At 38.5% G+C, this 59,676-nt stretch overlaps 3 protein-coding genes and 2 long non-coding RNA genes across 6 annotated transcripts; 2 read left to right on the top strand and 3 right to left on the bottom strand.

Moving 5' to 3' along the window:
* The first annotated feature begins 3,916 nt into the window (after positions 1 to 3,916).
* LOC139979420 (acid-sensing ion channel 1C-like) lies at positions 3,917 to 42,075 on the top strand. 2 transcript variants are annotated; one of them, XM_071990190.1, is made up of 12 exons: positions 3,917 to 4,234; positions 27,345 to 27,426; positions 27,849 to 28,002; positions 30,593 to 30,797; positions 32,943 to 33,137; positions 33,734 to 33,871; positions 34,183 to 34,281; positions 35,585 to 35,735; positions 36,369 to 36,425; positions 37,642 to 37,792; positions 38,242 to 38,333; positions 41,362 to 42,075. In XM_071990190.1, exons 2-12 carry the CDS (start codon positions 27,417 to 27,419, stop codon positions 41,565 to 41,567), a joined length of 1,458 nt encoding a protein of 485 aa, XP_071846291.1. In that variant the 5' UTR covers positions 3,917 to 4,234; positions 27,345 to 27,416; the 3' UTR covers positions 41,568 to 42,075. The 2 variants fall into 2 exon arrangements, with proteins under 2 accessions (XP_071846291.1, XP_071846290.1); XM_071990189.1 differs by lacking the exon at positions 27,345 to 27,426.
* On the bottom strand, positions 11,117 to 16,125 carry LOC139979419 (uncharacterized). The gene is made up of 4 exons (XM_071990188.1): positions 15,974 to 16,125; positions 12,253 to 15,192; positions 11,664 to 11,762; positions 11,117 to 11,509 (listed from the first exon to the last, which is right to left on the bottom strand). The coding sequence occupies exons 2-4, from the start codon at positions 15,011 to 15,013 to the stop codon at positions 11,274 to 11,276; spliced, it is 3,096 nt and encodes a 1,031-aa protein (XP_071846289.1). The 5' UTR covers positions 15,014 to 15,192; positions 15,974 to 16,125; the 3' UTR covers positions 11,117 to 11,273.
* On the bottom strand, positions 16,779 to 19,372 carry LOC139979711 (uncharacterized). The gene is made up of 3 exons (XR_011797283.1): positions 17,900 to 19,372; positions 17,434 to 17,549; positions 16,779 to 16,975 (listed from the first exon to the last, which is right to left on the bottom strand). It is a non-coding gene; the product is annotated as an uncharacterized lncRNA (long non-coding RNA).
* Positions 36,435 to 42,213, bottom strand: LOC139979424 (uncharacterized). Its single transcript, XR_011797152.1, has 3 exons — positions 42,074 to 42,213; positions 41,297 to 41,550; positions 36,435 to 37,135 (listed from the first exon to the last, which is right to left on the bottom strand). It is a non-coding gene; the product is annotated as an uncharacterized lncRNA (long non-coding RNA).
* Positions 42,214 to 44,507: 2,294 nt separating this feature from the next.
* LOC139979422 (putative nuclease HARBI1) lies at positions 44,508 to 46,568 on the top strand. The gene is made up of 2 exons (XM_071990194.1): positions 44,508 to 45,389; positions 46,016 to 46,568. The coding sequence occupies exons 1-2, from the start codon at positions 45,195 to 45,197 to the stop codon at positions 46,124 to 46,126; spliced, it is 306 nt and encodes a 101-aa protein (XP_071846295.1). The 5' UTR covers positions 44,508 to 45,194; the 3' UTR covers positions 46,127 to 46,568.
* The last annotated feature ends 13,108 nt before the right edge of the window (positions 46,569 to 59,676 follow it).

The raw sequence follows: 59,676 nt of genomic DNA, 5'->3' as shown, positions 1-59,676 counted from the left end.
CACCGGTAAACGGGACCAGTGCCCTCCCCATCCCGTGCAGTCGATACTGACCCCACCCCCCACATTTTGTGTCAGTAGCAATTGTTAAAATCCTTACCAAGTTAAAGGACACGAGTATTGTATCCCTACTTAAACTTCTAGTGCCCCTACTTTAAGAATGCTTTTTACCTCTCTAAGGACAGTCAATGGGAGGTATTTGTGTTGAGCAGTAGCCCCAAATTTAAAAATTCATTATTTTTGACATGGAAATGCATAAGAGACACAAGAATGGCATCCTCAGAATGGTCAACTTTGTTTTGTAAACAATGGGTTTAATTATTATGCAAATGTTAAACCTTAAAAGTCATGTCCATAAGATTTTTATGTGTTTAGTACTATTATTGTTTCTCAAGCATATAGTTTCCCGGAGCTGCGAAACATAATTTATGGCTTCACTGAGTACATCAAAACAATACTATGGCTTTAGCAGCAATTGTATTTTACTGGGAGATGACCAACATTGAATAAATTCTGCGAGATTAATTCTACGGAAACAAGGTGTTCTGTAATAATTTATGAAGACCTATACCTCTAAATCACCCGCTAGTTAGGCGAACGAGACACAGTTGTTTTCTAAATATATCTCGCGAACGGAGTGTGAATAGATATCACGTTCGGAAGCCTTAAACACTGCGCTGTCCCATATATCGCCTCAAAAAATCTTACGCAAATGCCGCGATTATTCAATATTGATACAGAATAAAGTTAAAAGGAATAAAGGTTAAAATACTCTAAAATGCCTCATCATTTTAAAACATTAAAACGGTTTCATTAAACATTACCTTTTATCATAACATTAGCTGATTCTTCAACAATATTATGCAAAAAATATATTTAAAAAACGGAGTTAGTATACTAACTCCGTCTTTTTATATTATTTTAAACCGTTGTAATGTTTTAAAATGATGAGGCATTTAGAGCAGGGTTTCCCTAATTTTATCCCCCCACGAACCCCCTGTGGATGTCAGATTTGTCCACGAACCCACAACTTTTCGAGACACTATATGAGTCATTATTATACTATAATACGCATAACAGTGCTTCGCAAAAGATCAAGTATCACATGCATGGTACGGTACTACTATGACAACATATGCGTATGGAACGCGAAAAGAGTTTGTCTATAGGTACGACCTTTGCACATTATTAAATTATATGACTTATCAGATGTTAGCTCAACAAAAGTACTCTAGTTTTGACTTTCAGAAACGTCTAACGAACCCCCTAGGGTGAACTCAAATATTCACACACCATTCGCGAGATTGATTTATGTCATTGCATACGTCAGTTAAGATATACTTTCAACGCCTTGGAGCTGTACTGGTTTTTGTGTGTCACATGAGATATAACCTCATAGATTGTAAAGTGACTGGGGGTAAAAAAACATTATAGGTTTTGTTGATGACAATCAGAGGGAAGTCTAAGTCCTGCGTCACTGTATTAACTTATATTTACATAGATGATACAGTGGAATAGATGTGGAATAGAAGTGGAATAGATATTTACATAGATGATACATATGGAATGCTAAAACTTATCGGTGTTCGTGGAATTGGCATGGTGATATTACGCTGTTACGCTCGCTCTCTCAATACAGAAACAAAATGATCAAGTCTAAATCAAAGAAAGAAACAATAAAACCTTCATTATTGTCCCCTCAAAAAATTAATCCTCATTTTTAGTGGGGTGTCTTTGAGGCTTTTGCACTTGATTGAAGATGCTTAACGCCAATTGTTATCTTTTGCTATAAAACTGCCTCAAAGCTATGCATACACGTCCACGTCCTTGCAAGGATCAGAGAGAAGGGGAAGGTTGTAAGGATCAGAGACGAGGGGAAGGGTGTAAGGATCAGAGGGGAGTGGAAGGTTTTTAGGATCAGAGAGGAAGGGAAGGGTGTAAGGATCACAGAGGAGGGGAAGGTTGTTAGGATCAGAGAGAGGAGGGGAAGGGTGTGGGGATCAGAGAGGAGGGAAAGGTTGTTAGGATCAGAGAGGAGGGGAAGCGTGTACGGATCAGAAAGGAAGGCAAAGTTGTAAGGATAAAAAAAGATGGGAGGGTGTAAGGATCAGAGAGGAGGGGAAGGGGTGAGGATCAGAGAGGAGGGAAAGGTTGTAAGGATCAGAGAAGAGGAATAAATCCTGCGAGATTAATTCTATGGAAACAAGTTGTTCGGTAATAATTTATCAAGACCTACCTCTAAATTACCCGCTAATTAGGCAAACGAGACACAGTTGTTTTCTAAATAAATCTCGCGAACGGAGTGTGAATAGATATCACGTTCGGAAGCCTTAAATTCTGCGCTGTTCAATATATCGCCTCAAAAATTCAAATAACATCTTACGCAAATGCAGCGATGATTCAGTATTGATACAGAATACAGTAAAAATGAATGAAGGTTAAAATACTCTAAAATGCCTCATCATCTTTAAACATTACAACGGTTTCCTTAAATCATTTCCTTTACTTCGTAACATTATCTGATTCTTCACCAATATTACCCAAATAAAAAACCGAGTTAGTATATACGTCATTGCATACGTCAGCTATGCTTTGTGATATGCGTCAGTACAGTCATTCGGACATATTTTCAACGCCTTGGAGCTGTTTGTTGTGTGTCACATGAGATGTATAGATATGTAGATTGTAAAGTGACTAGCAGAATAAAATTATAGGCTTTGTTGATGACAATCAGAGGGAAAGTCTAAGTCCTGCGTCACTGTACTAACTTATATATACATAGATGATACAGTGGACATATGGAATGCTAAAACTTATCGGTGTTCGTGGAATTGGTATGTAAGGCTGTACATCGCACGCGGTTGTGTATTGGTCACCCTGGACCAAAGAACTATAAAACTAAAACTGAAGCGCATTGCAGCGCAGACGGATAGCTGGGCCCACTATTCTGTCGAAATTAAGCTTGGAACCTGCATTATCGTCATGAGCATCGCCTGAAAGTTACCTGTGAAATTGAATGTTGCTCTCACGGTTGTAACGATTGGTGCAGCCAAAAGCTGAGCAAGAAATAACCATTTTAGTGCATTGGAGGGTTTCTCAGTTGTTCACTTTCATTGGATTTATGTTACGCGCCGTTTCCGGACAAGACTTTTTGCCCAACAGCGCATGACGTCATCAAAACTGTATCGGCTTCACTGATCGTCCAATGACGTCATTCTCCCCTTCCCTACTTCTATGCCATGAACACAGCTTTTCTTTCTTTCACTAATTTGGCTGCCGTCCAACTTTCCTATTGCTTCGTTTTCATTTCAGCAAGTTTACAGTATAGGTTGAGAGCTAACATAAATAAACATATCGGATGGATATAAGAGAAAGCGTGAATCGGGTGACTCAGGATACGAGCGTGAGTCGGGATACGAGTGTCATTTTCCGGCAATCATCTAGGAGGTATTTACCTAACTAAAACTAGCCAAAACAATTCTTCGTATGATACTATACGCACCAACCCATGTAGTGACGCTTCGCTTAGATATAGTGTTGAGGAATTTTAACTTCCAAGACTTCGCAGGCCTAGTGCCTACGATACGCTTAATCCTGGTACCCCCCCCCCCCCCCCCATCCAACCTTTTAGTGTTTTCGGGAATTACGTATATCCGCCATATTCATGATTCTCGAGTCCCCAATTGACAAACCGTGACAAAGCAAACCTTTTAGTTCGGCTTCCAGCGGTTTACTTCTTTCTTCAAACTTTTTTTTCTATTGTGATCTGGTTTTATTGATATATATGAAACTTGTAGTCATGCGGGAATACGAAAGGTCACAGGAAGTATGTGTATAGACTTCGTGCTCTGCGTACATGACATGATATACGATACACTTTATAGCCTACATACAAATATATACAGGCCTATGTATATAGATATACATATAGACCGTACAAGGCTATAGTTTACTCAGAACGGCTAACACTGTACATCATAATTTGATATAAGCGAGGGCTAATAAACTAATCAATCATTTTGCACAGTTTAGGCAGAGTATTGCGATATTAAGAGTTAAAATCAAGAAGTTCACTCTTGCGGAATCAGTTTTAATGGAGCAGTCGGTCGATCGCTCATCTATGTATGAACCTCTGTGTTGATCACTGAATGGTGTTGGCGACAAATGACTTTGCTGCAGTACGTGGAGTTTCAGTATAGACCTACTTCGACCCAACAGTACGTTGGTTCAACCACCGGTAGGTACCCAACATTTTATATAACCGATACATGCAGGTTAACCTCCGGGTGTATAGATTGAATAACTATAGCTTACATGTGTGCAAGGGTGGGTACCTGTAAAGGCAGTCGCCACTCGCTAGTCTCTTAAGCTTGCCGCAAGACGGGTGACCATGAGCATACGGGGAGTCGAGCCGATGGGGGTGGGATTGGAGCCGATGGGGGGGGGGGGGCGAGACGGTTACTTGTTATTTGTGTGATTTAAAATGGATGATGCCACTGTCGTTAGCATTAAACATGTTACGTTATCTGTAAAACAATGTAAGGGGGGGGGGGGGTGGGGCTGGGGGTTACTGAATTGTAACCTGCGTAATTGAAATGCTACTGAATACTTTAGAAATGCATATAACTGACCCTCTGTGATATCTAATGTCATTCAAACTTTATTTTACGCTGGGAATGTATAGACATATTCTTCCAAATCAGTGGAATATTCATACGCTATTGGGTGGTATATAAACCCATCTGTGGTGCAAACCGTGCATGCCTCTTTCTAGGAGTTACTGACAGTTTAACCTAATAAAGAACAAAGAGACATGTCTAATATATAAACATCCGGAGTTACCTTCTTTGCTTGCTTCATTTATTTAGTTTTGCAAATGTGACGATGTAGTATAATTTCATCGTTCCTGTAGCCTATGGTACTGAAGTTTGATAGAATAAGGAATCGGGTCATGACGTCATGTATCATACATTAATCTTTACTGTAACTACTGATTACGTTAGTCTATGCATGGAGGTCTGTTTTTACCTCCATGGTCTATGCCACTAACAAATGCCAGTGCATGCTTGCAGCAATAAATACTCGTCACCCGGCCATTGCATTCCGGTATATACGTGATACTATATGATAGGCTATTGGACGGTTCCTCTTTTTTTTTTGTAGTACACGAACTGACCTAGCCTTAGTCTCACGTAGGCCTTCTAAATGTAGGCCTAATCATATATTTTACACTTAAAGATACGTTCCAGAAATTTAGTAAGTGCTGACTAAAGAACAATCTGCACAATTATGCAAACATCACTATCTCTAAATATCGACAATTCTTGAATTAGCAAGGTTAAATTCAGTCACTAAATTACCCGGCGCATGTTAAGTTTGTACTGTGCCGGGACTATAGATACATATAGTATAGGCAATATACAGACTTTATTTATGTTTCTTACACTAAAATGTCAAGCACGTGATTGTCAACGTATACCCAATAAAATGTTTGAAGTGGTCATTTCTTCTGTGTTTAATAATGGTATTTGATATATATATTGAAGCGGGTTCTGAGGTCTGCTTTATAGTAACAAAATGCATTCTAGATAGACCACATTCATGATGATAAGGAAATAAAATTTGTTCACAATGGCACGATGCTGCGTGGCTTAACGATAGACAGTAAAACTGTAGAAAGACATGTAGGTTAACAATACTCTTATACGCAAAATTCTATATTAGTCAGTTATTTAAAAAAAAAAAGTCTGAACTCAAAATCTAATCGACAGACTCAAAAAGATTTATCGAATTTTGTACAATCTGTGCAGGTTAAAGCCAAGTATGTTATGTGTATCTCCGTGCTATATATACCCACACGTCTGCGTGCAGCTCCGTAGCTACCCGGTACATAATGTAAGGTTAAGGTTAAGGTAGTAAAACTTGGTATAGCGCACATTACTGTAAAAAAACACTCAATGGCGCTGAACAAACAAAACAATTATAAAAACGATTTCTTAAATAAATGAGTCTTTAAAGCAGCTTTAAAAGTTCTGATGGTCTTCGAATTTCTTGTGTCGACGGGGAGAGCGTTCCAAAGTCTAGGGCCAGCGACGCTGAAAGAGCGGCCTGCGAAACAATTTCGGCGTGTGAAAGGAACCCTAAGAAGGATGCCCTTTGACGAGCGTGTTGAACGACCAGGTGTCTTAATTTCCAGCAACTCGGACAGATAAGCTGGTGCTGAATTATGTATACACTTATAAACGAGGAGGAGGATCTTGTACTCGGCACGGACATTGACGGGGAGGATGTGCAGCTCCTTCAATGCTGCGGAGGCACTATCATATTTTGATCTGCCGAGAATAATTTTAGCCGTGTAATTTTGGATCCTTTGTAGGGGATGAAGTGTGGAGGCCGGGAGGTTGATAAAAAGACCATTGCAATAGTCCATATGAGAGAATGTAAAATGGGTAGAGTTTATGCTGACGTTATATGAATGTCAACAGTTTATTAGGAGTGTGAGCTTAGTGGTTAACGGCGGTGCCTTTCAATCATAAGGTCCCGAGTTCGAGTCACTCCAAGATTAATATATGTCATCCAGTTAGAGAGTTGTTGACAATTGACAATTCATAATCATGGGCGTTAAATATGAATCTAAGAGACTGACTTTGGTCAGCTTGCGGCTTTTATAAGCCGATGATTGCTTCTTCGCGAGTTCCTGCTTGCATGAGGATCTATAATATACATACATACATACATACACGCACACACACATACATGTAAATGCCCTCAATCGGGGACCATATGTTGATACTATGCAAGAGTGGACGTCTTCATATCAAGTTATTGTTTACAGGTTACAAGCGTACTTCCTTGATTGTTAATAAAACATCATGTAAATACCTGATTTGTTTATTTTTGTCATCATTTACGATCAATTATCATTATGTGATTTTCCACATGCAACTGTGGACATAATGAAAATATATTATCCAATCGTGGACACACAATAATGTGTGTACTTTCCACATACCAACTGTGGATGCGAAGGTAATTCTATCCGATTGTGGACACATTAGCGTAGAGTTTTCCCAACTCTTACTGGGGACATGTGTGCATAGCATCTTTATATGCCAGGTACTTGCAACACATGACAGCTCAAACCACCACCCTATAATTTCCGAACACAAACATTAGGAATAGTCATTATTTATGATCAAATACCAATATGTGATATTCCACAATTCAACTGTGGACATCATAGAAAAACCGGACTATCCAATCGTGGACAGGGTATAGTGTGAGTTAACACATGGCAACTGTGGGCACAACGGGAAGGCAATCCAATGCTGGAAACACCGTAGTAGTTTTCCCAATTCTAACCAGGGACATGTTTGCATATCCTCCATATGCAAGATATTTTTAACACGTGACAGCTCAAACCACCACCCTACTGTTAATGGCATATTTTCTGTACATATAAATAACACAAGTGCCACGTTAACATCATAATTAGTCATCACTGGCGATCAACGTGATTTTCCATATCTGACTGAATACCGTACTATCCAACCGAGGACACGGTAGCTTATAGTACGTTGTTTCCCCATATCAACTGTGGATATGAATGAATACTATCCAACTGCGGACATGCTGTGTCTTTAGTGTGGAGTTTCCATATATTAACTGTGGATTTGAATGAATACTATCCAATTGTGGATGTGTACACTTAAGCAGAGGGTTTTCCAAAATCTAAGCGGGGCGTGTTTGCACAACCTCTGGATATCACAGCTATTTATAACATATGGCTGCCTAAAGCATCCTACAAACATGGAAGTATTACATTGCTGAAAGGTTTTATTTCTGTACATATATGTAACAGATAACCATTTGTTTGTCTAAACTATATTGAGCTATAAACTTTTGTGTAGTTTAGAAAGACATATAAAACAGCTAACCAGTGAAGCCTCAGAAATTAATCTGACATTCTCATGACACAATCAGTGGCGGGGTCCAAGTCTACAAAATGTTAAAGCTCAGTAGGAAATAAAACATCTCTTCAGAATTGGGTATGAGCTCCAATGTTGACCTTTACCGATGCAAAGAATAATGAAATGTACAGCATAGACAATAAGCAATGTACAAATAGACAATAAACAATGTACAAATAGACAATAAACAATGTATAAATAGACAATAAACAATGTATAAATTTTTGTTCCAGTTCACATGTATTGTCATGTAATGCAGCTCCTTTAGAGTATTTATCATATCTACAGAGTAGACTTGACACATGGTAACGTCACATCTCACTTGTTCTTTGCATGTACTATGCACTGTGAACAATGCAGAGGCTTCTTAAAGAGTAAACTACAATGAATCATACATGACAACACTATATTTGGGCCAATACAGCAGATCTACAAGTTGCAGAAAGTGACTTGTGGTGCTACATGCCTTCATCATTGTCGTATGACCTGTTGCTATTCTATGTGAATAATTCATTATAGACCACAACAAGTATAGGCCTACTAACAGCCATAAAGTAGTAAGAGACATTATATGATATGCCAACTATTCAAGCAAATACATGAACAAGCTCAGATACAATGTCCCTTTAATATCTAACAAAAGTGAATCCTTGCTCAGGTTGACAATCCATCAGCACAAGTCCTACTTCTATTTAATATTGAAGTAATGAGATAAACTACCACTTGTTGTCATGTTAAAGAGCAGGGTATGGTAACCACATACTAGGGCTATTCTTAAATGCCACTTAATGAAACAAAATTAAAGTTTTTAAACAGAAAAGTTTAAACTTTGATAACTACAAATCATCCACATGCTCTCACTGATTGGTAGTTCATTCAAACACTCTTCACTGGTAAAACTTAACAAGGAACTCACTTGGTGAACTTTATAACATTAAACTTCACTTTAAAGGAACAAATCTGCAACCCTGTCAACTTCAATTAGAGTAACGCACCCACCCCTCTCACTTTTCCACACCCCCCTCTAGAAAAGTGACTGGTAAAATAAGTAAATAAAACAACTTGCTAAACTTTAAAACACTTTATCTGAAACTTTTGAAACATGTTATCTTTAACTTTAAAACACTAAAACTTTAAAACTATATAAACAACTATATAATCTTTAATTACAGTTAAGCACCCACCTCTCTTACTTCTCCACCACACCCCCCCCCCCCTCACACACTCCTTGCTTCACCCACCATATTGAAGGGATGATGCTATCACTTACAGATGAAACCATATCATAGGATTATTTCACAAACTATTTGTTCTTGTATTGATAACAATTTCACTGTAAAATTAAAAGGATATCTAGAAAGGTGACTGGTAAAATGTGTAAATAAAACAACTTGCTAAACTTTAAAATACTTTATCTGAAACTTTAAAACATGTTATCTTTAACTTTAAAACACTTTAACTTTAAAAATATATAAACAACTATATAATCTTTAATTACAGTTAAGCACCGACCTCTCTTACTTCTCCACCACCCCCTCCCCCCTCACACCCTCCTTGGTTCACCCATCATACTGAAGGGATGAATCTATCACTTACATATGAAACCATATCGTATGATTATTTCACAAACTATTTGTTTTTGTATTGATAACAATGTGACTGTAAAATTAAAAGGATATCTAGAAAGGTGACTGGTAAAATGTGTAAATAAAACAGCTTGCTAAACTTTAAAACACTTTATCTTTAACGTAAAACATGTTATCTAAACACTTTAACTTTAAAACTATATAAACAACAACATTTACTTTAATTAGAGTTAAGCACCCACCTCTCTCACTTCTCCACCACCCCCCCCCCTCCTTCACACCCTTCTTGGTTCACCTACCATATTGAAGGGATGATGCTACCATCTACAAATGAAACCATATGATAGGATTATTTCACAAACTATTTGTTCTTGTATTGATAACAATGTCACTGTAAAATTAAAAGGATATCTAGAAAGGTGACTGGTAAAATGTGTAAATAAAACAACTTGCTAAACTTTAAACACTTCATCTTTAACGTAAAACATGTTATCTAAACACTTTAACTTTAAAACTATATAAACAACAACATTTACTTTAATTAGAGTTAAGCACCCACCTCTCTCACTTCTCCACCACCTCCTACCCCCCCCCCTCCTTCACACCCTTCTTGGTTCACCTACCATATTGAAGGGATGATGCTACCATCTACAAATGAAACCATATGATAGGATTATTTCACAAACTATTTGTTCTTGTATTGATAACAATGTCACTGTAAAATTAAAAGGATATCTAGAAAGGTGACTGGTAAAATGTGTAAATAAAACAACTTGCTAAACTTTAAACACTTTATCTTTAACGTAAAACATGTTATCTAAACACTTTTACTTTAAAACTATATAAACAATAACATTTACTTTAATTAGAGTTAAGCACCCACCTCTCTCACTTCTCCACCACCTCCTACCCCCCCCCCCCCTTCACACCTTTCTTGGTTCACCCACCATATTGAAGGGATGATGCTACCATCTACAGATAAAAACCATATGATAGGATTATTTCACAAACTATTTGTTTTCTTGTTGATAACAATGTCACTGTAAAATTAAAAGGATATCTAGAAAGGTGACTGTTAAAATGTGTAGATAACACACCTTGCTAAACTTTACACACTTCATCTTAAACGTTAAAACATGTTATCTAAACACTTTTACTTTAAAACTATATAAACAACAACATTTACTTTAATTAGAGTTAAGCACCCACCTCTCTTACTTCTCCACCACCCCCCTCCCCTTCACACCCTTCTTGGTTCACCCACCATATTGAAGGGAAGGGATGATGCTACCATCTACAGATGAAACCATATCATAGGATTATTTCACAAACTATTTGTTCTTGTATTGATTACAATGTCACTGTAAATTTAAAAGGATATCTAGGACAAGTTGACTGTTAAAATGTTACTGGTAAAATACTCCACCCATCATTTTACTTATACATAACTACCAATACTATAATTGGTAAACTAATCATAGTGTATTACAAAATCACCATTGTCACCAACGCAACTGAAACCTTTAATGCATAAAAAAAGGTACTCATCAATATAGACCTCAATGAATGCATCAAAGACTTGACTATTTGCATGTTAAGTTTTGGAAGGTCTTCCACAATCTTTTTCTCTAGGATTGAGCAGGAACAAGAAGGCTTTATTTGAAAGAAAGTGTAAGTGTAGTATATAGTAACAGTAATGCAAAGACCATGATCAAAGGTACTATAGTGTCACAAAACTCAATGGATCGCTTTTTCTATTTTGGTTTCGAATGAAGTCTTTGATGTTCCTCCACGTCCTAGATTGTAGTGTTGGCTCAGCATGTATAGCAGTCATGATCTTGTGTTTTCCAGGAAGATTGTTCTTTAAAAAGCAGCTCTTGAATATTCTTGCTACAACTTGCTTTTCTTCTTTGGTCCATGGCTTCTTCGTTGTGTTTTGTTTTGTCTTCTTTACACCTGATCAATTAAATAACATGTATATATAATGAGATTTATAAAAGATTGTGTGAAAGTTCTTTCATGATCTTGTTGCAAATTGAAGTTCTCACACATTACAAAAGACAACTTGTAATAACCTTTAAAATTCACAATTGATAGCATTTGCATATACCTTCACTTGCTTTGACCTTGGAGTCTGTGTAGTCAGATGCAGTGGATGACACCGCAATAGTACTGTAATCATCTTCAACGTCTTCATCACGTGGGACCTCTGGAAAGTGGATAATTGTTACCAATTAGCACATCATCATTAGTACTGTTTGGCAAAAAGTTTAGTTCAAATTATTTACAGTTACTTGCAATGCATGTGAGATCACATCATGAAAGAAATTTAATGAAGTACTTACTACCATGGCTGTTCGTTAGACAAAGGTGCAGCTTAAAGCTGAAGTGTTTCAATGTCATGTTTAAAGGTCATCATTGAAATGACTGAAGGCCGAGTTCTCATGTTCCAAGGCTAGACATTACAGTCACAAACTAACAGATACCTGATAAGCATTAATGCAGGTAGATGAATTTGTGTTCAGATCAATTACACCTCTCTAATGTACTGATGAATAATGTAATTAAGGGTGTAATGATGGATTCTTCTAACATACAGGACAAATCATCGCTCTTCCCATTACTACTTCGAGTACAGAATTTAATAAAATAAAACAGTCTGCTGCTTTTTCCAACTAAAAACAAGAAAGTATTATCACCTTCATCAGGCTGTATTTGGATTTCATCCAAGCTCTTTCCAACTACATTTTGGAGGTTGCCATTTTCTATGTTGAACAAGACTTTAGACACTTTTGCCACTTGCAACGTCTGATCAGGTAACCTGTAGTATTCTCTGTATGTCCTAATGTCGTGTCCCATGAAACGAGCAATGATGTCAAGTTCATTGTCTTTTATGTTCATTATTTGGCAAACTGTCGCAATGTGCTTGCGAAGGCTTGTCGATGTTACATACTCAGGATGGATCGCCCCACAATTCCTGGCATGTGTTCTAATCACATCAGGTCCTCTGATATGACCTTCACTGTGCAATGTTGCAAAAATGTACGGATTTGTCTCCAAAACACCAGCCTCTCTTCTTCTCTGGTAGAGTAGATCCAATGCTTCCTTCAACTCGTTTGTCATTAACACTGGAACAGTTCTAGTTTTCTTTCCGATTATCTCTACTCGCCACAGTACTTTGCATAGCTCCTGTTCCAATTTTGATAATCCTTCTACCGCAACTCCATTACCACCTTTTGTGCATTTGGTTAGGTCTGATGTCGTCATTTTTGCAACTTCACCTGATCGCTTTCGGTTGAACACTATCAAGGAGGCGAGGGTCACTTCAGCTAGGTCTTTCCAGGTATGTTTTGCGTCATTTGGTTTACTTGTTGACTCATTCTTCAGTACATTCACTCCACATGCAACTTTGTCTTTGAGGTACTTGGTTAGTTTGACAATATCACTTGTGACTGGGAGGTACTTTGGTTCATTTCTCTTGTTCTCATTTAGAGTTCTCAAAGCATGCGTTGAAACAAGCTCTTCCCACTTCATGTTATACAGCTTAATAAAGGCTTTGCTTCGCTTTTCAAGGTCAAAATCACCTCTCATTAGAGCATCACCTTTTAAGATTTCTGCAGACTTCTTCAGGCTGTGACCAATTTTTAGTGCTAGACTTGGTGTCTCATAAACGTGGCTATCAGCATCAAAGCCTGATGTCTGGCGTGTGGCATTTACAACAGCTACAAACTTCTTTGGATCGATCAAGTCGGTTAATGATGCATTACTTTCACCAGTCAATTGTCTGTATTCAACTACCATGCGGCCAACTTCTCTTAATTTTGTTCTAATATATGTATACTGGTCTTTATCATGACCAAGTTTCAAGGCAAGCTTTTCTGCCAGCTGTCTGGTTAACGTGTCTGCTTTAATGAAACGTGCAACGCCTTCCTCATCACATCTAAGACTCGAAAAGATTTCTGAAGTTATCTTGGTTAGGCCAAATTCAGGCAACATCATTTTCCCTTCTTTAATGTAATTCCTCCTCTTTGCTGGTTTTGCATTTTGTGCGCCTACATGCTTTCTAAATGGACAACGGTGTTTCCACAGATCACTTTTGGCATAATAGCCAAAGCAATCACTGCATGGTAAGTAATCATCTGGATCTGCCGTGAAATTTGGCCGGTAAACTGGAATCAAAACTCCTTGGTTTTCTTTCCTTACTTTTGCATTGTGTACCAAGTTTCCATAATTTCTCATTTTTGTAAGTCTTTTAGCCTTCAGCTCTGGGTCTTTAGTTGCCAGCCATTGAATAACTTCTGGCTCATCCTTATGTTCCTTAAATTCAGAGAGATGTCGAGGCAATCTTACTTGGCTTGTTTGGCAAAATGGGCAGTATGCACTCTTATCATATTTCCTTTTTCTACCATTATTTGTTTGCAACACCTGAATCCCACATGATCTGCTTGATGATGCTGAGTTACAACTGGTTTTTTCCTGAGGGCATTGGTTGATAATGTCTGATGAGCTGGATACGCAATCAGTTTCTTCTTCACAGTTCTGTTTTGTATTGTGAGATGAACATTTTCTGCTTGAAGAGCTAGATACACAACCACTCTTCTGTGTGAATCGAGGTAAGGGTATGACATAACTTTCTCCATCCTCAGAATAATCAGATTCAGGCACATAGTCATCACTATGAGAAGACTCAGATTCTGACTCACTGGTTGAGGCATCACTTTCAGAGACTTCATTGTCCATGACTAAGGAACATGTTTCAGGCCCTTTAGCAGGTATGTCCTGAGTCATGAGTTGAGAATCAATGGTTGAGGCATTGCATTCCAAGGAGTCCTCAGTGTCCATGATCAGGGAACATATTTCAGATCCTATGTCTGACATATACTTTTCCAAAGAAAGTGGACTCTTTTCATTGAGTAATTGAGATGCATCTTTTAAAACGTTTTCAGTTTCCAAGTTCAGGACCAAAGAGCTTACTTCAGTATGCTTCATTGGAGTCTCTTTCATCAAAATCTTTGGTGCAAACTTCATATCATCAGCAGTCATGGGTTGTGAATCAGATGTTAAAGCAGAGCTGTCTGAGGGGTCTTCAGGGTCCATGAGTAATGAACATATTTCAGGTCCTTCAACTGTTATGTCCTTGTCTGGAGATGATCCCTTTTTATTTCGTTCCGAAACAGTCATGGGTTGTGGGTCAGAGTTTAAGGCATTGCTGTTTGAGGGGTCCTCAGTGTGCATTACCGATGAACTTATTTTAGTGCCTATAGTTGATATGTCCTTTTCCTGAGATGATGATCTCTCTTCGTTTTGTTCATTAGCATTCATGGGTTGTGAGTCACTAGTTGAGACATCGCCATATGAGGGTTCTTTAGTGTCCATCACCAACGAAAATTGTTCAAGCCCTTCATCTGATATCTTTGTGGAAGATGATGATTCCTTCTCATTTTGTTCACTGTCAGTCATTGGTGTGGGGTCACTGGTTGATGCATTGCTCTCTGGTGAGTCTTCTGTGTCTATGACTGACGAAATTAACTCAGAATATTGATCTGAAACTCTCTTTCCAGCGATGACAAAATATCCTTTTTGAGAGATGCTGATATCCCCGTTGCCACAGATGATGTTGATCCATTTTCATTATGTGCCTGTAATATTCAGCAAAGTTAGTATACATCCTTAAGTCTGAGTAATGTGAATTCGTTCGGTGATGATCATAGTTTCAACATAGTTTCACCTGACTGAATTATTGTCTAAGTTGATAAATCAGTCAGAACTACTTAATGCTGATGAATAAAGTCAATAACTTAAGAAACAAAACTCAAGTAGGTTGTTTCTTTACTGTCTGTCTACATTACCTGAGCACATTTTATATTATATTGACACAATCAGCATACATACACAGCAAATATTATAGATTATTCTCAAAGTGATGCAACTAAATGAGATGTCTTTGAATATCCTAGAAATTCAATTAAAAGTGAAAGACGAGTTGCAACGTTGATTGGTTCCATATATTTGCTACACTAATTTGCTGTATGAATGTGCTAAACACAAAGCCAGATAGCATATATACTATGGCAAACTATAAAGTTACAAAGTTACCTATCTTACAGTTGAGCTGAGAATAGCTTCTTCATAATAATTAACATTATAATGAATACAATAAACAAACAAACTGACATGAAAGTAAACTTCATATGTTACTTCAAGCAACAACAAGAATATTAAAGAATAGCAAACGTTTTGAAACATTCACTTTCATGAAGTAGAAGACTACTGGGTTGCATTTTATTCATAGAAAAGCAAAGGATTTCCTTATAAAGGTATTCTAGATTTCAAGTTGCAATGTGAAGTGTTGAACACTTGTTTCATTCTCATGATTGCCAGTAACAGAAGTCTTCCTTATGGTAAAACCTCAATTTTTACCTTAGCTTGCTGCTTCCAGGGTAGATTAGACACACCGTAATCGTATAGCAGCTCCTCACCTTCTGCTATGTCAGTGAGGGCAAAAAGGCATATTACTGGTGTGCCTTCAAAATCAAGAATAGATGGCTTCACGTATACTTCATTTTTCTCTCCGTGGTTTACCAACCGTCCCAATATAGGCCCTGTCTCTCGTTCTTCTGTTGCATCAATAGTATTTAAGAAAATAAGGTCCATATTATGAAATATCATCAAGTCTACCCTTGATTAATCCTGTCACTTTAAGGATTAATAGTTTGATTAGAAGATGAGTGATTGTTGACATGTCACTTACTACAGACACAAATGTAAAACGTTAATGAAAACTCAACAATTTCAGGATTACAATTTACTTCAGAGATTGGAGTTTAGGTTTCATTGCTTTGACTACTGTATACATATGGAACAGCTAATATGTCTTCAGGCTTATGCATGTGAATTATTTACCCATATTTGAACTGTTTAAACCACAAATTACATATGTTTAGTGCTATTATTTCTGTATTTGACCATGTTGACTCGACTGCACCATGCATTTGAACTTAAGTACATCGTGTGTTATTGCATAATTGCAACTGCATCCCATATGCATTGCTACAATATTAAAAGATTTTTGTAATGTGCTTCGAAGTACTAGAAGTATGCAGCAAACAATTTTGCATGCAAACAGTGTTTCAAATATATAGCACGCTGTTCAAGATGAATTGGCGAACTCCTTTACATTTGCACTCAGGCATACAATTTAACAATTTGTTAAAGAGTAGAGTAGTACATGTTCTCACAAAAGAATCATTTGGTATTCAACTCACCAGAACTCCTTTCCTTTACATGAAATGAAAAATCTAAAGCCTGATGACCCTTCTTCCTCTTCAAGCTTATCTCCTTCATTAACTGACAGAAGTGACCCAGCATACTGCAGTAGAAACTCTCCTTTGGTAAATTTGACCTTCGCAAACACTCCTCTGCCTAGAACAGAGAAGAAAATCCAAGTTATTTTTTACAAAGTTCACTGCTCATTCTATCAAGATCACTAGCTGCACCTTCCCAACATTCAACAAAATGAACCCAAATTGGGAAAGACTTTCAAAACCACACAATTTCAAAACACAGCTGAAAATTTTAATAGCCACTCATTCTGTGCCTCAGTCGAAAGGGTGTGCAATAATATGCCTTCACACCACATCCATACTACTTGAACATCCAAGAAGAACATCTTTTTCTTAATTCTCCAATGATCCTTTCCCCTCCTCGCCCCATTCTTCACTTAGGTTCATTGTCACTCTCCTTTTGTTTTCACTCACTGTTTATGCCATTGCTAACTAGTCCTATGTTAAATGTGAATATGTCACTACACAAACTTGTGGGTACTTCTGTCAAGGTATTCTTACTTTATTACAGCACAAGTATAAAACTGAATTTGATACCTTTTTGTGGTATTTCTTTTACATAAAATCCATCTCTATCAGTTTTTCGTTTAACCATGGAAATGGCAACATCTTCTGGTTTCTCTCTTCTTTTCCTCCTCATTTTGTGTGTCAACCTGAAAAAAATATTTCATTTAATTGCAGCATTTTCAAATTTACTTTTCACAGAAGTCATAATGTATTTTAGATTAGATTGAGGTACAGTAGTTTAAAGGTAATCCATATTTCTTCTTTTCCTGTAGCAAATGGTAGCTCATTCAAACACTCACTGCAGAACATGATGATAGAATGATGACAGAAGTGGGGAAAGTTAACAATATACTTGGATATTACTGTTACTAAATAAAAAAAAACTAGAGAAATCAAACTTTCGGAGGTAGTTTCAGCATCATCCCTAAATAAATTTCCATCCAACTTATACAAACAAACACAAGTTTACACAAGTGATGGGATACTATTTGCTTACCAGGTTTGATGGCAACTTCAATGTATATTATCATCAAGTAGACTATGATGATTATCAGACTGATGAGTAAGGCGGCTAAACTGATGACCAATGTCGATGGATCCATTCACCAGCACATTTCATTCCTTGCATTGCAGAGAAAAAGAAGAAGAAATGGAAAACTCAAACAAAATCTAGTCAAACTGTACTACTATTAGGTCCAATTCATGTTAATACTAATATTATCTGAATAGAAACATCATTGCTAAATTAAGCTTGCCATGCAGTATTGTTCTATGCAAATACACATCCATTGAATTTTAGTCATTACAAATTTACCATTTGTCTATAAAGGGAACAAGCAATCTGAAGGGTAAAATCATTTTACATGTTAAACAACCCCAGCACTTTCCATTTTGGCTGTATATTAAGTGTCAATACTCAATGTGTGATAGTGTTCTCACTGTATAGGACTTTAATATGCTAACTACAGGTGCTTGTTACCATCCATCTGACCAAAGACCTACTGCTGGGTACAAATCTGTATTTCAGAAAATTAAAGGTATTTTTTACTCATTGCAAAGTGACATGTATAATGCTTAAAGGTGAATGAATAGGTTCTTGAATTGAATGTTTTAATGCAGGTAACTACGTAGTTTGCTTTACTATGACAATGTCAGTTATCTCGCTTATTATAATACTTTTTGTGATTACTTTATTCATCTGACATGATGGTGAAATGACCTAGAGCTGTATAAAATATAACTGACAATACATCTTTCTTCCTATGAGCCTCTTTATATGAACACTGTCAGTACAGTAGAAATGTATTCTTGAACCAGCGGTTGAGAGTGGTATTAACCAGCAAAATCAGTGAACTGTGTTAGTTTGAACACACACATACCAAAGGCACACATCACACAGAAAGTTCATGCAGCAGATGGGAAAACATTCCTAGTTTAGACCTATGTACTGTAGTGTAGCCATGCAATTATTTGATGATGAAAAGGTGAATATAGCTTAAACATTTAAAATACAATAGTTAAGTGTTCCAATTTCCAATGAAACATCAATACTGTCAAGATTGACTATCTAATAGGGGACATATATCTACAATAATGTACCATAGCAACACAACACACAGAGAGGTGAAGCAGCAAAAGGGAAAACTGTGCTAGTTTAGACCTACTGTACTGTATCCCAGGTAATTATTTGATATTGAAACAAATTAATTGACTAACCATTTAACATAAAATAGTTAAGCATTCCTGTAAACATTCCACAAAGTGAAAGATTGACTATCTAATAGGGGACATATATCTATAATAATGTACCATAGCAACACAACACACAGAGAGGTGAAGCAGCAAAAGGGAAAACTGTGCTAGTTTAGACCTACTGTACTGTATCCCAGGTAATTATTTGCTATTGAAACAGATTAATTGAGTAACCATTTAACATAAAATAGTTAAGCATTCCTGTAAACATTCCACAAAGTGAAAGATTGACTATCTAATAGGGGACATATATCTACAATAATGTACCATAGCAACACAACACACAGAGGTGAAGCAGCAAAAGGGAAAACTGTGCTAGTTTAGACCTATTGTGCTGTATCCCATGTTATTATTTGCTAATGAAACAGATGAATATAACTTACCATTTAGCGTAAATAAGTTACGCATTCCTATGAAACGTCAACACAGTAAAAGATTGACTATCTGATAGGGGACATATATCTACAATACAGCATCACAGGCACTGAACACACAGGAAGCAGTGCTAGTTTACATCTACTGTAGCAATGCAATTATTTGATAATTTAACAGATGAATATGAATTGCCATTTAGTGTAAAATATCATCACAGGCACACACAGAAGTGAACCAGCAGTTGGGAAAACTGTGCTAACCTTTTAAACCTACTGTATTAATGCCATGCAATTATTTAATAATGAGACAGTTGAATATAACTTAAACATTTAACATAAAATAGTTGGTCATTCCTATGAATATCAACATAGTAAAGATTGACTATCTAATAGGGGTTGTATCTTCCAAACATTATCGTAGGAAAACAGCAAACAGAGGTGAACCATCAGGAGGGAAAATTGTGCTTGTTTAGACCTACTGTACTATAGCCCATGTAATTATTTAATGAGGCAGGTGAAAATGACTTAACAATTACCATAAACTAGGACATATATCTCCAATACATTACTATAGCAACACAGTACACAGAGAGGTGAAACCAACAGAACGTTAATGGTCTACCCCACATTTAAAAGGTACGGTTCCGAACAAACAGTCAGTAAAAATAATTCTCTTTTTTTTCTTCTCACAAACCTAATTTCATGCTGATATTAATTTTGGACGTGTTTATATTGCTTTTGACATGTTGATACAATTTCGACATATTTAAGTAATGGCATTTCTATGTTCAAAAAATAGCGTGTGAAAGCGTTCAAAATATAGGCGCGCCTATATACGTTCAATATTATGATGGTTTAATTAGCCTACAATATCGACCACTGGTTTATCATTTATTGGTCTTCAGTATGTCGATATCATAGTATGACCACACTAACTCGTCATAATCATAACATATATACTATAAACATGCTAATACATGTATCGACATACATGCATATAAACGGATATATATATAGGCTGTTCTTGTTGTTAGAAGGTGCATTATATCAACAGAGGTTTCATGGTAACGCGGAATTTAGAAATTGATTATACAAACATTGATATAAAATATATAATAAACAGCGATGTCTTTTACTGTTATTTTATTTCAGTGTCTACTGCGATGCACTGATTTACGTTTATAAATTATGATCGTGGAAGAATTACTTCTAAACAGGTGCATCAATTCCAATTGAAAAGTGTTGGGTGGGGGGTGGGGGTGGGTGGTGGCAGTGGCGTCGCCAAGGGGGGGCCAGGGGGCACGTGCCCCCCCCCCCCCCCCCTGGAAAACCTAGTGCCCCCCGAGTGCCCCCCCATCTGAGATTTGGGTTGGTAAAAAAATATATATATATATTTTGTTATATTCAACTCCCATCATCTGAGTTGGTTTTTCATAAGGAAAAAGAAGCACAGTAATTCGTATTTTCTTCAAATGAGCTGCGAAAAAATGAAAAAGTTTATCCTTGAACGTCGGGTATCGAAGTCGTAACCCGCGCCATCACAACAGGTGTCGATATTTACATTGAATGTGTCAGTACTCACGCCATACCAGCGGATATACACGTCCGCTTCGCGAGCTACATGACTGTGAGAAGGGAGGGTACTGCAATATGTTGCCTTGGTCTGAGGTTGACAGGTTAGGAGCTGACGAAATGTGAGGGTCCGCAGGCACCATACTTGCCTATATTTGTGGACCCATATATTAACCCTGTTGTGTAGGGGGTGCAGAGGTCATTTGAGGTCAGATGCTTGTAGGAACAAATGGCGAATGTTCACACCTGCATACTGAGCCATACTCGATGTGTGATCAAACTTTGGATTGCATGGTGAGATCCCTGATAGGAGCCAATAACGATGCTGGAACCTGTTACATATTAATAGATAATGGGCGAAAACGAGGACAAGAAAGGAGTCGGGGTCATGCACACATTAATTCAACAAATGTAGGTTCTATTGATATAGGGTTAGGCATAACATCGACAGCATGTGGTTCATATCCTCTGCAAAATTCTGCGCCTTGTTAAAATCATTACCTCAAAAATAGCAATTTCTGGAGATATCTTCAGATCGAATTTAGCATCAAATGTGGCAGCATTTTGCATCTAGCCCTCCGTATGCGAAAATTTTCCAAAGGGTAGGGGGGCAGTGGCGGCGGAACCGGGGGCTTGGGGGGCTCAGCCCCCCCAATGAAAAAGTTGAGGGGGCAAATGCATGATAAGGCCCCCCCCCCCAATATTTACCAAGGCTCCGAAACGTGCATCTGCCCATTTTTCAATGCATACTTGTCGATCTGTCCGATGCACACGTATACTATATAGGTGTAATAATTTTAGTAAATGCTGGGGGGACCCTCGGCCCGTCCCCTGGCTATAGACCACATTGTCACCCCAACCGCGTCTTCAAGCCCCGTGAAAAGTGGAAGCAGTGAGTGTGAGTACCGGTAAGCGCAACACAACTTCGTCTTAGGCCAGGGTTGTCCAACCTACGGCCCGCGGGCCACAGTCCGGCCCCCCGCAGGGTTGCGTCCGGCCCGCCAGAGATGCTCTACGGTGTGACACTCTCTCAGCGGAGGGGGGAGGGGAACTTTATTCATCTGTTTTATCAGGAAGGAAATAAATCAGTGCGCTCCGCGCGCAGTGCTCACATTGTGTTGCCTTGGGCTTTGGGCAAAAAATCGAGCGTAGGGTTCATGCGGCCCCCTCCTTCATCATAATCATTCCATGTGGCCCTCCTCTGCAAAAGGTTGGACAACCCTGTCTTAGGCCAATGACTTGCTTCATTTCAGCCAGTTCTCCAACATCCCCTTACTACACTCAAAAACGTCTTTGCGAGTACACTACGAGTAATAGCTACTCTCTTAAAACACCATCGAATATACAAATTACAATGTTTTTACAGACTTTTACGTGCAATCTGAGAAATTGCAGGCTTGAGACCCATATTTTAGGGCTACGTATTCGCAGCATAAAACACTCGGGAAGTGCCGTTTCCGGCCATCTGGGGGTTTGAAAAACCCAAAATTTTCTTGTACGCTCCGCGCCAACCGATGGTGGCGCTCCGCTTAGTCTCTACACATTAGCCCCCCCCCCCACTAATTTTCCCATTCCGCCGCACCTGGAGGGGCACCCTCTCCCCTTAGACCCCTCCCCCAGGACGGCAATCCGTATCCACCTAAGTGCCCCCCATCAAATGTTGGTGCCCCCCTGTGCCCCCCCAGACTGAAAAGTCTGGTGACGCCACTGGGTGGTGGGGGTGGGGTGGGGATGGGTTGCATAAATGACTGAACATGGATAAACTGAAGGAGTGTCGCGACAAATCCTTTATTGGGTGGAGTGCGAAGCATCGAGAAATCTTCAAGTTTGCTTCTATTTGGTCCCTGAATTGATATGTCAGTAATAAACATATTTTAACAATAGTCACATCTGAAAAGTGATTAGACTTAACTTAAGGAAGACTTATCTATTTAACATCCGGGTTTGACGTAGGCCCTTTATCATGATTAATAAAATTGACACTTAAACCAAAAATGGAAATATTCTTAAACTTTGCACACACGAATAAAATCATCTTGTTTCACAGATGTTCACAACATGCACACATATGGTATTATATATGTACATTTAAAAAGCCACTGCTGCATTAACTGGACACATTCACTTTATCGGAAACATTACAACCTATAAAGTAAAGATACTTCAGGGCCGTAGGCTGTTTAGAATCTCTAGGGTTAGTTGAGGAACATTGAGAAACATATATCGTCCAAATGTTACATAGGGATGCTGTTGACGTGCGTATATACCAGGGCCTTCTTAAAGATATTTTTAGCAGAAGGGACCATCATGACACTATCTAAGCGGAGCGTCACCATCGGTTGGCGCGTAGCGTAGCAAGTATTTTTTTCCCTCCAAAAACGCCTCCTAGATTGCCGCAAATTGCATTTCCCAGGCCCTGTAAATTGCATCTAAACATTCTTATTTTGAGATATCACGTTTAATAAATTTGCACTAAAAAAAAAGGTTAATTAGAAAAGTTTTATTAATCGGTAAAATCACTTTGTAGAAATATAGGACGTCACGCTACTGGATAAGCTCTGCTTTATTCATTGTTACACAGGTAACTGAATATATAAAGCACGCGAGGGCATTCTTATGGTGGCAGTAGGCTATATATGCCGAGGGAAAGCCAAATGGGGACTTCAGGTGTAAACTAATTGTTGGAGTTTGAACGGTTACCATTATTTGCTTTACGTGCCAAAAGGGACCTACTTGGGGTATTGGGGGGGTGTAGGGGAGGGGCGCAAATGAGCTGAGTGGGTGGGCCGGGTAGAGGACTGTGCCTCAATATTCTTAGTTAGAACATGTGGATACTGATATATGGGCTAACAATGAAACTGATAGGCATGTCTAAAACATATAGGAGTAATAATTAAATTAATGAACAGTAGTTTTACGTTAAACTGTTACACTGTTCACGCAGGTTAAATTAGGAGCTTTCTACATTTATTGTTACTCTAACAAAACTCGTGAAAACTAAAACGCATGCACGGTGATCACCTCCGCGATCGTCAGGGGCGTAGATTTGTTTCAAATATTGGGGGGGGGGGGGGGTATTTGCTTGGATGCAGGCGAATTACTATCAAAGCGGAGCGCCACCATTGGTTGGCGCGCAGCGTTCAAGAAAATTTCTGGTTTTGATAGCCCCCAGATCACCGGAAATGGCACTTCTCGGGCTTGAAAATGACCAACCAGATTTACACTTTTGCCTGAGAACCAAGTTTTTCCCAATAGTTTTTTTTTTCCATTCATTACCCTTTCAAGATTGTCACCATTCACACATCATGTTCGACCTCATCGCATCTCCTGTGGACCATTGCTTTCGTATGTAATTCTCCGTAACACCGCACAATACCCGTCAGCCCCACTTTTCAAGGTTTTAAGCCCATTATTTGTTCAGAATTTGAATAATAAATTCACTTCAAAACATACCCATAATGTTGCACAAAATTTCGTCTATGGACAACCAATATAGAAAAAAAAAACCTTCAACCCCTAACAGACCGGTCAAAATTGCACGAGTAGAGGGAAGTATGATGAAGAATGTTGGTCAAGGAATTTTCGAAAATTCAGATTAAAACCTCTTATAACGACTTATAACTCTTAAAACTTTATTAGCTATTCATTTCGAAAAAAAAGTAAAAATAACTTTCGGTCATATATAGTAACAAATTGTGACACGGTTAGACAGGCGCCTTGCGAGGGATTTGGCAAGGGAGGGGTGAAGCTTGCAGGCAAACTATCTAAGCGTAGCGCCACTATAAGTTGGCGCGAAGCGCAAAAGACAATTTTGGCCGAAAATGCCTCCCAGATCGCTGGAAATGGCACTGAGTCCCAGGCATTGTAAGTTGCATCAAAGCATTTTCTACTTTGAAATTACTAGCGATATCATAAAAAAAATACAAACGATATGCTAAAAAAAAACCTATGCCACCAAATATGGGGGGGGGGATATTAGATACTATATCCCCCACCTTAATTATTGGGGGACATGCCCCCCGTCCCCCCCCCCATGATCGCCGCCCATGGCGATCGTGCATATACGTGATGAGAAGCCTTCTGGCTAATACACTGTTTAGCATTATATTCCTCTTATAGGGGAATCGTGATACACACCTGAAGATAATCACACACTCACAGTCTACATGCATGGGGACTGGAGTTGAGAGCGGATCAGTCGTTCGGTTGTTTGGTTTTCTATGTCCAGGTTCTTTGTGAGACCTTTCTTAGAACGTACCTTGTGTTCTGTTTGAACGCCATTCCTACAATACGTGCCTAGAGTCTTGACGTTATACACTACTGACTAATGACATCAGAATGAATGATATGAATACTATATAACTGAATGAAATAGTGGATACTGTCCAGGCATTCATATCGCAGGCTTTAGGAAGTGGAACTCTCGGAGGGGGATGGGGGGGGGTAGATACCCCCCTCCCGCAGGCTACGGTCCTGTACTTAGCATCAGTTAACTTGAGCACATATAAAATATTTTGTAAACAGATGTTCGTAACAACTAAATTAGTAAATTGAGGTCAACTGGGTACCATGGTTATAACAACAACATGACTTGCAGTTTAGCATCCAGGCTTAGCAGATAGCCTCAGCGACTTATGGGCACGGTTCCTCATTTAATTTACGCTGTAAATGAAATACGTAATTCTTACTTCAATGCAGTTGAAACGGTCTCTCTTTCATCGGCGGGTTGAACACATGAGAATAAAACATTAATAACTACTTATCTCATAGCACAATGTTTGAGCTCCCTTTATGAGATAAACGACTCATTATGAACCTGATAGGCATAGCGACTACACGAGTCAATCACTAACCCTGGGTGGAGGGCGGCATTGATATTGTGTCCCCAACCCTTCAGAAAGCGGGGGACGTGTCCCCCTGTCCTCCATGGTTGACGCCCCTGCTTCTGTAAACATCTTGTTATGTTAATGCTTGACAGAAGGCCACACTATCCCCTCCTCCACTACTCCCTCCCCCACTACCCATCCCCTTCCACCCCCCGCTACCCCCCCCATCTCCACATACGTATATCTTGACCATGCGCTCTCTACGATACACATGAAAAGGAAAAACGAAATTCTTCAGTTAGATTTATTCACAGAATTTAACTCTTTACTTATTCGTATAGAAGTTAATAAGCTACTAGTATTTAGAATCTTATCCAACGAAACAAGTTTCAACAAATTCCTGTTGGTAGCTTGTAGATTACTGAAGGGGTAAGGAGATGTTTTCAACACAAATTTACTAAGAGTGTTCCAGTGAAATGGGAAACTGTAAGGTATTGAGATTGGCATTGTATGCATAAAGTATCAATTTCATTGAAATGTAAAATACCAGGTATACGATTATCCTTATAATTGGACACAAACTGTCTTGAAATATTTTGAAAATAAGCACAAGATGGCCTTTTTGCGATAATTCGGAAATAAATATATATGTTGATCCAGCAGCAGTTGTTTGCTCTCTTCAAACATGAGCGCGAGGAACCAATCCAATCTGTCATAAACTCATATTAAAGTGTGACGGAAATTTCATCAATCATAATGTAATTTATTATGGCGCAATCCCCACGGTACACCGTTAATAATGTATCAAATGGAATCGAACGAGTGGCTGTTAATAGTCGTACTTACGTTTACTGTCAAAAATTAATAAATAAGTAATCAATGAATAATATATATATATATATGCCTATATATATATATATATATAGGCATATATATATATATATATATATTAATAAATATATATATTAATAAATAAGTAATCAATGAATAATATATATATATATATGCCTATATATATATATATATAGGCATATATATATATATATATATATATAATATAACATAATCCACGAAAATCCACGTTTACTCCAAAAGAAAATATTATTAGAGAAAATCAGAGAAATAAGATATGACTCATAATTGACAAATAAGGAGTAATGATTTAAAAAATAAATTGGAATTTTCCTCCATCAGCTTTTCTTCACTAGCTTCCTTCACTAGCTTCCTTCACTAGCTTCCTTCACTAGCTGTCCTTCACTAGCGTCCTTCATCAGCTTTTCTTCACTAAATGAATAGATGCAATACGAAAATATTTGCCTCATATATATAATACGGACCCGGGTTAAAAGTCTGGTATGACATTCTTCTCGAATGTTAACAAATATCACCAAAGACATGTATTATATTTCACGCACAGGTGTCTTAAGACCACCATCATCAATATTACCCATGTGCAAGAAAACCTTGCAGAGATCGCTGTACTGAATAAATGGCCTGTGGTAAGTATGTATATCTATTTCTCCCATGAAATCAAGGACAGTTTATATACTATATTAAGAAGAAATTGTATAAAATTATTAGGGCATTACGTATTCAGTCTATATTGTAATATAGTTAGTCAACTCAGTTCTTTGTTGTGTGAGAAAATAAAAGAAAGAAAAAAGCTGACGGAGCCTAACTTGAACGTTTTGTATGGTTCATCTTCAATCTCTGTAATGACCTTTAGGAACCCTCTGGAGTATCAGAACGATGAATATTAATGAAACAACTCTTACAAAACTCTCAGAGAATTTCCAAATGCTTTTAGTTTGTTTGTTTACCATTTTAAAGCATTGCCGTAATTTTATACCAAGTTTTAGGCCATGATACGATGCCACTTTAAACCATTAAAGTTTAAACTTATCTTACGTGAATTGTCTAGATTGCAGCTTTTCACATGAAAGTAACGGCCTCATGAACGACCGGGGACCACAACGCAATGAGGTGACCAAATCCAGGGCAAGCCGATTTGCTGAAGAAACAACTCTACATGGAGTACGATACGTAGCAAATGGGCATATACATCATGCTAGAAGGTATACTGTCTCACCCCTAACCCTGCAAGAATCGTTTGTCGGGACCCCCCTAACTTTACGATACATAGCGAATGGGCATGTACATCATGCTAGAAGGTATACTGTCTTACCCCTAACACTACAAGAATCGTTTGTCGAAACCACCACCCCCTCCCTTTACTTTACGATACATGTATCGAATGGGCATATACATCGTGCTAGAAGGTATACTGTCTCACCCCTAACCCTGCAAGAATCGTTTGTCGGGACCACCCCCCCCCCCCTAAATTTACGATATAGCGAATGTGCATATACATCGTGCTAGAAGGCATATAGTCTCACCACTAACCCTGCAAGAATCGTTGTCGGGACAACCCCCCCCCCCAACTTTACGATATAGCGAATGGACATATACATCGTGCTAGAAGGTATACTGTCTTACCCCTAACACTACAAGAATCGTTTGTCGGGACCACCCCCCCCCTTCCTTTACGATATAGCGAATGTGCATATACATCGCGCTAGAAGGCATATAGTCTCACCACTAACCCTGCAAGAATCGTTGTCGGGACAACCCCCCCCCCCCCCAACTTTACGATATAGCGAATGGACATATACATCGTGCTACAAGGTATACTGTCTTACCCCTAACACTACAAGAATCGTTTGTCGGGACCACCCCCCCCCCCCTAACTTTACGATATAGCGAATGTGCATATACATCGCGCTAGAAGGCATATAGTCTCACCACTAACCCTGCAAGAATCGTTGTCGGGACCCCCCCCCCCTAACTTTACGATACATAGCGAATGGACATATACATCATGCTACAAGGTATACTGTCTTACCCCTAACCCTGCAAGAATCGTTTGATGGAACCCCCCCCCCTCCCCTGACTGTACGATATAGCGAATGGGCATGTACATCGTACTATAAAGTATACTGTCTCACCCCTAACACTACAAGAAACGTTTGTCGGCCCCCCCCCTCCTTTACTTTACGATACATGTATCGAATGGGCATGTACATCGTGCTAAAAGGTATATATGTCTCACCCCTAACACTACAAGAATCGTTGTCGGAACAACCCCCCCCCCCCCTAACTTTACGATATAGCGAATGGGCATATACATCGTGCTAGAAGGTATACTGTCTTACCCCTTACACTACAAGAAACGTTTGTCGAACCCCGCCCCCCTTCCTTTACTTTACGATACATGTATCGAATGGGCATATTACATCGTGCTAAAAGGTATATATGTCTCACCCCTAACACTACAAGAATCGTTGTCGGAACAACCCCCCCCCTAACTTTACGATATAGCGAATGGGCATATACATAGTGCTAGAAGGTAAACTGACGGACCCCCCCCCCTCCCCTGACTGTATACGATATAGCGAATGGGCTTGTACATCGTGCTATAATGTATGCTGTCTTACCCCTTACACTACAAGAAACGGGTTGTCAGGACGCCCCCCCCCCCCGCCCCTTTACTGCACGGTACGTAGCGAGCGGTCATCTACACCGTGTTAGAAGGTTCCAACTCCACTTCCCCTACCCGACAAGAAACGGTTGTCAGGAAGCCCCGCCCCTTCTATAATCAAATACTCGGACCACAGTTCTATTCTAACTTGCCAATGTATAATTTCGTAGGTTGCCATGGAATCAACCGAATATTCGTTTCTATACCTGCATTATTACCATTTTATAACCATTATTCATATACAGCTATTTCTGCTCTCATTCTCGGGTTACTATGTAAAACCGGGGCCCAGTTGCTCTCAATATTTAATTATCTTAACTTAAAACTTTTTTTTTTTTTACGTCTATGGGAAAACATATCCTATGATTCTTTTTAGTGTGTTCATCTATCTTTCATAAAGATAGAGGTAATTTAAAAAAAAACATGGAAAAGTAAATATTCACCACCGACAAAATTTGACAATAATAAAAGAAAAATATCAAACGAATGCTCAGTCTGATTATTTTGAAACGAAGACATTTTTTTTTTCTGTAAAGGCCCGGTCACACTATACCGATATTTTATCGGAATACTATCCGATTTTCCCAGAGGAATCGAAACAGACAGTTTTTCGTTCGGGTCTTCTAGCCACAGTGATAAAGGACCTGATTTGCTATCTGTTGAGCCATTCCGATGTGGAATAGCCCTCTCCTAACTTTTGATATTGACTCCGTTTCCTTTTATCGGTTAGCTATCCGATTTCTCTTCCGATTTTTATCGCTTTTCGATGTGACGTCACTTCAGAATGTAGTCAGTTCTAGAACCCCTCAGATTTGAAGTAGGTATTCGAATATTCTACTGCATTCATTACATTCACTACCACAAACCTCACTCTTCGGCCTTAAATCGGAAAAATCGGACCGTATTTCGATAAAATATCGCTGTAGTGTGACCGGGCCTTAATGGAAGAAAAAAAAAAGGGAAAACGAACAATTAAAGTACCCAATTTATAGTAACAATAAAGAAACATGATTGTCAACATTCTGTTGCCGAGTTTAATTATAAACTTGGAGATACGGTATTAACGAATTAGTTTAAAATTATTTTATATTATTTATCTCTCTTTTTTAAATTATTTTGATTTACAGAATATGCTGGCTGATTTTGCTGGTGTGCTTGGCTGTCTGGCTCGCTTATGGAATTGTCAACGGATTGACCAAATACTTTTCGTATCCAATTTCTACAGCCGTTATGTTCAACTATGTCAATAATCTAGAATTCCCTGCCGTCACAATTTGTAATTACAACCAATTTCGAAAATCACATTTGCAGAATTATACTCTTTTGCGAGAAGTAAGTAAAAATTACATTTTCATAGCACAAATAGCATGAACATCAAATTCTTACGCAGGACCTTTTGTTCGGTAAAGATTTTTCTGTCGAATTCCTTAAAATTAAACAATTCATTTTAACGACATTTTAAACCTTTTTTTGGTGAGTGGGGTCAGTAGGGGTAAGGCTGGGGTGCGGGTAGGGAGAGAAGACAGAGAGAGAGGGGTGGAGAGAGGAGGAGAGAGGTGGAGAGAGAGAGAAAGAGCTTGGGGGTTCCACCTGAAATGTAAATTATAGTGTTGGAAATTTCTCTCCATAATTTATGGACGATGTACTACTAACTATATATCGTCATACTGATATCAATTCAATAGATACATTTACACATCATACGCACCCCTTTAAGCAGTGTACACCCACCCTAGTCCACCTCATTCCCAATCACGTACATAACCACCTCTTGTACAGTTGCTTCATTTATATCAGCGATACCCTATGTTACATTTCCATCGCCACAAAGTTGCCATATATAGTGACATAATACTCATTTTTAATAATCATTTTATTCTTATATAGCACCTTAAATAAAATATGATCTCGAAGCACTTGACCATTAAGTATAAAGTTGATACAGCGGTAAAATAAAATATTAAAACAGCGATAAAAATTGTCGACGTTGACAAGTTGTACAGAAAGTGCTTGAGAGAATATATAAATGACTAAAACAATAATAAAAACAACATGACAAGATCCCTATAATGCACGAATGCAAAATGTTTCCAAAAAAGGTGTGTTTTAGAAGTGATTTAAACACAATTAATGATGGTGCTGTCCTAATGTCATTTAGTTAGTGCATTCTAGAGATCTGGTGCAAAGTAAGCAAACAATCGTACACCAAAAGTTTTCTGGACGAAGCTGCTAGGCTCCAGCCGGACCTCCACAGACTGTTCCTGTTCCTCTGTCCGGTACGATTGGCAATCTGCCAATGCCCGGGAAGAGCCGCACGACTGACCATAGTGCTGAGATTTATATCGAGAAGCAGTGCCATTTATAATCTTGTATGTAATGACTAGAGACTTGAATTCAATCCGTGCGGAGACAGGTAGCCAGTGAAGATCAACCAGTATATGGGAGTGATGAGTTTGAGCTTCCTAGTACCTGTGACCATACGTGCTGCCGAGTATATTGAATTTTCTATGCACACTACACACACACCACTGACACTGCCGCAGACAAGAAGCTATGCAGGAATTTCGTCAAGGCCACCGCTCTAGTAACCCAAACCCGTTTATTGCTTACTAGCCGTAAATACGGGATTGCTAATAGAAATTACGAGACAACAGCGACGAACCAGTTGAGGGCAGTATTAATATTATATTTTGAATCGGGTGGTGTGAAGGACCATGGAGGTACAGAATTTACGAGCGATCCCACCTTTAAAGACGTGCAAGTTGCTGGTGCTCAAGTTCCATACAGTTAACTATTACAATAATTGAGGTGTGATGTAACAAATGCACGAATCAATCTCTCTGTGCTGTTGTGGTATAAAAGCTAACGAGTTAAACCGATACGGTACAACGAGTATGTTGCAGACTGGCACATTGTTGAAACATGACCAGAGATAGAAAAGTTCATCGAAATGCACTCCTAAAGTTTCGGACAACGGAGACTGGTTTAACATGAGTCATATACCGACTCTGAAATTGGTTATGATGTTTTTTTCTTTCTTATCCTTTCTGAATTTACTGTGGAAATGAACCACTTCTGTTTTCCTATCGTTTAGTACTAAATCGATTTTCTGCCATCCATACACGGATATTATCAATGCATATTTCAAGTATGAATGTCCAGCCTGAAAGAGTTTTACACGGAAAGTAAAGTTGCGTGTCTTTTGCGAAAGCATTAAAATCTAGTTCATTGGCTAAAATAATGATATCTTCGACAAGAGACATGGAGCGGGTGGTGGTGGGATCTACGAATGTTTGGTCCAGTTAGTGGCCAAGGTTTTATCGGCTATTTTGCCCGCTAACTTCGAACTGTTTATTTTGCGGATGTGGCTATACGTCGCATGTTCATCACAGGAGGCTTATCAAATAGCAAGAAAAGTCCAGTATTACCTGCATGCTTGCATCTTTTCTATTAAATACATGTTTTTTTTACTTCTAGGTTCTAACATCTCTGTCCACCAGTGATTCAGTTGATATTGACTGGGATCTCAACGATATGGATGACTACTTGAACATGACGGAGGTGGCCATAAAACTGGCCCACCAGCTAGATGATATGTTAATAGAATGCACATGGAACCAGGAAGAAACATGTGGAGCGCACAACTTTACCACCGTCATTACCGATTTCGGGGTATGAAACAAGTTTCCATGGAAACCCGATTCCAATTGCGCAAACGCTAAAAGAAATCTTGCTGCCTGTTAAATGACCTAAAACTCTATTATTTCATGAAATATAGGAGCCCGAGGAGTGATTTATATAAGCTTGGCACAATCATTTGCCGAAGGAATATCCTCTTAATTCTTTCCCTTATAGTTTATTGGGGTTTGTTCTCCATTATATATAAGGTATTATTAAAAGTCCTACTTGTTTACTGAAATACTGCCAGATATTAATCGATAGTTGAAGATGATAGTATAAAGGAACTGGCGGCGGTCTACATACGTGGTAATACACAAGTACCTTTATATTAACATGATGTATTCTAATATCATTATCATCTCCTGTGGCCCTTTTGGCGTTCCGTGTCTTGCCTAGATACGAATAGTCTATAGGCGGTGAAGAAACGTCAAGATATACATTTATGTCAGAGGAGCCTTCTATTGTTTAAATCTTCAAAGAAAGTGGACTTTAGAGGAATATTTTCAATATTATTTTTTCCCTCAGAATTGTCATTTTATAATCCCCCAATTCATAATAGGAGGTGTTTTGGTTTCTTCCATACGCAGGTGTGCTATACCTTTAACTCGATTTCTAATTCGGAGTTAATGGTTACCGAAGCTGGAAGTTCTCAAGGGCTGCGATTGAGACTATCGGCGGAGCAGTACGACTATTTCTGGGGTTATTACACGGGTGCTGGCTTTAAGGTATTCATTCATTTCACGTCAAGAGTTCCTACAACTGAATCCAAAGAAATGAAATCTTACAGGAGGAGAGGCAGGGGTATATAATGCGTCATTGAGCAAACTTTTCTGGTAGTGGAATTATTTGTAAAGATGAACATGCGGGAGGGGATGTGCCTTGGAAAGTAGAGGGGAGGCTAGACGAGTGGGAGGAGAAGAGTGATGGTGGGTATATGTATACAGGGGTAACGTGTTGTGGTAATGAAGGTATTTAACTTCCTTTAAGTATGTATGCTTATTTGTACCTTTCTTTTGTTCATGTCTTTTCCTGTTAGATCTTCGTACATCCTAAAGGACAATTCCCTCTAGTCGGTCAGTTCGGTATCTCTGCTTCCCCGGGTTTCAAGACATCTGTCAGAATAAGTTATATCACTGTAAGTATAGTGTGTGTTATATACACATATAATGTAAGTTATATCATTGTAAGTATAATGTGTGTTATGTACACATATAATGTAAGTTATATCACTGTAAGTATAGTGTGTGTTATGTACACATATCATGTAAGTTATATCACTGTAAGTATAATGTGTGTTATGTACACATATAATGTAAGTTATATCACTGTAAGTATAATGTGTGTTATGTACACATATAATGTAAGTTATATCACTGTAAGTATAGTGTGTGTTATGTACACATATCATGTAAGTTATATCACTGTAAGTATAATGTGTGTTATGTACACATATAATGTAAGTTATATCACTGTAAGTATAATGTGTGTTATGTACACATATAATGTAAGTTATATCACTGTAAGTATAATGTGTGTTATGTACATATATAGGCTAATGTAAGTTATATCAATATAAGTAGCATATAAAGTGTGGTATATGTTCACATATAATGTAAGTTACATCAATGTAGGTCTAGCGTGGGGTATAAATCAATTATATATTTGATATTACTGTGAGTTTAATAATAGTTATAATCAGCAGTTATTTTTACGACGCTTAATTAGTTACCACAAATGTGACCACAAATATATCCTCCCCATATACCCCTCCCCCCCCCTCCCAGGCCATAGCATCCTTCACTGGAGGGTTACCCGGACCGAGATGATATAGTTGAAAATTGGGGTCACCAGGCAAAATGTGTGATTATATGCAAATGTAGAGTAATAATTACGTAATATCACTTAAGTGTCTAGTATAGACCGTGTAAGAGTGTGGGTTCTGTTCGGCCCTATAAAGCCGTACGCGGATGAGCAATACAATATGCAGAAACGCTGACAGTGCAGGGACGTGTTGATGTTACAAAGCAGATAACATGACGTGTACCTACAATCAATGTCGAATCAATGAATTCATGTTGACGATGTTCCGTCGCTCCGTTTGTTGTAAATTTATGTTAAATATGTAAGGTTTCTCAAGTAATTTTCTGAAGGGACAAGGCAAAAGACCTGGTTAGGGCCACTATAGTCAGATTAACAATCTACAGGCTAGGCCGAGGTATATGGATATACTATTCTTAGTCGCCTAATCACTCGTATCCTCGATTAATGAAATATTTGTTTGTGTTTTTTTCTTCTTCGTTTTTTCGGGGGCTAGACTGAAATAGACTTGAACATTTTTCGCGGGCCGAACTGAGAAGCCCCGATATGAATCAAAGAGACTATTTGTGGTATTTCAAAGTAAATCTTAAGTTGCAAGTTTGTATATCCATTCCTTGCAGAGCACAAACCTGCCCCCTCCGTATAGTTCTAATTGTGTCGGCGATAAGAAACTCAAACACTCAATCAATTATTCTGCTGAAGCCTGCTTTTATGAATGCCAAACTGACTTTATCACAACGTATTGTGGATGTCGATACTATTTTTTTCCAGGTATGTATAGTTCATGACAGTTATATAGGCATACATTTAATGGAATATTCTAAGAAAAATTTCATATTTTTTGACGAGAGCAAGCATTTCCCTTCCAAATATCTTCGAAAAAGAAGAGAGAGAACACATATACGGTCTCCTAAGGATACTAGCGAATGAACGGATGTTAATGTGTAATATATTACAAAACTATTGAATGCATATGTAACAGATTATGCAAATACAGGTTATGCATATTCAAGATATGTAGCAGATTACTATATGAACTATTACTCTCACGAAAAACTCATCTTTCTCCATCACATCCTTTCTACAATAAATATAATATACCGTATATCCCAAATCCAGAAAAATACCCCCCCCCCCCTTTCGTTTTTGTCTTGACAAATCTCCACTCGTGTTCCCGAAACTCCTCACCTTTTCTGATACCTCCTCACCCACCCACCCACCCACACCTCCCCTTCCCCTCACGCATTCACACTCAATTACACTCTCCACATATGCCTATATTATGTTTTTCAGTCAAGCAATCACATAATAACTGAATTTCCTTCATTACCCAACTACGGTAAACTTTCTCACTGCAGCTTCAATGTTGTTTCCTATAAGCTTTCTTTTCTTCGGTACTGACAGGTACTGAAGGACTCTGCAATTTAAGGGAAATTCTGGAATGTGTTTTCCCAGCAATAAGTAAGTTGCATTTTCTTCCAAGTTAAGCAAAATGTTGCAAGATAATGTCTTTATTAATAGTTGTAAAATAGTAATATTCTGCATATATTTAGATCGATGAAGCGTTAAAACTTAAAAGTTTAAAACCCAATACTGAATATATATGCAGTGCCCCTTGATGCATATTAAAATCTGGCGCTGTACTTGTTACGTCATTCCTTATAAACGCTCAAGATGGCGTGACGTCATGGATTGGTAAACATACAACAATGAGAATAATATGTTTATATATGTGTATGGATATACGCTTAGTCCGTTCAAAAGCTGCAGAAATCAAAGGTCTGCAGTATTACTCCTATCCTAAACAATCAGCCTTGGTAGGCACTCAACGTTCTCCAAGATTTAGGTATTGAGGTATAGCCTACCCTTGTATAATATAACACACGTAGTACACCTCAATCTATGAAAACAAGATTTTTAAACTTAATAACCTCACCAACAAAAATGTATACTTTTGAAAAGTTTTATATCTATTTTAGCAGGCTAAACTTAGGGACTAATAATATGTGTAAGTCTCGACATTTTGTCTGAGATCATGATGTTTCCCCTTGTAGGGCAATCGTAATACACTCCTCACGATCATTACACAGTCACAGTCTTGATGTAAAGGGGGCTGGGGTTGAGAGCGGATCAGTCGTTCTGTTGTTTGGTTTTTCGTGCCCAGGTTCATTCTAAAGAGGAAAGAAATGTTAAAAGTTCGTTCGTGAAACGGGACACAAAAATTCAAAACTGTAACGGTAGGAGGCTATTTACATGTTTTGTTCTCTCAAGTGACAAGCATGGTAGCCCAAGCTAACATCTAACATATTGATGGTAGGATACCTGGTAAGCATATATAATAGTGGTTAGGTTTCAACTTCTAAGCATTGTTTTCTTTCTTTTTGAGACATATGTCGCTTGTCTCATATAACACACATACACCTCAATGTGTGAAAATATAATTTCAAACTTAATAACCTCCAAAAATACAAAAAAAAAAAAAATCCTTTGAAAACTTGTATATCTATTATGGGACTCCCTCATAGTTACAGTGCATGTCACAACTTTTAGAAATCCGTGAATTTTCCATCTTTTTCTTCTTTATCCATTGCATATATTAACAGATTATATTGTTTTATTGCGTGATGATGCAATGTGAAGATTACGATCTTTGTTACTTCGGTCACTATCATATTAGATAACATCACGGATCTATGCTCATCGTGTGAGTGTCCCCTTCCTTGCAAGGAGGAGGCGTATGAGATGAAAATATCGTTCACTCTGTGGCCTTCAGATTTCGAAGCAACCTACATAGCAAATAATTTAAATAAGACAACAGATTTCTTGCGGTAAGCTTAATATATATTTGATATATCTAATTTAATACATATTTTGGATTTTTTCTATAGGGCAAGGACGAAACAAAAACTAGAAAATAAATATGAAGATCCTTAGATGATCTAAAAGCATTAAAACATTTGAAATCATCAATTATGCATAAAAGTTTACAATATTTTTATTTCATGTTTTGCCTTATAATGAAACGTTACATTGGAAACACAAACAGCTGGTTTAATATTTTACATTACGTCATGAATTAAAAAAAGAAGAAAAAAAAAGAAACATATATCATTCGTTGCCTACGAAAATGCTTAACTGACAAACTTCACTCTATGCTGTTCAGGACAATATGTATTAAATTACCCCCTCCTCTACCCCCCCCCCTCTTAAAATCGAACGCTTGACATTTTAAGTCAAATTTCTGTCTTTATTAAAATTTTCTCTTTTGATTCCTCAGATCAAATTTACTCGAATTGAACTTATTTTTCGATGTTCTTGGGATTGAAGAACTGTCGCAAACCCCGAGTTATGATTACTTCGCCCTACAGAGTAAGTTCTTCACCCACCTCCACCCCTCTCCTCTCCCGGTCCATACATAATGATTCTTTTACAATTTAAACTGACCTCCCTTTTTGTAGAACAATGGTCACAAATATCATCGGACGTTCTAGAAGATAAATCAAATGATATTAATCTTTTTACGGATTAAAATTTAAGCCATAGCGAATTGAAATTGGAGAGTAACTTTGGAACAAGTTATACTTTATGTGTGTCACTTTTCCTACACAGTTGAAATAATTGAGTCATATGTTGATTTATAAGTGTGATATTAGCGGCATACAAGTATTTCTTGGCTTTGTTTCTTTAAATTTATACCCTCATGACCAATCATACGCCATTAAAATCGTGACGTCAGTGAATCGACACAACATAGAATTCTATCAAAAGTTTAGGATCGAATGTTTTCAATCTGTACAATTTTAGAGAGTTTCCTTCAGGACTGAGAAAGTCACGAATGACAAAAGGTATGGCATGTGTGTTTTAAAGTAGGGGTGAAAGGCCCAAGGAACGGTGGGGGGGGGGTGTGGAAGGAAAGTTAAAAAATGATAGGGGACGCTACTTAAGTGAACACATGTTGGAGATGCCATCTTGTGCAAGTCTTTTAACTAACATACATGTATATTATACTTATGTGACAAGTGAACGAAATTTGAAAATCTTGAAGTTAATTTTGCTACTAGTCCATTCTTTCGTTTTAAGACAATCTATTTGAGCGTTTCCACTCATTTTATCTTTACATTATTTCTAAATAGAAATATCTCTGACTCTCATCTCGAGTCCACCTCTCAAGTAACTTAAAATCCATCACATCTTGTAACTCCATTCATCCAAAAAACCATCCACTCTACTGCCCTTCTGTATATTGAACGCCGAAACGGTCATCGGATATGCATGTGTTCAGAGAGATATACCCATGCCGTATAAGATCATGGGTCCATACTGGTTTACTCATATGTCGGTAACGTGCCTTAATGTGTAGCTGGTATGGATATGTGCCGCTGTTGTTAACGATTCATGTATTTACACAGCAACATAATGCATATATCATGTATCTTACCTTGTATACAGATCAGCATAGTATTTGTTAGTTTTTCTGTTTAGCTTTCTGCAGTTAGCGCGGGGTATGCGCAGTGTGCAATATTCAGTAACTTGGGGTTCTGCAATACGTCTTATACAAAGACGCTCTAACCTTGCTCAAGTTTGTAAATTGATACCGAGTATATATGTCCATTAACAGTAGCAACATATTTTATTTACATCAGCCATATATCAGTGAATATATATAGCGTCCGCCTGAACATGGATAGGCTTTCAGAACTTCATGCATTTTGGCGTTTCATAATTTGCTAGTGATAATTAAAGGGCTGTGTAGCGGCGCTTGCATGGCTATACATTTCCACCCTCTGGAGCCATATGCCTTCTTCATACCTTGCAACGTTCCTTTAAACGGCATGCAGGACAATGTTAATAAAGGATAGTTGAAGTTAATATTTGATATGTGCATCCATTTTGCAAATTCTGTAAACCTTAGTAATTCCAACCTCAAATATTATGAATAAAGTTTACACTTGATATGTGCATCAAAATTAGTGCAAGAACCTTATTGCTATAACAATGGTCAAATGAAAAGATGGAACAAGAAATCAAAGATTCTTTTGAGTTGCTTATTTCTGGTTAAAAACAGCTGTCATGATTCTTTTGTTCCAGTTTGTATTTTATGCTAAACAGTAAGTAGCTACGTCCATTATTTAACTGCTAAGGGCTGTGGCATTCTCTCAAAACTTAAGCATGTTTTACCCAAGAGAATTTTGCGTTCGTTATATCTTACTTTAATCGCACCACAGTTTACATACTGCATACTAGTATTGTCTGATACCAGTCACACATGCTGAAAAAAATCTTTGTTCTTCAAAAAAGAGCAAGTAGACACGTTTTATTTGTCAATTACAATGAACATAGAAGTAAACTTTTCAAAGATCTTAACATCCGCAAGCTCCCTGATTTAATAAATGTATATGTAGTCACATTTGCCTATAGAGCTATTCATGGACAGGTCCCACCTGCTTTCGACAATTTCCTTGTTCACAACCATGCCATTCACAATCAGAACACACGACACATACAAAGTTTACGCCCTAATCGCATTCACACCAATGTAGGAAAATATAGCCATCGACCAGTGGCGGAGCGTCGATATAGTCAGGGGCGGATGCCCCCCCCCCCCGACGGACTCATATGGACCGTTGGCGCCCTTTTCAGCTTTTCACTACTTATTACTTATTCGCGATTATTGACTTTTTTATTGCGCTCTCATCTACCTATTGACATTTGTCACATTTTATTGGTGTAATTTTCTGACAAAATGGCGATGACACCTATTTATTCTTCGTTTATCTGAAAATTAGCAAGGCCCGGAAAGGGTCATTTCCAGCGATCTATAGGGAGTATCTTTACTCAAAAAATTTCTGTACGCTCCGCGCCAACCTGTGGTGGCGCTCTGCTTAGATAGTGTCGAAAGCGCCCCTACAGAACATTCTCGCCCCCCTGACCAATACCCCTAGCTCCGCCACTGCCATCGACATCGTACAAGCATCAGATAGAATTCTTTGCTTCTTAATAACAGGTCACACTGCCTTTTCGAAATTCGTTTAAATACAAATTAAAGAGATTTTACTTCTACTTATACTGAGATTGAGGTTCCTCTTTCCTTCATTTCTTTTGCCTCTCTTTGTCTTAGTTCTTTTCTTCATTCTTTTTTTGTAAGTTATTTGTGTACTCTATGTAAAGGGAGTGTATCACTAGATAAGCCCACAGGGATTTCTTGATGCACTTCCTTTCACATTCCATAACTCTCTGTATTCGATACTTTTTGTTGTATACATGTTGTGAAAAAAAAAAAAACTAAAAGAAACGAAATTATTATTTCATAGCAAACCATTGTAATTCCTCACTTCGGTATTATTATTTTCCATTTGTCTTCCATTTTTATCCATCCTTGTGGTTCTTTTAATTTTAGGTGACATTGGCGCATATATGGGTCTATTCGGTGGAGCTAGCATCGTAACCATTTTCGAATTCATAGATTGTATATTGGCGACAGTATCTCGACGCCGAAGGAAAGCAATTGTCCAAGAGAATGTCGGTGACGTCATCAAGCCCCATGGTAAACATCAGGTTTCGTCGAATCGAACGGATGAGAACATTGCTATGGATGATAAATAACCCTAGAGTTCAACGGAAACATCAGCTGAGAAGTCTTAACTCCTTGCATACCATGTCCCCCCCCCCCATATCATTGACCCCTGGAGGAAAATATTTACACATTGTAATTACTTAAAATCTGTTCATTTTTGTCAATAGGGACCCTAGTATTGACAGATAGGTATTGAAATGAGGTTTTAATTTTTTTAATTTTTTTTTTATAATTAAGCTAATTAGATATGTAAATATGCAAATGAGGTTATGATACAAACAATGTACTTTTTTTGCCCATTTGAAATTATTTTGATGAAATTTGCTGGACTTTTGATAGTTTGATGAGTTCAAGACATGTTATTTCATAAGTAAAATATAATTTGATGTTTGAATGTGAGGAATATGACTGATTTTTCCCCCCTCCAAACAAACAAATGTATTCTGTAATACAATGGTAGCCACGCGTAACGGTAAGTCTATATATACCAATTGCGCTACATAAACAATACATAGTGTGCAACTATGCGGCTTACCGTATCAGAATTTCATCGTCAGAATCTTCTTCTCCAACGGCTGGATGGTCAAATTGCCCATAAAAAGAAGGTCCAACGCCTCTTAGAAGTATTTAGCCATGATAATATGTGCTAAATAGTTACCGTTTCAATTACGTGAGTGATTGCATTGACCCTAACGACGCGACGCATATCAACTGTGGCTGACTGAAATTCTATACCGTAGAAATGCTCGAGTTGAATTGCTATGGATTTCTCACAAAGTGAAGGCGCTATTGCTAAATTTTTTCTATGTAGCCCAGCGTTTCAGTGTGGCGCTTCTGGAGAGCTAAAAATCTACTCTGTAGGGTGAGGCATTCTGGAGAAATACTTCCGGAATATGTTCCGTGTTTTGGCCCTAATTTAGACCGAAAAAATGTATTTTTTGACATATTTTCTCCAAATATAGAGCCATCCCTCTACATATGCCTGTGAGGCTCCTGATTTGATTCCTTGTATGTCTTAGCTAGTTGTATGAGATAGGGGCAGTTGACTTGAAAGTTTTCACTGTTCTCAATACTTTTTTGAAAAAAAAGGTCAAAACGACCGGTTTTTTTAATGTAAACAAATCTTTGAAGACAAAAAAAAAAGAAAAAAGACCATGTGACCCCCTCGGAAAAATTTTGTTTATTGATGCAGGCTGTCTTATGTGCAAAATAAAGCTATGGGAAGCTCTCTAGTGTATTCCTATCTCGAATAATGATTCTCTAAAAACAAGGTTTTTCAATGGTCCACATTTGGACCATCAGAATGGAGGATATGTGGTTACAACCAGTTGGATAATAGGATCATTCTGGTTACACTTGTAACCAGGGTGTTGACTGGATAACATTGTTTTATTTTCATATGTCATTCCATCTCTCTTTTATAATTCTGCAGTCTTATTTCTAACTTTTTTTCATATTAACGCGTTTCTTTTTAAGTTTCTCTCATTAAACCTTGTTCTTGGTTAATTGACCTCGTCTACTTGGCCTGTTTTGTATCGTCAACCTGTCACACGAAAGGAGATTATTGGAAGGGTGACTGGGAAATAAGGAAATCATGGGATAGGAGAGTATCACGTGTAAGCACGAAAGGCAACATACAGAAACGCTGTACTCAAAGCCTTAGACTTCGTTGGTACAAATCCTTTGGCCAGCGACCGTTAGGCCATCGCTTTCCAAAAAGGCTGCTATGACTAAAATCATAGAGTCTGCACTGTTTGTCAAGGTACTGAGAATAAAATTATCAAAGGAATATGAAATTTATACTTGTTACTATATTCAATTAGTAAATGTTGATAACATTATGTAGTTAACATGTCTTTTAATGTTAAAATATGTCGTGTTTGATACAGAAATTGGTAACCACTCATACAATAGTCCATTTACCTGAAGCTTATAGGTTAGTCCATTATGTTGGTAGGGGTATGGTAAGTTGGCTTTTAATTAAAAAAAAAATAAGGAAAGGAAATATATATTTAACGAAAATAACTGCTTGCATGGCAGAAGACGTATAAGAAACATTTATATTTTATGTATTATGATATTAAGTTCTCCAAATTTGGCTACTCAAAAATGTATATACCATGCCAACCTTACTCATTACGAGTAGAACCCCTGTGACAAATTTTACGCGTTACAGGTAGGACCTTTGCAATGTCATCTGAAAATTATTCAGGTCGCACATCCGGAGTCTATGCATATCAAGTTCTTCACTATCTCCCTAATTATCTTTCGGGGAAACATTCCATACCGTAGTTTTGGTTTTATCATTCTGTCGACATACTGTACATTATTTTACGAGGAAACCGACACCTTTATCATTTTATAGCTTAAATATTCGCTAAAGCCATTTCAAGGGAGAGCATCATCTTCACAAAATGTTATTTTCATTAGCAGAGCGCATAATCGTGGCTATATTACTTCAAACCCGGAAAAGAGAAACGCATATTCAAAGACTGTACTAACTTTGAGATCTCTGAGGAGATCGTTGACGCCTACTTTCTGGAAGTAGAGAGGAATCCTGTTAACAATTTACTTAATTAAGCGGTTAATTACACCATTTGTGGGTGTGTGTTTGTTTGTGTTTTAATCGGATCTGTTTCATGTTTTGTTTTATATCTTTTGGGAAAACTTGGTATTAATTAAGGATTCTCCTGGGAGTAAATTAGCTGTAAGTTAGTTCTATATTTTCGTTTAATGAGTTCACTTTTATATCGCTCGTTGCAAGTCAGGAGAGATGAGTTAAATTATATCGTTGAAGATATAAAGTAGAGAACAGTTTTAGTGTTTGTTTTAGTCTTCTTGTGTCACTGGCATCCGCCCCCTATAGCCCCCCCCCCCCCCACCAGATCCTACAGTGAAAAATTAAACAAGTTCACATGTAACTGATACGGATCAAAGTCACCTGGGCTCTATTTCATAAAAGTTAGGAATATTCCTATGTTGAACCTAGGAATTATAATAATTGCTCCTAAGACGTGAATTGTTATAAACTTTGGGAACATTCCTATCTTCCTATTTTATAAAGAAATTTAAGAAGAATTCATTCCTATCTCTTATTACAATTATTATCATCACTATTATTATTATTATCTTTTTTAATTTTATTATTTTTATTATTATTATTATCTCTGTACTGAAATCGTTTCTAACTTTAAGAATAATCTTCAGTACACCTAACAAAGTGTCTCATATGAATTTGGCGGGAAATTTGAAGTCCAAAAAACATTGCTAGTTTTACATGTTTCGGTATGTGTGAGTTAGCTTGTATATCAAATATGTACATGGCTATTGGGCTGCCTGAGAGGGAACACCGACGTATTTTACATAGGGAGAGAATAGTTAGAGACAGAACTAACCCCACTGGATCTTTGGACTGACCAACAAGTGCATGCAAAGTATCGTGTCGGCAGACTTGTATGCCAGCTGAACATAATAGATTTGCTGCAGGAGCAACTACAGCATGCTATATAGCGAAACCAAGCACTACCACCAATCCTGCAGGTTATTATTGCATTGCGGTTCTTAGGGCATGGGTCTCTGACAGATGACCCATGCAGATGCTTAGCCCAATGGTGTTAGATTGCCAACGGCATGTCGAGCTATCAGGCGAGTGACAAATGCTCTCTGCGGACTGCAGTCGATTCATAAAATGTCCAACAACCCCTGATGGATTGCAACGAAACCAGAGGGCCTTCATGGCTGTGCGAGGATTTCCACATGTTGTAGGAGCGATAGATGGCACCCACGTTAGAGTCCATGGTGTGATTCTTGGACCTACTGAATATGTCTATGTGAATCGCAAAGGTAGGTTTATGCCTAATGTATTTCTATTTCTTCGAGTTTATCTAAACTAGTGACAGACCCACTTCTACGGTTGACCCTGGGTTACCTTTCCACTACGTTTGAACAAATTCGGCCCACTCGTTTAGGCGTTATTGACAAAATTGTACACACACAAATGACTCACACAAGCAATGACAAACACCCAGCCACACAATGACCCACACACCAACCCACACAAACACAGTTTTACCTCTCCCACAGTCATGGATTTCTGGTCACCCTAGGGTACCCCACCATGGGTGACCCTCCGAATGGTAGTTACGCAGGAAAATTAACTGTTACCATGGCAACTGTTGCCAGGAATGAAAAATCAACGATGCAATAAGTTACAAGAACAAAAAGATGAGCAGTGATTCTTATTGTTATTGTTTAAGTGGTCTCTTTCAAAATAGGTCCCACTTACTCGTCAAATTTTGTAAAAATTCAATAACTGAAACAAAAATTATTTCATGGAATATATGGTGCCCATAGGATAACAAAACTTTCATGAGCAAACTCACCAAGCACTATGCCAAATAAAATCAATAAATGTGGTGATATTGCTTGTAAAGCAATTTCCTTTGTACTGTTGTTTATTATCATTATATATGTTTACAGCATCAGTTTGCAACTAGTCTGTGATGCTAAGTATAGAATCCTCAATGTGGTGGCTGCAAGGTGGCCTGGCAGCACACACGACAGCCGCATCTTACAAGAGAGTCGTTGAATTGCAAGTAAAATTAATTGTAGCCTATCGCCCTAAGTCCTAAGCAGTGAGGCGTATTCATAAGGCTCAGTAATCGGCATGCAGGCGCGTATCCAGGGGGGGGGCGTTGGGGGCTCGCGCCCCCCGGGTAGGAAAAAGAGGAGAGAAAAAAGAAGAGAAGAAAAGAGGGGAAAAAAGAGGGGAAAAAAGAGGGGAAAAAAAGAGGAGGAGGAGAGGAAGGAAGGGAAAAAAAGAAGAAGATGGATAGAAAAAGGAGAAAAGGAGGGAGTAGAAGATAAACGCCGAGACACCGGGAAAAGAAAGAGGAACAGTGACATCATTACAGCGCTGAACCCTATTATATACACATGGCCGTGTAGCCAGTGACGGATCGAGGATTTCGGAAGGGGCGTGCGCCTCACCCTACCCCTTAACACCGACAACTCCATTTTTGACGTTTCCATTTTCCTCTCTCATTAATGTATATATATATTTATATATATATATATATATATATATATATATATATATATATATATATATATATATATATATATATATATATATATATATATATATATATATATATATATATATATATATATATATATATATATATACTGTATATGGTCTACCATAACGCGTGTGTGTGTATGGACGCATTAAGCAATTGTGCTATGAAACCAACTGTGGCTGGTCTCGAACTCGACCGAGTCGTCGGGGAACATGACGCATTTCGGGTATGAGGCGACCGCCGCCCCCCCCCCCCACGAGAATATTTTTTTTATGATATCGCTAGTAAATTCGAAATAGAAAATGTTCAGATGCAACTTACAAGGCATGCAAAGTGTCATTCCAGCGATCTGGGAGGCATTTTCGGCCAAAATTTTCTTGTACGCTTCGCGCCAACTTAGATAGTTTGCCTACAGGCTTCGCCCCTCCCTTGTTAAGCAAACAGCATATATCACATCATATCAGTGAGCATAAAAATGGCGTTCCAGGATGAACAGCCTCAAAACTGTCTATGTGTAGTCATAGACGAAGGAACCCAATTTGATTTAGGGAGCTGTAACGACTTACCCGAAAAAATACAACCAACATTTTCGCGCGCTCCGCGCGCGCGCGTTCAACATGCTAAAATCAATATCATATAAGCAAGCATCGGTTATTACATCGCATGCCATCATGTACCGTACGGTCACTGAAAGTTGAGCAGTATACCGCGGGATGCTCATATAAACAACGAATTGTCCTATGTAGATGGAGAAAAGCATGGAGGTCCAATTATGTCAAAACTCTCTTTTACATTAGTAATGGCGAATTAGTCGGCCAAGCTTAGAACTTTATTTTAATTACCAAGGAGATAATTTTTAAACTATTCATTTCCTTTAGCTACATCAATGCAATGTATTTTTCTTTCAGTATAGGTGCCCGAAAAATTCTCAGCATATTGCCCGAATTTTCAGAGAGAAATATTTCGTTAGCCCCCCCCCCCCCCGCCTCCTTGACCTATGTGTGTAGCGTTCGGTTTCGGAAATATCTGGTATTTTTTTCATTTCCTTCAACCAAGTTTTATAATAGCCGTTATAGGAGGTTTCAATATTTGTACACCAATAAATTAACTGTGTCTGAATTTTCGAAAATTTCCTGACCAACATTCTTCATCATACTTCCCTCTACTCGTGCAATTTTGACCAGTCTGTTAGGGGTTCAAGGAGGTTTTTCTATATTGGTTGTCCATAGATGAAATTTTTTTGCAACATTATGGGTATGTTTTGAAGTGAGTTTAATCACGAGAAATGTGAATTTTGAAATTCTGAACAAATATTGGGCTTAAAACCTTGAAAAGTGGGGCTGTCGGGTATTGTGGATGGGCCGCGACGTAGAATCACCTACAAAAAGCTATCCACAGGAGATGCGATGAGGTCGAACATGATGTGTGACTGGTGACAATCTTCAAAAAGGTTATGGATGGGGAAAAAAAACTATGGGGAAATACTTGGTTCTCAGGCAAAAGTGTTCATCTGGTTGGTCATTTTGAATCCCGAGAAGTGTCATTTCCGGTGATCTGGGGGGTATCAAAACCAGAAATTTTCTTGTACGCTGCGCGCCAACCGATGGTGGCGCTCCGCTTAGATAGTAATCCGCGCCCCCCGGGTTAGAAAATCCTGGATACGCCCCTGAGCATGTTCTGGGTTCGATACCCGGCTGGGTGATATTAAGTTGGGTTTTCTTATTCAAGAACAATCTACAATTTTTCCGTCTGAATTGGCTTTCTAAATTGAAAAAGATTCCAAATTTGAGTTAAAATGCTGAATTGGAAGCTACCCGACGTGTAAGTTGTAATCCATAAACCCCTGGCTGGTTTCTCCCACATTTGTGGTCGCTTAAGCGTCGTAAATATAACTGCTGATTATTATATTATTATAAATTGAATTGCAAGTGAAATTAACTGTAACCTATCGTTCTAAGTTCAATTGCAAGTGAAATTAATTGTAGCTTATCGTCTTAAGCTGGATTGCAAGTGGAATTGACTGTTCCCTTATCGTCCTAAGTTGAATTGCAAGGGGAATTTATTGTAGCCTATCGTCCTAAGTTGAATTGCAGGTGAAATTCATAGTATAGCCTATAATAAATCAGCCAAAGAGGCCGCTGAAAGTAAAGTCACTTACGTTGTTTTGATTGCCCACGTAGATAACTTACTCAGGGCCTAGTATTCCGAGCATCATACAACGATGGTATCTTCATCGCGTGTACGAAGTGTTAAATTCAACTTATATATTTCTTTCGGCCGCAAATGAGAGGTACATTAAAGGGCGTCGGTATGATCCGAAATTGAAATTTGCTAGAAGGTTGTTAAAAGTTGTTCTAGAGAGTAAAGCAGTATCTAAATTTTGCACCTGCTAAGTTATGTAATAGGCAAATGCTTTCAAAATGCCATCCTATTGTTTGCCCAACCTTTCTGTTTTGTTATGTAACTCAAGTTTATATTGAGTTAAAGAATAGTGTGTTTCTCCAGACAGTTGTGAGTTGTAGACTGTTCTTCAGAGAGAAAGGTTGAGTGAGAAATAAGTATAAGACAGAACACAACGTGGAAAAGGACTGAGAAAGGAGAAAGAGAGATGAGCAACGAAATAAAAAAGAGAAGAAGCAAATTTCCTTTTGAGTTTAATTTCATTTTGTCTGGTGAACAAAAGTACTACCTGGAAGTAGGCCCGTAGCCAGGCCTGGTATACGGGACCGCGCCTCTCCCTCCCCGTGCAGTCGATACTGACCCCCCCCCCCACATTTTGTGTCACTAGAATTGGTATAAAACCTTACGAAGTTATAGGACACGAGTATTGTATCCCTACTGCTAGTGCTGGAATGCCTTTTACCCATCTACGAACAGTCAATGGGAGGTATTTGTGTTGAGCAGTAGCCCCAAATTAAAAAATTCATTAGTTTTGACATAGAAAGGATTAAGAGACAAAAGAATGGCATCCTCAGAATGGTCAACTTTGTTTTGTAAACAATGGGTTTAATTATTATGCAAATGTAGAACCCTAAAAGTCAAGTCCATAAGATTTTTATATGTTAAGTGCTGTTATTGTTTGTCAAACACACAGTTTCCCGGAACTGCGAAACATAATTTATGGCTTCACTTAGTACATCAAAACAATACTATGGCTTTAGCAGCAATTGTATTATACTGGGAGATGACCAACATTGAATAAATCCTGCGAGATTAATTCTACGGAAACAAGGGATTCTGTAATTAGTTATCAAGACCTACCTCTTCATTACCCGCTAATTAGGCGAACGAGAAACAGTTGTTTTCTATATATATCTCGCGAATGGAGTGTGAATAGATATCACGTTCGGAAGCCTTAAACACTGCGCTGTCCCATATATCGCCTCAAAAAATCTTACGCAAATGCCGTGATTATTCAATATTGATACAGAATAAAGTTAAAAGGAATAAAGGTTAAAATACTCTAAAATGCCTCATCATTTTAAAACATTAGAACGGTTTCATTAAACATTACCTTTTATCATAACATTAGCTGATTCTTCAACAATATTATGCAAAAAATATATTTAAAAAACGGAGTTAGTATACTAACTCCGTCTTTTTATATTATTTTAAACCGTTGTAATGTTTAAAAATGATGAGAGCAGGGTTTCCCTAATTTTATCCCCCCACGAACCCCCTGTAGATGTCAGAGTTGTCCACGAACCCCACAACTTTTCGAGACACGATATGAGTCATTATTATACTATAATACGCATAACAGTGCTTCGTAAAAGATCAATTAAAGTATCACATGCATGGTACGGTACTACTATGACAACATATGCGTATGGAACGCAAAAAGAGTTTGTCTATAGGTACGACCTATGTAAATTGCTAAATTATATGACTTATCAGATGTTAGCTCAACAAAAAGTACTCTAGTTTTGACTTTCAGAAACGTCTCACGAACCCCCTGGGATGAACTCACGCACCCCCTGGGGGTTCATGCACCCCAGTTAGGGAACCCCTGTTTTAGAGTATTTTAACCTTTATTCCTTTTAACTTTATTCTGTATCAATATTGAATCATCGGCATTTGCGTAAGATTTTTTGAGGTGATAATATATGGGACAGAGCAGTGTTTAAGGCTTCCGAACGTGATAAATATTCACACACCATTCGCGAGATTGATTTATGTCATTGCATACGTCAGCAAAGATATACTTTCAACGCCTTGGAGCCGGTTTTTGTGTGTCACATGAGATATAACCTCATAGATTGTAAAGTGACTGAGGGTACAAAAACATTATAGGTTTTGTTGATGACAATCAGAGGGAAAGTCTAAGTCCTGCGTCACTGTATTAACTTATATATACATAGATGATGCAGTGGACATATGGAATGCTAAAACTTATCGGTGTTCGTGGAATTGGTATGGTGATATTACGCATTTTTGTAAGTGATAAAGAAGGTTCTCGCTCTCTCCCTCAATACAGAAACAAAATGATCAAGTCTAAAATAAAGAAAGAAACAATAAAACCTTCACTAAGGTCACCTCAAAAAAATGAATCCTCATTTTTAGTGGGGTGTCTTTGAGGCTTTTGCACTTGATTGAAGATGCTTAACGCCAACTGTTATCTTTTGCTTTAAAACTGCCTCAAAGCTCTGCATACACGTTACCGTCCTCGTTTGCTGAACCGACAGGAAGAAGAATGGAGAAGGAGAGGTGGGGGAAGGCTGTGAGGATCAGAGAGGAGGGCAAGGGTGTTAGGATCAGAGAGGAGGGGAACGGTGTTATGATCAGAGAGATGGGAAAGGGTGTAAGGATCATAGAGGAGGGGAAGGTTGTAAGGATCAGAGAGGAGGGAAGAGTGTAAGGATCAGAGAGGAGGGGAAGGTTGTTAGGATCAGAGACGAGGGGAAGGGTGAAAGGATCGGAGGGGAGTGGAAGGTTTTTAGGATCAGAGACGAGGGGAAGGTGTAAGGATCAGAGGGGAGTGGAAGGTTTTTAGGATCAGAGAGGAAGGGAAGGGTGTAAGGATCACAGAGGAGGGGAAGGGTGTGGGGATCAGAAAGGAAGGAAAAGTTGTAAGGATCAGAAAAGATGGAAGGGTGTAAGGATCAGAGAGGAGGGGAAGGGTGTGAGGATCAGAGAGGAGGGGAAAGGTGTTAGGATCAGAGAGGAGGGGAAGGTTGTAAGGATCAGAGAGGAGGGGAAGGTTGTTAGGATCAGAGACGAGGGGAATGGTGTAATGATCAGAGGGGAGTGGAAGGTTTTTAGGATCAGAGAGGAAGGGAAGGGTGTAAGGATCACAGAGGAAGGGAAGGTTGTTAGGATCAGAGAGGAGGGGAAGCGTGTAAGGATCAGAAAGGAAGGAAAAGATGTAAGGATCAGAAAAGATGGAAGGGTTTAAGGATCAGAGAGGAGGGGAAGGGTGTGAGGATCAGAGAGGAGGGAAAGGTTGTAAGGATCAGAGAAGAGGAATAAATCCTGCGAGATGAATTCTATGGAAACAAGTTGTTCGGTAATAATTTATCAAGACCTACCTCTAAATTACCCGCTAATTAGGCGAACGAGACACAGTTGTTTCTAAATAAATCTCGCGAACGGAGTGTGAATAGATATCACGTTCGGAAGCCTTAAACACTGCGCTGTTAAATATATCGCCTCAAAAATTCAAATAACATCTTACGCAAATGCAGCGATGATTCAGTATTGATACAGAATACAGTAAAAAGGAATGAAGGTTAAAATACTCTAAAATGCCTCATCATCTTTAAACATTACAACGGTTTCCTTAAATCATTTCCTTTACGTCGTAACATTATCTGATTCTTCACCAATATTACCCAAATAAAAAAACGGAGTTAGAATATATGTCATTGCATACGTCAGCTATGCTTTGTGATATGCGTCAGTACAGTCATTCGGACATGTTTTCAACGCCTTGGAGCTGTTTTTTGTGTGTCACATGAGATGTATAGATATATAGATATATAGACTGGCAGAATAAAATTATAGGCTTTGTTGATGACAATCAGAGGGAAAGTCTAAGTCCTGCGTCACTGTATTAACTTATATATACATAGATGATACAGTGGACATATGGAATGCTAAAACTTATCGATGTTCGTGGAATTGGTATGGTGATATTACGCTGTTTTGTAAGTGATAAAAAAGGTTCTCGCTCTCTCCCTCAATACAGAAACAAAATGATCAAGTCTAAAATAAAGAAAGAAACAATAAAACCTTTATTATTGTCACCTCAAAAAAGTATTCCTCATTTTTAGTGAAGTGAGGTAAGGTGAGGTGGGGTAACAATACACCGTATAGCATAATAATTTCATGTTTTATATATTTTTTATACGGTAATTCCAAACCACCGACAAACATAGGCTTACAAGATGATTACTTTATATCATAAAACTTTATTTAATTTTGTACTGTTGGGCAATACCCGTGAAACATGATCAAGTACGTTCCTATGTAGTATCGTACCGAGGTGCGTATCCAGGGGGGCGTTGGGGGCGCGCGCCCCTCGGGTAAGAAAAAGAGAAGAGAAAAAAAGAGAAGAAAAAAGGAAAAAGAGGGGAAAAAAGAGGAGGAGGAGAGGAAGGAAGGGAAAAGAAAAAGAAGAAAGAGAGAAAAAGGAGAAAAAGAGGGAGTAAAAGCAAAACGCGAAGACACCGGGAAGAGACAGAAGAACAGTGACATCATTACAGCGCTGAAGGGTAGCCAGTGACGGATCAATGATTTCGTAAAAGTGTGACTCACCCTAACCCTTACACCGACAACTCCATTTTTTGACGTTTCCATTTTCCTCTCGCACTAATGATCTATATATATATATACTATATATGGTCTATCATAACGCGTGTGTAGAATTATGCTATGAAACCAACTGTGGCTGGTCTCGAACTCGACCGTGTCGTCGGGGAACATGACGCATTTTGGAATGGGGCCGACCGCCCCCCCCCCCCCATTCAGCATTTTTTTTTAAATGATATCGCTAAGTAATTTCAAAATAGAAAGTGCTTAGGGGCAACTTACAAGGCCTGGGAAGTGTCATTTCCAGCGATCTGGGAGACATTTTCGGCCAAAATTTGCTTGTACGCTTCGCGCCAACCTATGGTGGCGCTACGCTTAGATAATTTGCCTACAGGCTTCGCCCCTCCCTTGGCAAATTCCTCGCTACGCGCCTGTTCGAATTTGTAACGCAAACAGCAGATATCACATCATATCAGTGAGTATGAAAATGGCGTTCCAGGATGAAAAGCCTCAAAACTGTCCGACTTGCCTGAAAAATAACCAAAAGTTTTCGCGCGCGTTCAACGTGTTCATGTCAATATCATATAAGCAAGCATCGGTTATTACATCGCATGCCATCATGTACCGTACGGTCCGTTAAAATTGCGCAATTTACCGCGGGATGCTAATGTAAACAACGACATGTCTCATGTAGATGTATAAAAAGCATGGAGGTCCAATTATGTCAAAACTCTCTTTTACATTAGTAATGGCGAATTAGGGCCTGCACCCCCGCCGCGCAGTGGCGGAGCGTCCATATGGTCAGGGGGCGGATGCCCCCCTGACGGACTCAAATGGACTGCTGGCGCCTTTTTCAGCTCTTTACCACTTTTTACTTATTCTAGATTATTGACTTTTTTATTGCGCTCTCATCTACTTATTGACATTTGTCACATTTTGTTGGTGTAATTTGGCGATGACACCTATTTAGTCTTCGTTTATCTGCAAATTAGCCAGGCCCGGAAAGGGTCATTTCCGGCGATCTAGGGAGTATCTTTACTCAAAAATTTTCTGTACGCTACGCGTCAACCGGTGGTGGCGCTCCGCTTAGATAGTGTCGAAAGCGCCCCTTCAGACCATTCTCGCCACTCCTGACCAATACCCCTAGCTCCGCCACTGCCGCCGCGCCTCCTACACCTATGTGTGTAGTGTTCGGTTTCGGAAATATCTGCTATTTTTTCATTTCCTTCAACCAAGTTTTATGATAGCCGTTATAACATGTTTTAATATTTCTACACCAATAAATTAACTGTGTCTGAATTTTCGAAAATTTCTGACCAACATTCTACATCACACTTCCCTCTACTCGTGCAATTTTGACCGGTCTGTTAGGGGTTGAAGGAAGTTTTTTCTATATTGGTTGTCCATAGATGAAATTTTGTACAACATTATGGGTATGTTTTTAAGTGAGTTTATTCACGAGAAATGGGAATTTTCAAATTCTGAACAAATATGGGGCTTAAAACCTTGAAAAGTGGGGCTGACGGGTATTGTGGCCGCGACGTAGAATCACCTACAAAAGCAAAGACCCACAGGAGATGCGATCAGGTCGAACATGATGTGTGCCGGGTTGACAATCTTCAAAAAGGTTATGGATGGAAAAAAAAAACTATTAGGAAATACTTGGTTCTCAGGCAAAAAGTGTACATCTGGTTGGTCATTTCAAGCCCGAGAAGTGCCGTTTCCGGTGATCTGGGGATTTCAAAACAAGAAATTTTCTTGTACGCTGCGCGCCAACCGATGGTGGCGCTCCGCTTAGATAGTAATTCGCGCCCCCCGGATTTGAAAATCCTGGATACGCGCCTGGTACCATACTAAGGTCTGAATGCATCTTTACTAAAGCTTTCTAACTTATGCATGTTGTATGATTAGTACCTTTGTGCAGCTCAATGGATGTGAACGGTGGTTGCAGTTATATCATCGTTATCTGGTTTCTATGTATTTATTCATAGCGGCGTAAGTAATACCTATAGGCCCACATACTTTTACATGAAACTTTGAAGGGTACTAGCATAGTTTGTCTACTAATTATAGAAACTATGCTACAAAGGACGGGGAGGTCGGGTGGGTGGGGGAGGGGCGAGCTGGCGGCGTTTAGACCGAATTACTAGAAAATCTGTACAGCATCCTTTAGATATGAGAGAATCTTGGATGTTTTCTTCCACAGGCTGAGAAGTCCAGGGTCATAAGGGAAAGTTATACCAGACTTTTTGGAAAATAAACCAAGTCCAAACATGGGTCGACACAGAAACCAAATGAACTTCGCCAAACTGATACACCCTCAGCCTTGGTTTCCATACATTTGGGATTGTCAACCCTTAAGGTTCTCGGCATTAGAAAGGCGGAGGCACTTACTGTTCCAGAACGGAAGTTACAAGCCAATCGAATAATCCATGTCCTGCAGACATCAGACATTTTATTAATCCATGATATTGTGTCTCATTTAGATTGTAAGGAAACACAAAGGCGTACGAGGCGGGGGGCAGGGGGCAGACTGCCCCCCCCCCCCAAATTTCCAGAGGACAAGAAATTCGGGCAAAAGTCCTGAAAAATTCGGGCAGCCTAAGAGGAGAAAAAAAAATATATATATATATATTTTTTTTTCTCCTCTTAGGCTGCCCGAATTGTTCAGGACTTTTGCCCGAATTTCTTGTCCTCTGGAAATATATATATATATATATAAATATGCAGTAGCTTGCCCGAATCTTTTTCAAATTTTTGCCCGACAATTCCATGATTTTTTTTATTTAGCATCATGATGCCCGAATATTTCCGTGTAACACCACCGTAAGCTTATCTGGGCTACCACGCTTTTTGCACGATCAATTTTTTTCTAACTAGTCAATTGTATACCTGGACCAAGGGCGGCGGAACCGGGGGGACACAGGGGGCACGTGCCCCCCACTTTTCCTGAGGTTAAAAATGTACCTTTTTTCTACATAAAAATTGAGGTGCCTCAAGTTAGTAAGAGGCCAGGGAACCAGAATGAACACTCGGGAAGGGCCGTTTCCGGCCATCTGAGGGGTTTTTAAAACCAAAATTTTCTAGTACCATCCGCGCCAACCAATGGTGGCGCTCCGCTCAGATAGTAGTGCATACAACTTTGCAAATCCTGGCTAAGCCCGTGACTTTTAATGAATTTCTGTGGGTCAAACTCAAAGCTACTTTGAATTAGCATGATTTCACCTCATTTTGTCTCAAAAGAAAACTTGTTCTTTGTTTCCCAATTTGCGCGTTGGATATTGCAGTGCTAGTATGCATATTTTCCTTTAGGGGAGTGGGGGGGGGGGGGCGTTGATGGAGTAATGTGTTTACACAAATAAGATAATACAATAAGAGTTATAAAGGGTACTAAATATATGGCTGCATCAGTCCAATCGAATATCTGCAAAGTGCCCTTTGATGTCGGTGCCCCCCCCCCCCAAGATTAAAAGTGCTTCCGCCGCCCTTGACCTGAACATCCCCAACATGAGTGTATATAAGAAACGTATTCTTGTTCATGCATGGTGGGGGTGCCTACAAGCCTAGAAGTACAGGTTTATCATATTCTTTGTTATATTTTATACTTTTTTTGTACGACAAATTGCAGTCTCACCCGACACAGCGACATTATCTCGCCTACGTGTCATTGAACAATGTATGTTTTTCTGGAGGTAGCTGAGTACTGTGTTAAAATAATAAATAAGGTAACTAAATAGGAGCTTCAAAAATATACTGTCCCATTTTTCCCCTTCAAAGTGATGCTACCATTTTTTCTTCTTCCAATTTACCAAATTTTGGGGGAAGTGTAAATTTCTAAATCGTGAGATCATAAAATAAAGAATGTTTAGATGCAACTTGCAAGGCCTCAGAAGTGCCGTTTCCGGCAATCTGAGAGGCATTGTGTGCCAAAAATTTTCTTGTACGCTACGCGCCAACCGATGGTGGCGCTCCGCTTAGATAGTGTCACAGGAACTTTCAAAAAGTTCTGCCCCCCCCCCCCCAAAGTGAAATGGTCCCGTACGCCTATGGAAACAACTATAAAAAGGGGTCTTTTCTTGACTTTTCAAGTGCGTTTAATACTGTTTTGCCAAATCAATTAATGAATGATCTTTCACGATTTATGAAAGAAACATGGCTTATTCCTTGGCTGGCACAACTTTCTTCAAGGATGGTCCAGAAAAGTTAAGTTGGATAAAGGGTTATCGGAAATATCGGAAATAAAGGTTGATGTGCCTCGGGGGTAGGGGGGGGTCCATTATCTGCCATATTATTTACTATGTATACTGTATATGTATATGTGTACTATGTATACTGTATATGTTTACTATGTATACATGTATATGTATAATATGTATACTATGTATATGTATAATGATGCAATTAGGTCAAACTCACACATTTCTGTTACAAACTATGCCGATAATACTTCATGTATCATGCACAATTCTTAAGAGCTCCGTTGAAACTGACCAATTAAATTATCAGTGTTCTGTAAATGATATAGTTCCAACATGTGACCTCAATAATTTATTGCTTAACCCTCAAATATCAAAGGAAATGTGTTTTGAAAATTAAGAAACATAAAACATGAAGATCCCATTCTATCAAAATCGCAACATATATTATTATTGAGGGATCTGAGGTGGCTAGCACCTCCAAAAAGGCTAAGTATACTTGAAGAATACATCGATGGCAGTTTGACCTATTCTTGTCATGTATCAAAGGTATTAAGCAAAGTATATATATAGTATAGTGTTGTGCCTTTCTTTAAGGAAAATGCAAAGGAAATGTTATATGTGATCTATGCAGTGCCTGTCTGGTACCATTTTATATTACAAAAAAAAAAAAGAATATTGAACTTTCTTAAATACACATCAGCAATATATATAATATACCAAATAAATAATAACATTAATAACACACCAACGACGCAGTACTTGTGATACATCATTAAAGGCACGGCCTCTGCCAATATAATGGTTACTGAGCTTTATAAAGATCCACACCGTTATACCAAAGAGTATCCGTCCCATCATGCCATGCAAATTTACTTCCTAAAAAAAAATCATGAGCAATGTCGGTAAAACCTAGGTTTGCCCAGAGCTGGGACTTTAGATCCGGTCGATGTGGGAAAATGGGGATCGGGAACGATTACATAACACCATTGAGCCGCATTCGGATATGTTAATTAATATTTTAATGGATAAATTAACCTAAAGTGATTACGAATTCCTGTAGAGGTTCTTTTCAATGATACAGTACTGAAGTTCTTTTTAAGATGTTAGGGGATGGTTGTAATAAGTATGGCCCTAACTAAATTTAACAACGACGTTAAATTAACACGAACAACATGATTTCTAAATTAAATCCATGCAGTTTTCAACCTCATTTATTTGTCAGCATCAGGCACTCCTTGCCCTCTCTAACCTCTCCCCTTATCCTATCCAACCCCCTCCATGCCACCCAAGAAAAACATACTAGGGCATATATGTTGATATTTGTGGATAACCTATGCAAATCCCTTGTCTATTTTATAGATTGTAGAAAAATCATAGGGGTTCTTCTTAAGATAAATAAGACCAAAGTAACACCCCTTTCAGCAGCCGGTTCTCCTTGCCCTCTCTACACCACTACCCCAATATCCCCCTATCCGACGCCATCCATGTCACCCAAGGGAACATACTAAAACACTTATATCCGCGCATAACCCATACAAATTCCTCGTCTATTTTATACATTGTAACAAAACGCGGGCGTTCTTTTTAAAAATTAATACGACCCATATACTACCCCTATCAGCAGCCGGCTCTCCTTGTCCTCTCTACCCCTCCCCTCACCCTATCCGAACCCATCCATGCCACCCAAGAAAAAACATACTAAAAGACGTATGTTGAAACCTGCGTAAAACCCATGCAAATTCCTTGTCTATTTTATACATTGCAGTAAAGCTTGGGCGTTCTTTTTAACATAAATAAGACCAATGTACCACCCCTTTGATTATTTTCTTCTATCTTAAGGTTATACCACCTAACCCCCCCCCCCTCCTCTCCCCACGTGAGAGTGAAAATCCACGGTGTACCCTATGGCTATACTACCCACTAAAGTGACGAATACTAGTCTGTGACAGGTGGAAACTTCATAATTTAGGTTCTAGCATAGTGACGAATGTGTGACGAATGTGTGACGAATGTCTAAACTGAACAGAAAAATGACATGACATAACGACGAATATGTTTACACTAAAATTACTACTTTGTAAGAAAGTTTCCGATCAGCAACAAATATG

This window comes from Apostichopus japonicus, chromosome 14, assembly GCF_037975245.1.
Source record: "Apostichopus japonicus isolate 1M-3 chromosome 14, ASM3797524v1, whole genome shotgun sequence".
Classification (NCBI taxonomy): domain Eukaryota; kingdom Metazoa; phylum Echinodermata; class Holothuroidea; order Aspidochirotida; family Stichopodidae; genus Apostichopus; species Apostichopus japonicus.
Note: the sequence above shows the minus strand (reverse complement) of the source record. Positions and strands in the feature narration are given on the sequence as shown.

What these genes read in the sequence shown, in the direction of transcription:
- LOC139979419 (XM_071990188.1), bottom strand. Translation starts at nt 15,013, where the DNA reads ATGACTGACAGTGAACAAAATGAGAAGGAATCATCATCTTCCACAAAG. An exon ending in CCAAATACAGCCTGATGAAG is followed by an intron (nt 11,763 to 12,252) that starts GTGATAATACTT and finishes TCCACTTTCCAG; the next exon opens with AGGTCCCACGTGATGAAGAC. An exon ending in CAAGGTCAAAGCAAGTGAAG is followed by an intron (nt 11,510 to 11,663) that starts GTATATGCAAAT and finishes TTAATTGATCAG; the next exon opens with GTGTAAAGAAGACAAAACAA.
- LOC139979422 (XM_071990194.1), top strand. Translation starts at nt 45,195, where the DNA reads ATGCTCTCTGCGGACTGCAGTCGATTCATAAAATGTCCAACAACCCCT. An exon ending in TGAATCGCAAAGGTAGGTTT is followed by an intron (nt 45,390 to 46,015) that starts ATGCCTAATGTA and finishes ATATATGTTTAC; the next exon opens with AGCATCAGTTTGCAACTAGT.
- LOC139979420 (XM_071990189.1), top strand. Translation starts at nt 4,162, where the DNA reads ATGACTTTGCTGCAGTACGTGGAGTTTCAGTATAGACCTACTTCGACC. An exon ending in CATATACATCATGCTAGAAG is followed by an intron (nt 28,003 to 30,592) that starts GTATACTGTCTC and finishes TTTGATTTACAG; the next exon opens with AATATGCTGGCTGATTTTGC. An exon ending in AAGACAACAGATTTCTTGCG is followed by an intron (nt 37,793 to 38,241) that starts GTAAGCTTAATA and finishes TTGATTCCTCAG; the next exon opens with ATCAAATTTACTCGAATTGA.